Source organism: Ixodes scapularis, unplaced genomic scaffold (assembly GCF_016920785.2).
Source record: "Ixodes scapularis isolate PalLabHiFi unplaced genomic scaffold, ASM1692078v2 PGA_scaffold1__304_contigs__length_218370807, whole genome shotgun sequence".
NCBI classification, from domain to species: Eukaryota; Metazoa; Arthropoda; class Arachnida; order Ixodida; family Ixodidae; genus Ixodes; species Ixodes scapularis.
In genome coordinates, this window is record NW_024609846.1 from 84476806 (window position 1) to 84548894 (window position 72089).

The 72089-nt window shown below is 46.7% G+C and overlaps 2 protein-coding genes across 2 annotated transcripts; one reads left to right on the forward strand and one right to left on the reverse strand.

The window, feature by feature from the left end:
- Positions 1-3764: 3764 nt before the first annotated feature.
- LOC115330741 lies at positions 3765-31072 on the forward strand. The gene is made up of 5 exons (XM_042290253.1): positions 3765-3914; positions 10059-10158; positions 22423-22508; positions 26449-26553; positions 30923-31072. Exons 1-5 carry the CDS (start codon positions 3849-3851, stop codon positions 31070-31072), a joined length of 507 nt encoding a protein of 168 aa, XP_042146187.1. The 5' UTR covers positions 3765-3848.
- A 5241-nt stretch (positions 31073-36313) lies between these two features.
- On the reverse strand, positions 36314-37036 carry LOC120844696. The gene has a single exon (XM_040216606.3). It carries the CDS (start codon positions 37034-37036, stop codon positions 36314-36316), a length of 723 nt encoding a protein of 240 aa, XP_040072540.1.
- Positions 37037-72089: the final 35053 nt, after the last annotated feature.

Here is a 72089-nt window from a genome sequence, read left to right on the forward strand (position 1 = left end):
GGTCACGAGGGTTACCCTCACGAGGGTCACGAGGGTTATGAGAGCTACCCTCACGAGGGTCACGAGAGTTACCCTCACGAGGGTCACGAGAGTTTCCCTCACAAGGGTTACTAGGGTTACCCTCACGAGGGTCACGGTGGTTACCCAGGTCACCTGACTTCCCCGGGGTCACGTGACCTGGGGATACTCCCCGAGGTCATGTGACCCCCCATTGACGTCATCGCCACTGATGACGTCATCAGTGACGTCACTGATGACGCCACCGGCATCTGGATCGTCATAGGCATCATCACTGATGACGTCATCGGAATCCGCATCGTCATCGTCATCATCACTGATGACGTCATCAGTGACATCACTGATGACGTGACCGGCATCCTCATCGTCATTATCATCACTGATGACGTCATCAGTGACGTCACTGATGACGTCATCGGCATCGTCACGTGACCCCCAGGCCACGTGACCCCCTCCCCGACGTCACGTGACACCCCAAGGTCACGTGAGCCCCCCGCCCCCCGAGGTCACTTGACCCCCCCCCCCCCAGTACCCTTCCCTCCTCCTCCTCAAGAGCTGCGCTCTAATTCGGTGTTACAGGGAGTTGTAAACGGCTTTAATTTTTTTTACTCATGAAGGGCGGGACTTCATAAAAATGGTGGACTTTACTTATTTTGCTTCGAGGTTGAAGAAATGAAAACCACCACAGCTTCCCCAGTTAAAGAGTTTTGTATGAAAGTCTTCGTTTGGGAGCCATGAGTTCCAAACCGTTCCTGAAAAACTTGAAGATCGAGCAAATAACTTCGAGCCCTTACATCCCCAAATAATTGGCATGACCGAACGAGCCTTGAGCCAGGCCAAACGATTACTGAGAAAAAGCGAGAACAATAAAAGGTTTACTATGTACTTCTTGAGTGGCGAAACACTCCATGTTACGAGGTTCTCCAATCACCAGTGCAAAGACTGATGAGCCGGCATACAAGAACACTGTTGCCCGCCAGGTCTGGACATTACCTACCTGTTATCGTGTCGCCCGAAACCGTCACACAACGCCTCACAAAATTAAGGCAACAATAGAAGGCTAGCTTTGATAAGTCCTCACGAGCACTACCGGATATTGAAACAGGTTCTGAAACCACATCTACAACCCTGCTGTTCACCTGCTCTAGTATGGGCTATTCTACTGTAAGGTCCCACAAAATCCGGACCCCTGAAGGCCAAGTGCTTCGAAGAACACGCGAACATTTAAGACCAATTATACACTCCACCCAAGAGACGGCCTCTGTGGCTACAGAGCAGCGAGCAATGGCCACGTTGAGTCTTAAACGCACCCGCTGCTTCGAAGGGGGACAAAGGTTAGAAGGCCACCACAACGATATGGAGATGAACACGATATTTAGACTCAAACACACTTCTAAACTTGCCTTTCCCCAGAAAGGGCTAAAGCTAGTGGGTTAGAGTGGGCAAAAGCGCACACCCAGCTCGACGCGCGTAGAGCGAAAGCTCGCGCTGCAGAACCCAGGGATCCTGGGTTCGAGCCCCACCCCTGCCCATTTCGATCTGGATGAGCATCGTACCGGCGTGCGGTCGTGTATCACTACTGCTTGAGCACGTTAAAGACCCCAGGTTAGCAGTCGTACTGCACTGGCAAAATTGCTCATCTACAGTGTAAACCAGTGTCGCCCCTACTGGCAGACCAACCTTACGCTGTATAAATCACTAAAACGTCCAATTTGACTTGACTTTTGTCCCCAACAAAGGAAGAGAAAGACACAACGGGGACACGCGCAAATAAAAGGATCAATTGCGAATCACCGTGCTGGTTCATGCGTGTCGCTTCGTACAACAATGTACTAGTCTTTTTGGTCCACGTGTTGGCTTCCACTCTGAGGTTTCTAGAATGTTTCTATAAAAATTTTAAAACGCCCAGGAAAAAGCACAGGAAAACTTGGAAGCAGTGGAAGCCGACGTTTGACAGAGATTTCGCACCTTCGGAAGACCCCGAAGAAGCCGCTTTTGTTACGAGACGTCAGCTGCCACCTTAAAGCTTCCAGGAGATTTGTTTTTAAGTCAGTGCACGCATGCTCAAAACAAACAAAAAAGTTATATTGGCGCGTTTTGGGTCCCTTAAGCAGATTGGAGTGTCGCACTGCCTTCTGCGCGCGCGCTGTGCGACGCCTCATGCTGCTTGGGTAACCCAGAGCATAGAGTCCCCTTATTCCAAAACTCCCTATTGTTAGAGTTCGTACATTCCCGTCACGACAACGATTGGAGTGCCACTGCACACATGTGCGCCGAAGCATTGATCGTGATGAGCCCGAGACGAGTGGTCACGCAATGCTAATGTCCACTTCATGAATCTCTTACGGGCATCGTTAGCAAGGGGTAATCTATATGGCAACATTGCGTTTCCCGCGAATACATTAGGGAAATATACAAAGGAGGGACCGAAATAAATAAACAGCTTTAAATATTGATATATTACGTAGCGTCAAGGAGGCTTCTGGGTCAGTTGGTCAGTTGTGCAGTACCAGTATACACCTGGATGAGCATTTTCTTGCAAAGGGAGAATTATATTAACCTAACATCGTTAAAAGGACACCTTTAAAACGAGACGGCAGCTCAATTTGCATCATCCCGTAGTTTTGGATCTTGACTGCCGCATTTTGCCAATAAGTTAGATTGTGGGACGCTCGTCTATACGACGCCTTCCTATGCTGAAACAAGGTAGTGAGGCTTAGAGCGATAAACTGGTACCCCCGTTCACCAAGCAAAAGTGCCCCCCACCTGGCTGCCGCCATATGTTGTACACTTCTGACCACTAGAAACGTAACTGCACTATTTTTTTTCAATATTGTAACACCCAGAGATGAGTGTCTGGATCCGATTAAAACCCAAAATGCAGCACCACGGCTGACGGCATCTAGCGGAGGCATTGAGAAGCTGCCCGAGTTTTTGTCGTAAAAGCACATTTCAGGAGTTAAAACAAACGAAACATAACTTATCTCGTTGGTACCGTTATTAAAGATCAACAAGCAATTATTTGTGCCCGGTACTTCGTTAAAATCTAGACATGAAACTATAAGGTCACGTGTCTAGTTGTCAAAAATATGCAACATGGCGGCGGCCTATTGGGGGACACTTTCAGCTGCCCGTTTATCGCTCTAAGCCTCTCTACCTCGTTGTCTTACTGCAACAGCCTTCCGGTTCTCACTTGAGCCCAGATTTAAGAGAGGAAGCACCTCAAACCATGGATATCTCTTGCAATTTAATGGCGGACACCTGCCTCCTAAATTTGTTGCTCATGCGCTTGCGTTCGTTCACGCACGGCAAGGAGGACTGCGGGCGGAAATGTTGAGCAAAGTGTCGTTCCACGCTTCCGTCACTTTCTCGCACCTTACGTCGCCAACGCGGCCCATAAACCACGTGACCACGTCGAGCATTTGGATCCACTGTTACATCTGGGCGCAGTAGCCGGCGCCGCTGCTTCAGGTGGCGTCGTCTGGGCAAATAATTGGGGTTGTGGGGATATTTAGACAGCGTGCAGTTGGTCAACAATTTCAAAGATGCGACTAGTCCGTGTTCTAAATCTTAGCCAAATAGATCCGAGTTACTCTGACGGGTCGTGTGACGAGATAACACAAAGAGAGCGACGCTGGACGCGGGTAGGTTTTCGAACGCAAAGGTGCCCTTACTCTGGAGCAAGAGCGAGTAAATTTTGGAACACAGCCCTGGCTTCACAACATGTGTGCAGGTGGAGCGGCCGGTGTGCGGATGAAGGCTCGTACAGCGTCTCGAGCGACTCCTTCCGGCGAGGAGTTGGCGACTCTTCGCCTCGGAAGCCCGTCCTGATGTCTTCGTGCTGCTTCTGCTGCAACACCCGTAACGGTTCCCTCGCTACTGGCATCAGTTCGATCGTAAGCTTTTTTCGTCGCCGGAAGACGTACTGTACTCTTCGATTTGCGAAGATTATGTTCATCGATGAGGCAGAGAACACCCGATAGGCATTCGATCTGAAAGTAAAATACCGTATTTTAAACTAAAAATTAAACTATAGTATAACTATCATAAAATACTAAGGCTAAATTCATTTTTAAAGGAAGATAAAAAATGCAATTATTTTGCAATTATGATATTAAATTCAATTATTTTTTTAAGCTCCCCCAACAAAAAATGAAAAAAAAACGAGTAGCTTTTTTAAACTAAAACATTTATCATACACATAGTTCACTGCACAGGCAAAGATTGCAACCTTCGGTATATACCATACGTGAAGGTATTCACCCTAATAGCAGTTTCGACTGTAAACTTCAGGACGCGCGCTTAAAGGGGGGAAATTTGGTCAGCTCGAGGACGAACTACCTTCCTTACCCGCATAACACCTCTAAACCGAATTTCGCCCCTGACAAAACATTTATGTACTACACCTTGACTCTCAAACTGCGATCACACTGTTAATACATTGCTAGTACTAAAGACAGTCTGCAGAGACTGCTTTAGGCGGATTTCTTCCTCGAATGGGGGTAGTGACACGTTGGTTACTCAAAAGCTGTCTACAGACATGTTCCAGTCATGCATTCGAATGACGCAAGCATGATTTCGAACATGCTCGAGGAGTGTCCGAAGATCATTCTGCGTCATCACGTCTGCAGAGAGCATCGTGTCTTTTGTATGATGCAGTGTGACTCTATGGGAATACTACAAGGACTAGCGCCCAACAATCGCGAAAATACACCTACGACTCAATATCTGAAGGGTTGTGGACCGTTTAAGAATTTTAACCCTGTAATTTATGACTTTCGGTCGACTATAATCGGTTGATCAAAGACGGCGGCTGCTTATCCATATAATGTTTTACATTTGGGGTACAATGAATGAGATTATGTAGAACGGAAGGAAACCATACATAAACGTAAATATTAAGTTCTATTGGAGGCTTTTTTCTTTTTGTTGCATGGAATATGCACATAAAATGTTAACAATGGATTCCATGCGTTGTAAAACAAGCCGGAAACATAGACAAGTGCACATTGAAAGCTAAAACTTTCACCGAATGTACACCGGGGTGGTGAATTCTACCTGGTGAAATCTTAAGGCGTAATTCCCTTCCCGCGAAAAATCAGGCTCACAACTTACCAGGGTCAACGACAGGCGTGTTCACAAACGACCGAGACGGCGAGGTTTGTACCCTGCGGCGCCATCTGCCAATAGGCGTAGCGAGCTGGCGATTGAGCTCGTCACCAGCCATAGCCTCGTCTATACTAACAAAGCCTGGCAGATCGTCACGTGACGTGGCCGCCGAATGTGGAACGGTAGAGCGGCACACAGGAGTCATGTAACGGGCACCCCGCTGCGGCGAGACGCCGAAACATGCTTGTCTCGAGCGATGGAATGTTTGGCCGTGCTTCTCGCGTTCCTTGGGCTACCGCTTCTTTTCTCGTCGGGTTTGAAAACCATGTTTCGGGTCCTCGCCGCTGCAAAAGCTGTGCGCTGAATACCGAACTCCCCGAGAAATGCTCTGTGCTACCAGATCCTTGTGCTCCAAATCTGCGACCGTGCACTTTATGGCTCCGTCATCGAACTGCCAGGCTTTGTGAGTATAGAGGAGGCTATGCACCAGCTCACTGCGCCGATCGGGGAGGAAGCCCATATTTAAAAGTGGGAACAACTGAAACCATGGGGAGCGTTTGCAACTTAATGGCAGACGCCTCCTGTGCGTATAGGAAGTATTCACTGGACTCCATATTTGTGAGTGCTGTTTAAAGCGCATGCTCAGAACGAGCTCACATCAATAGGCTGCTAAGACCGGCACTCTTGATGGTGCGGAATGCACGTTGCAAAAGAACTGTGGAAGCTCGCCATCAGCACGCGCTCATGCAGAAATCGCGCACACAGCTATGGCCGCCAGTGAATACTCCCTATTAATTGCTAGTGTGCTTGCGTTGCCTCCTCGCGTTGAGAGGATTAAAGCGGGTGAAAAGGTTGAGACGCTTGTAGACAGCCGACGGTTTCGACCCCTCCTCGAAGCTCGTAATGCCAGCGCGGCCCATAAACCACGTGACGCTGCTCGAACAGTTGGAAAAACTCTGACATCTAAGCACTTTAGGAGAGACATTCGAATATGAAGGTACATCTCACACTGCCACCGAGAGAAATGTTTCGCTGGGCCTGCACAAACTGTCTCCTAGAGCCCCACTCATACTCCTCATATATAAACGAACAACGTAACTTGTTACTTTGCAATAAAAGGAACGGCGTTACCGTTACTGATAAAAAGTTTGCGTTACACTTATCTATGAATTAAAACATTTTACTATTTTGACGTTACAAGTATATGCATAAGAGCAATATTAAAAAAAAAATGTCCAAGCAGAAATTTAGCATAATCACCTTATCTGTTGCGGTTCCACCTGAAGACTCACGAGGGAAAATGAGAATGTATATTATAAAGGCTGCTTTCCGACATGCTCGCTCGGAGCTTCACAGTACGACCTACCTCCAGCATTTGCACACACGAGACCAACTGAGGTTTTAATTCATTTTATTCGCAACATACTGATGTACTATCGGGTTCGAATGAAATGCGGACAGTGACGGAACTTCCAGCGCATCAACGGCACAGCGTCGCAGCTTGAGGTGTGATGGGCGAGGTTCAAGAAGATCGAGGTACACCTAAGCACTTCTTATGAGTTTTGAATTCGAAAGCATGTACAACAATCTTGCTGTACGCGTGTTCGAACGCTCACTGGCCCTGACTAAAGTTCCTGTATAGGCTCCCTACGGGAGCCAGAGCTGCGCGTTCTTCCCCGTAGCGCTGTCTTTCCTGCATGGCGTGTTGATCCCACTCCTCGCGTTACTGAATTCGGCGAATAGCGGCGCCGCGCGTTCGAGGCGAGCGGCGCGCTTCAAAGCGGGGTAACGTACGCCGGTGCGCGGTCAACGTCTGCTTTCCCGCATGGCTTTTGATCTGGCTCCTCAGGTGATCGGATCTTAGCGAATAGCGGCGCGCGGCACGCGGAAAACAGACGTGCAACTCTGGCCAATACCACCTAAAAGACAAGGCCTGCGCATGACGTTTCGTTAGTAGATCCCCGACCCGCCCCAAGCGGCAAACACCCCGAAGCTTGACGAGAATACGGGCCGCGTCGCATTCACTGGCGGCCACAGCTGTGTGCGCGACTACCAAGAGCGAGCTGATAGCGAGCTTCCAGTTCATTGGCAACGTGTATGCGTACAATCCCTCGGCCAGGGGGGCTATGTTGCACGTTTTGGACTCCCAGGAGACTAGGGAGAAGGAAGTGACGTCTACAACACAACCAATGCAGATTGGATGTTGATTTTGTTTTTTTCTGTCAAAACCCAATCTGCGTTTGCTCTAGTCGTTGACGTCCCTTCCTTCTCCCAAGTCTCCTGGGAGAAAACGTGCAAAATAGCACCGCAGGAGCGCGAGCTAGCTCGTGCTCCTGGCTTTGAGACGTGCATATTTTAGCGCACGCGCTCGTTCTGCGGAAGAACCCTTCAAAGCAGCAACCTCGAGCTCGCGCCTGTGGCGTTGGCTGCGTTCAGTGAAGGGAGTATAAACAGCGTCCTCAAAAATGGCGTCCAGTGCCAGCGTCCAACGAAGGCCAATTTGCAGCTCTTCGCACAGCAGTAAGGCATTTTCACTCATGCATTTGACGCTCCACCGTTAACGTCTAACTTCATCGTATTCTATGGCAAGAGACACTCGGCATGAGCATCTGTTTCATTATCTGCTACACAAGCCACTGAAGCAGGCGATGGAGCAGACGATGATGCTCATCCGGGCTACCTAGGGGGCGCTGAGGGGATCTACTAGTGATGACGTTTAGAGGAGAAGACGCGCAAGCCTTGTGTTTTATGTGGTATTGCTCTGGCTCCCGTAGGGAGCCTATACACAAACCCTAGCGCTGACGGACACGCAGCGCCATGAGGTGGCCGGTCGCTGAAACTGACGCGAAGCGTCAGTTTTAACGACCGGCCGCCCGATGGCGCATGCGTGTCCGGCGAATGCAAGACTGGTCGACACGCGCCAGCCAATGGGATTGCAGCTGTGTAAAAGGTGCCGTTGGCTATGGACGCGCGCTAGCCAATGGGAACGAAGCGGTGTAAAAGAGCCATTTGGCGTGGTTTCAGATCTGATGACGTCGGTCTGCTCCATGAGACAGCTAATGCTTTCGCATTAGAATATCGGAGCAGGACGCACAGCCTCGCCGCGCCCTACTCCCCACCTTGCAGTTTTATCGGTTTCCAAAGGCCTCCAGGAGGCGCAGCATGTGTCGACAGCCACATGCTCTAATGTTCGCATTTCATTCGAACACGATAGTACAAATCACTCCTGTTACTTCGGATGGCGTCTTTTCACCCTGCCTGCAATTCACGGCGACAGCGTTTCTCGACAATACAACAAAGGACGGGGGCGCGTGCGTGAATATAAAGGCAAGGTGTTGAAGGCATGTGGGATAAGCGCGAGAATTCATATGACTTGGCGCCTTTTGTGTGTTGCTTTTTGTTAAGGTTTGGGAATACGTACGTGCAACGTAACCACGTTACCCGTTAAGTGTTCACACTAAAGTCACTGTATCCTGCCTCTGTATCCTCTGTATTTTTTCCCCTGCCAGTTAGCCGGACGCAAATAGGTAGCAACGTACGGACGAAAATAATTGACTGATAGGTCTCAGTTCTCACAGCCACAATCGCTATTTCGGTCCATTCAAATCTTGGAAGCTTCAAAAGGGTCGTTTTGAACCGGTCGCACCAACATCGTTATGGAGCCTCATCGTACTGAGAGCGTTCCTCGCCAATATAAGCATGCTTGGCGTGGTGAATGCAATCCGCTTATCAATCATGGTAATCTCCCCAATTCGCTTACTAACGTAATTTTGTTCTTGTGTATATAAAAATAAAACAAAACAATACTATTTTTGAATGGTGCCAAACACTGACACCGCATGTGGTGGCGGTGCGCAGTTGTGCGCTTGTTTCACCGGTCTGTAGATAAAAAAAAAATCTTAGTATTCAAGAAAGGTCTTTAGAAAGGTACCTGCCACCAGCGAATTTAGGTGGGCTCAATAAGAATTGAGAGGAACTGCTCATTCCGTGAACCAAAATGGCGACCATAGCTTGTTGCTTATCTTTCCCAGGGTACAGGGGCATTAGTTCACATTAAACACAAAGCCCAGTTTTCTCACATTACATTACGTTCCGTTCCGTTACGTTACGTTACATTACGTTACATCACGTTACGTTACGGGACCTTACATCTGCTCACGATGAGAGCCACCGGGACATCTGCATTTCTTATGAAGCGTGGAATTGAGCTCGATGAGTTCAACTCTGCACGCGACATTCGATTCACGGATGTCCCGGTGAATCATAGGAATCATAACGTAGCGAAAAGCCGGGGTCACCCTACTTCTACATCATACAAAAGACAGACCGCGAACAGGTTCGACCGCAAGTCACGACGAGATCCGCGCTGCGAATGCCGCATGGCAATGAGTTCAAGGAGAAACTTGGCACGCGGCATTCGTGCCATGGATATCGCGGTGACAGATGTCTGCCAGACTGTATTTTGTACGACGTATGAGCAGTGTGACTCCGGCGCATGAAAACGTAAGTAAACGCGTCTGTGTGAACGGGCCTTTACTTGAGATAAGTGCTCATACGTCACTGTATTGGAAAACGTAACGAGTACGTTACTACGCTACCGAAAAAGGGTTACGCGCTACCGGTAACGCCGTCACCTGTAACGCGTTACCGCTAGCACTGCCATATATCATATGCAGAAGACACGGAGTTCTCTGCACACGTGATGACAGCCTCACCTGCGGACAGGCCTCAAGGTGCACGTTTGAAGTACGTTTGCTTCCTATAGATGTATGCTTAGATGTTAGGACATCTCTGCAGACAGTTTTTGCGTGACCAATGTGACAAGACAGGGAAGAAACACGCCTCAGCAGACGGCCTCAGCAGACTGTCTTTTGTATGCCGCATGAGCAGCGCCAAGTGCGACTTAAACCTCCGTGTTTTGTGTCTTTCAGGTGATACGGGGCTTTACGATACTGGGATACGTGCTGATGCTCACCGCCCCGCGATACGAGGTAACGAAACTCCACAGGCAAGACGAGAAGCCACTCATCAGTAAGTATAGACGCTTTACACACGCGCCAAATTACGGCCGCCATTGCTGACCTTCTCTTGTCTTACCGAGATGCCGAGCAAGTGAAACGGTAGTTGACGATCCTCTACAAAGGCCGATGCTTTAGAAAAGGACACAGTTGAATCTAATATGGCAATAACCTGGCCTGCTATGGCAATGATGGAGGGAAATAAACGGAATAAGAGGAAACAAAAACTGAAGGTCAGTTATGGCGGCGTCCATGCACAGCTGCTGCAAAGCGTCACAACCTTGCAGCTACACATGCAACGTGACGTATCTCCCTGCCGGGGCTGTAAAGGCCTGTTAACTCACACATGCAGCGGAGTACTCCGAGTCCAAGCATAGCACTAACCTCGCATAACCACTCGTTCACACTTGAAGCGGATCCGCGTTTGCAAAGCGGTTGCGAACGCGGTTGTATAAAGATTCAGTACAATTGCACGCGCACTCGATGACATCAAGTACGCGTGACATTGTACTGAATCTTTATACAACCGCGTTCGCACCCGCTTTGCGAACGCGGATCCGCTTTCAGTGTGAATGAGCCTTAAGCGCGTGCTGACGGGAGTGTTCACCACCCTTGTATCGCACCGTCAAAGCTATTGCTCATGGCAGACGAAAAGTGACGACACGTGAGCAGCGCTATCAGCGCTTCGCTGCATGTATGAACCGACACTAAAATTGTTTCAGTTGCCTCAGGCGTTCCGTCAACTGGTGTGCGAATGTACGTTTGAGTCATGTACATGCTACCAAAGAAGAGAAAAAAAACTAATTACAGTTACTCGTTGCTCGCGCTTGTGGCAACAAAGAGTTTTAACCATTAACGAGCTTCGAGAGAAAAAAAAAAAGCGCGTTAATTTACTTTTGTAGTAAGCCGTTATTTTTCTCGTTTCTTTTTCAAGTTAGAGTAAGTGATGGGCCGACATGAAGCTAAAACATACATGTGCGGCAGACACACAAACAAAAAACCTACGAAAATATTGCCGAAACTTCATCGAAACAAACCTCGTTTGTTTTTACCATACCGGATTGCGTGGAGGGCAGTTATTAGGAAGAATTGGGCGAAGTTGACGCGGTAAGCGCGGCAGTGCTGTGCGCCTCGGTCAATGGCAGTACAGTGGTGTGTTCTTTGGGCGTTTCTATATCGTGTCGCACATAGGACACGAGTTGGGTCAAGGACAAGCTATGTGCTGTGCACATGTGCTATTTTGTACCCTTTTCATAGAATGTAACGAAGTACGATTAGTCGTACATCGGTCACAATTACCGAAAATACGTTACTCGTTCCTGTCACTGACAACAAAATAATTATTTACTCTATTATCAAACCATTAACGAGCAAAAAGGCGCACATTATAATCTGAATTACGTTGCGAACAAGTCTAGATTCATTTATTCGAAACTCAAATATCGACCAGAAATGTTTTAGCAATCGTTTCTGATTCTCGCACTTTTAAAAGTATGCCGGCGAAGCGATAACAATAAATGAACGCAGGTGCACTTATTCTGAGCATGGTTTTCGCCGGACCCTTAGCAGATGCTACTTTACTTAATGAGGACTGCTTCATGGCTTCAAACAAGTGTATACAGTGTGCCTAGAGTTTGTGTTCTATAAAAATATTCGACAGGGAACTTTACCTTCAAAGTCTTCTATCGCATGAAATGCATTATAGGGAATTGGCAAGAGGATCGGTGTGTCACGTGACGTTTATTTTCCCGCTCAATTTAGCAGGAAAACAGAATCATTGCCCAGGTAATGTGACGTCAGGTCAAGTGACGTCGCACCCCTCCACTCCCCTTCTCCCCCTAAATTTAGCGGGGAGAGTGGATTGGTGTTCAGGTTACAAGACCTGAATTTTCACTCCTAAATTTAGCGGATAACTGAATTGGCGTACAGACCTTTCCTGTGGCAGTCTTGAACGAAGCGATTTACAGAACGCGTACCTAGTTTTGAGAGTGTACGTCAGTGTTGCCTGACTGCACTGGGCTGTGGCAGCCTGCGTAGGTGCACTTCCGGAAGCGGGCGGCGTCTGAACTGTCGCGTTTTATTTTTATTTTGTGTTCTGGGGAGAATAGAATTTCCCGAGGTCTTTATGAAAGCACTGTAGTATTTTTGGGAAGAAAAACAAACAAATGAAAGGTGCTCTTGTGAGTCCGTGCGCGACCGAACAAATGCAACGGGAATGCGTGTGATCATTTTGTTTCTTTTTTTGCGACACAATGCATGCAGCCGTGTCAATCTATAAAAGTCTTAACTGTCGAAAATATTTGACCACATACAGGATAGCCGAAAGGCATGGGTATTCCACGCTCACATGAAATTCAACGAGTCTTATCAATCGAACAACATATATTTTACATACCCCATGGTGTCGTGTTATCCGAACAGGATTTAAAAAAGGTCTCAAATAACACAAGATATCCAATATACAGTGACGACGACAGTCACTTCACGACGAGCGGTGGGAATCCAGCTCGTTTTATAAGGCACGTTTTGAAAAGAGCAGCTTTTTTCTTTCTTCTTTTTCTTTTTGTTTCCACGGCACCAAAGCTAATGAACGAACGTTCATTTGCTTGGAGCTGTTTTTCGTGACCGGGAACAAACCCGGGAAGGCTTTTCGGAGATTATTTCAATGGAAATAACCCTCGAGCGACCCGCGTCGCGGGCTGCTTGACGTTCGCTTTCTTCGTTTGTTTCCTGCGAAGGCCGAGCAGGTTACGAGCCCGTGTATTCCCTGGTTCCCAAAGTGCAAGATCACACACAAAGAGTAAGCATCCTGAACAGGCAGATAAAGTAAAAACATTCAAGAAAAGCCGGCAAACTCCGAATGCACATTGCAGGTGGGGATTCGCGCTGACCTGGTTTCCACACCTCAAGTGGGTGCAGAACTTTTTGGCTGATAGGGGTCGCTCGAGTCGCAAAATGGCGGCGGCCAGAGTGCTCTTTTTGCAAAGGTTTATAGGTCACTGAGATGTCAATTTCCCGGAAAATTTCGCGGGGAGACTGAATTTATGTTTTGGCAACAAGACGTGCATTTTCCCGCTACATTTAGCGGGGAAACTGAGTTGACGTATAGGTCACGTGCCGTCAATTTCCTCAAGGTGTGTAAATCATGTGGGGCAGCGAAGAAAAGCTGACCGGAGAAACGCTTACCGGAGAAAAGCTCACCGCGAAACTGACCAGTGCGAAGAAAAGCTCACCGGCCTTTGGACGAATGCGGATTAAAGCTTACCTACGAATCTAAGAATCGGGCGTTCACTCAAATGAAATACGCTCTCTCAAGTGAAACATGCTCACTCAAGTGAAATACTCTCACTAAAGTCAAATACGCTGACTCAACTGAAGTATGTTCAGATGCCTTTTGAGCACGCGGTCATTCTGCCCTTCACCAAAATAATAAATTTTTTTGAAGTATAAAAAGCGTCCTGTATCCTGTCAAGCCTTGATCGCCGAAAAAAAAAGATTTCAATAGAGCGCCAATAAAATAAGCATAATGCCGTATTTCCTTTTTCCCAGTGACATCAGAATTAGATATGGGAACACGAACGCGAAATGGGTTGGCATAAAGTGGAACGAGGGCTACAGCCAGAGTGGAGAATAAAAATCAAGATTATTTATATCGTAATTCAAATTATGATCTAAGTCTGACCAGTTTTGCTAAAAGTATTGAAATGAAACCTTATAAGGAAAAATAATCTTAATCATGTTTTGTTTTATTCACCTTTTTGTTTATTATTTTATGCTTTGTTTGCGCATACTCTCTCTATTTAAATTAAAGAATCGTCCCACAAGCAATATTTATATCGGTCTGAACACAAGAAAAAGGCAGTGGTTCTCAGAGCGAATTGATGCTTGAGCTTCATTTCAACCTTCGACTTGGTTTGTCAGTCACATCAAATCATTTTGCAATCATATCAGAACGCGAAAGATAGAAACAAAAAACTGAAAAACTAATGTTGCATTGCAAGCAAATGAGATCGCGAAAATAAGAAGCACGTACAGCTTCTCGCTAACAAAAAGACCAAGCTTTTCTTGTTATATGGTTGGGCTTTCATAAACAGAAATTTCTTAAAATTGCGGTAGTTAGTTTTTCCCCGTTGTTTTCACTGATCCAAAGAATTAAAATAAGTATACCTAAATTGTAAAATTTAAAAAAAAAATTATTCAGGCTACAGCAGAGCGATTTGATGTTAAGCGTGTACGCTGGCTGTCACTGTCAACCTAAAGAAACGATAAGCGTTTTTTTTTTCTTCTTTTTTTATTTTAGTGGTTGCCATTAAACCGGTGGAAATTGCTGATACGGGGCACAAGCTTATGCAAAAACGTTTGACGCAGGTCAGCACTCTTCTCCAAATAAAATCTAAAAAATCGCTTCGCACAAACTGTGAGAAAGGCCTAAAACATGGGTAGCACTACTGATATTAAATTATAACGAACACTTTACATTCAAATTAAATTCAAAAATGAGCTTTCCTTTGGGTCCGTTAAAAAACTGGTAAGCTTTTTTCCGGACCCGCCCGAAAATGGGTGAGCCTTTCTCCGGCGAACTTTTTCTTGGGAATCCTCACGTGACTCCACATTCCCGCCAAATGTAGCGGGGAAACTGAATCGGTGTATAGGTCACGTAACATAAATGTTTTCGCTAAATTTAGTGGTGAACTGAATTGTTATGTATGTCACGTGACGTCAGGTCACGTGACAAATTTTCCCGCTAAATTTAGCTGAGAAACTGAATTCGTGTATAGACATCGTGATATCGATTTGCTTGCTAAATTTAGCGGTAAATTCAAGGACGGACGGGTGGACGGACAAAATTTTAGGATTGGGGGTAGCGTTAAAAGAATTTCATAGTTTCAAAAAAAAAAATAGAATAATGATTTACATTACGTGGGAATATATTGAGCAGAATATGTTATTATGGCCTTGAGCAAAGTCTTTGTTTTCATGTGGTACGGGGGACAATTCGTTTGAGGCCAGAATTATAGCGCAAACTCAAACTTACTGCTTTGAAAATATTCGTCGGACAAGCGTGGGGCTATACACTGTTGGAGAGATGAGGATTGTAGCCACAAGATAACGTGCGCCCAAAGTCCTCCAGTTTATTGATGACGTCCACCACGAAAGAGGTGTAAAGTCCTCACCCGCGCCGCCTCGACGTTGTTGCGAGGCGGGACAACATTCTAAACCACTCGTACCTTAGCTTTCGATGAGGTCTTATCGGAGAGCAGACGAGCTTCTCTAATGGCTGTTAGCCCGAAAACGAAAATGTCACCTTACCAATAATTAAATTTTAAATGAAAGTGACAAAATTTAAAAAATAATCCGAAATTAAACAATTATTTTTTTGGCACGTTCCATGCCAAAAAAATTTTAAAAGCAGCAAAAGAAGAAAATTGAGACTGCTGAACACCACCAACAAAAAAATTGTCACTGACCAGTACAAAGTAAACTTTACCTTCATAATTCTACGTGAAAATTTGCTGTCGTGTCTTAAACACGACAGCAAATTTTTCTCCTCGTATTTACGGAATTATGCCAATAAAAAAACTTATCAATATTAAAGAGAAAAAAACAAAACAATATCGTCATTCTAGCTGCCAAAGTGTTTTACTAAAATACATGCTTAGGCGCCCCCAATATCACATTTCGGCTTGTTGAATCTTAGGCTTGGTGGACGTCGGCTAATAGAGAAGTTTTGTTTTTATTTTGTTTCTTTTAGTCCAGATAATGTTATGTGCTCAAACTTTCGCATTTTATCACCACCGCCAACGTCACAATCGCAAAGACTTGTAGCTTTCTGCGATGCGCAGTTCTTCTATGCGGGCCAAAAACCGAGTTCAATTTTCTCGATCTAACACCGTACAACTACCCCTCAGTTCATCCAGTTTTTGTTTTCCTCTTTTATTTACTAGAGTGGTGATTTCTCGCAAATTAACGCACTAGTGATGTCAGTGGCAAAAGGGATGGACGGCTTTTTAACACAGAGTATGCTCGAACGTTGCAGGAGTGATTAAAGACAGGTAAATATTTTTTCTTTGTTCCGAGTGCATCACAGGAAAGGTTGCGCACGAAGACGTGTTCAGAGCGTAGCGGTGCCAGACGAACACCTCGCTTACATAAGGTTTCTGAAGTCACCAGGCTCGATCTAAAATGGACTGTAAAAATCGACGCCTGCAAGAAGCAATCTAATTTCGTCAAAGGTGTATTTCACAAGTCCGTTTTTTTTTTCCTTTAAAATTACAAAGCGTAGCTCCCTGTCTGTAAAAAACAGGGCCAAAAAACTTGTTGGCAGAAACAAGTTGGCAACGGCGGGTGGCGACGTAGACAATAGAGTCCAGCGCGAAGGGGGGGGGGGGGGGGGGGGGGGGGGCGTTTAGCGCACGTATTGGTAGATGGCGCTACCTCCTTATCGAAACTGCTCTCGACGACCGTGATTTCCTGAAATGAAGATAATATTTCTGTAGTGTACCTTTGGCCTAAAAATAAATGCGGTCAACAAAAGCAACCCTTGAAGTTAAAAAAAAATGCGGTTGCATAACGACGGTGTTTTTGCTGCCAACAGATTTCGTCTGCGTGTCGCCTGCTTTCTTTCGCTGGTCGGCTAAACCTTTCGACGCTGCTCCCGACGCCATCTATCAACACGTGCGCCAAGCGCGCCCCGCCGCTCGACTCAGTTGTCAGCGTCAGCCCGCCGTTGACCCTGGCAAGGTTTTTGGCCCTACTATTTTCAGAAAACAACAACAACAACTGAGCCTTGCAATTTCGCACACACAAAAAAAGCGGACCTGTGAAATACATTTTTGACTAAAAGTCTAGATTGCTTCGTGCAGGCGTCGGCTCTTAAAGGTCCATTTTAGATCGACCCTGGTGATTTCAGTCACCCTATATAATTATTAGTTCAACGTTTGTGAGAAACTCTGGTTTCTAGTCTGTTTTTTTTTTTTTTTCCCCGTTAGTCCTGCATACGGCAGAAACAAATTAACCTCAATGAGGCCCCCTCATCTCTCTTAATTTTGCAAAATCCGTTTTTGTAGGAAAGCGTTTAGTATATTATAGCAATTGGCTAAATTTTAATAAATTTTATACGCCTTCATAAGCTGCGAGACGTATGCATTACCACGATCAACTTGCAGCACTAATATTTAGCCTGCCTTCTCTTCAAAATAAAAATATCTTTTTAATAAAATAAATTAAATCTATTTGATTTAAGTCAGATTTATTTGATTTAAATCAGATTGATTTGATATACATCACTGTAAGCTAGAAATGATTCTCTACGACTAGATGTTTTTTCAACGTTGCAAATTGATTGATGAATCTGCCATGTTCAAAGCATTATTGCTGAAAAAAATACTGTAAATGTAAAGTACAGTTTAATTAACAACTTTTTTATTCCTAGGATTACCACCATACAAGAACAGCAGCAAAAAATCTTTATTTGATTTTTTATTGGAGTTTTGATTTGATTACAATAGGACATTACTTTTCCAGTTTTCGTGTTTTTTTACGTTCTGATCTTGTTAAGATAGAACGTGACGTTTATATATACATATATTGCCACGGGCGTCGCTGAGTGAGCGCGTACGTGGCCTAATGGTTACCGTGTTTGGCTGTCGTGCGGAGGTTCTGGGTCATATTCCAGCGTGCGGAATGTTCTTTTATTTATTCTTTCTACTTGGTGTTCTCGCACATTCGAGAGCTCTCTTGTCTGCTCGACTTACGAATGTCGTACGCGCCTAACGTTCTAGGCCAAATGGTCCAGAAACCCACGCGGCTATAAAAGGTGCTCCGCCTGGCAAGCCGGAATCAGTTTCGCTCCAACGTTCGATCCTGCTGTTACGGCGAACTCGACGCCCGTGACACTCTGTTGTTATCTTCTTTTTCCTGTTTGTTAAGGGCACAGGTTCGCCCCACTAAACGTTGCGGTTTCCTCAGTTATTTTTTGTTTCGTCACTTCGTCATTCGTGACAATATATATTGTCACGAATTATATATATATATATATATATATATATATATATATATATATATATATATATATATATAACTGACCAACAAAGTGAATGGTAGAAATCAAGCTCAACGCTCCGATTTGCTTAGACGAGTACTTCTTTTTTTATCAAATTCAGCGGTAGCCTTATATATACCTTTCGTGCTTGGGGATTTTTTAAAATTATTATTTAAAATCAAATCAAATGTACGTATAAATTATCAAATTTCATTTTATTTCATATATTGTACCCTTATATCGCCCTCAGGGAACTTTACGTAATGGGGGGGGGGGGGGGGGCAAATATATCTATATATATCAAGACTCACAAAGAAAACAAATGAAACAATGTTTAAGTTAGATTGCGTGCTGTGAATGCGGCAAGTGCGGCACGGAGCGTGCTGTGCTCTTCTATTGTTACGATGTGATCAGGTAGTGAACTGCGGTCGGTAATAGACAGTTGAAACTACGAACGGTGATGTGAAGTGTTCGTGTGTTGTCTGTGCGTGACGAGATGTGGCTGGCGGCTTTGCAATACTTATCGTTTTTGGATGGCGATCCACAGTACAACTTATGCACGGCAATCAATCTTGACATCGTCCCACGGTCTGCAAGAAGTGGAAGCTTAAGTTGTTGTTTTAATGCTGTAATGCTTGCGCGAGTATATAGTTTCAATCTATGGAGCAGGCAGCTCGGTTTTGTATGCCTTCTAGCTTATCGATTAGATATGACTGATGGGGATTTCAGATGACAGATGCGTATTCAAGCTTTCGGTCGAAGGAAATATGAATATACGATCTGTTTTGTGTCCGATGTTGCAAGGTAGCAGAGGTGTTGCCTCGGGAAACTGAGGGTTTTGTTTGCCTTCGCAATAATGTAATTTATACGAGGAACACCTTCATTAGGCGTTTTTAAAAGGTGTTGTTAAACTGTGTTGATGTACGTTTGGTATTAAAGTTGAGAAATTTTATTTTGTAAGCATTAATTTTCACCTGCCATTCTTTACCCCATGTTTCGAGACATGTGAGGTCGTTCCACAAAAGCGCACAGCCATCCAGCTTTTATATTTTCCGATGGATCACGCAGTCGTGGGCAAATAATCTAATGGTGGACCGAATCCAAGTTGGCAAGTCATTCGCATATATTGCCACGCGCGACGGCGAGCGAGCGCGTGCGTGGCCAAGTGGTTACCGCGTTTGACGTTCGTGCAAGGTCCCAAGGTTCGATGCCCGGGAGTTACGCGTCTTTATTTATTCTTTCAGTTGAATGTTCTGGTAAATTCGAGAACTCTGCTGCTTGTTCGAGGTCCGAATGTTCTAGTTACCGAACCTTCTACGCCGATTGTTCCTGAAGCCAACGCATCTATGTATAAGGGACTCCGCGTGGCGAGCCGCAGTCAGTTTTCGCCCCAGCGTTCGATACTGCTGTTTCGCCACCATCGACGCCTGCAACGCTAGCCTTTTCCTATTATGTTTTTGGGCACAAGTTCACCCCATTAAACGCTTAGTTTGCTTCAGTTTCGTCGCCTCATCAATCGTCATTCGTGACAATATAATGAATAACAACGAACCGAGCACGGTTCCCTGAGGCGCACCAGATCTGACATTTTGTTGCGGTGAATCTTTTTATTGATATAATGAACGCTATGTGTATGGTTAAAATAAAAGTTGAAATCCACTCCATTACAAAAAAAATAGTCTATTTTCAATGAACGGATCTTTAACGTGGGATGGTGATGAGGCACTTTGTCGAATGCTTTCTGGAAATCTGTGAAGATTGTGTGGGGCGGGATTGCAGATTTTCGTGTATGTCATTAGTAAACTCAAAAGGCTACGATTCGCAAGAATAGGACCTTCGGAAACCGTGCCGATTTACGAAGTTGTTGCGCATGCATGAGTGCTTCATTATGTGTGAAAAAACCATATGTTCCATGAGTTAACTGGGTACACTTGTCAAAGATCTTGGTCTATGGTTAAAATATTCATTCTTCGGACCACTTTTATAAATTGAAATTACTTGAGCATGCTTCCAGTTGTCGGGTATTCCACTGGAGTCAAGCGATTGTTGGAAAATCAAGGAAAGAAGAGATGAACACTGATTTTTACAAAATTTGAGAGGCTTCGATGTTATTTTGATAGGGCCTGGTGCCCAGTTTGAGGGTAGGTCGCCAATGAGTTTCATGATTCCAAATGCCTTGATGGTTAATGGGGCCATGGGGCCATTTCTTTGTCAAAAATAAGGTCTAGATGAGGGATGGCCAAGCTGCGGCTCTTTGGGTGTTAAAGTGCGGCTCGCGGCTCTCTCCGCCCCCCCCCCCCTCCCCCCTCCCCCCCCCCCCCCCCCCCCCCCCACACACACACACACTTCTCCGCCTCCCTCCTGATCACACGAGCACTTCCCCAGAAAGAGAAATGGAACGCGTTTTAAATTGAAAGTGAAAGACAGGTTGCGGTTTGGTAGTCTTGTGCTACTGCTACCTTACGTACACTTGGACTGCTTTTGATTCGGATGTATTGAAATTTGAAAGTAGTTCGAATTTCGTTTATTGCTCTGGACAAAAGTTTGCCTCTCCCCCCCCCCCCCTCCTCCTCCCGCGGCTCTTGGAAGTTTTGTGGTTTTGGTTGCGGCTCTTAGGCCGGGTGAGCCTGACCACCCCTGGTTTAGATCAAAGTCTGGAAGAGGAAACAGGTCCTCTGAAAACACGTTATTGAAGTACCGACCGAAATCTTCACATGCCTCAGCACAGCAGTTCTCATTTTATTTCCCGACGCATCAGTGAGAAGGAAAGATTCTTTATCTTGTTTTGGGTTAACAGCAGTCCAGAGCCTTTCGGGGTTGGTTCTCATAATTGTTTGCTTGCTAAAATCCTCACTATACGATTCTTTTTTTTTGCGTTCTCTATTTCAAGTTTAGACGTTTTCTCACATTCGTTGTATCTCTCTTATGCATCTGCAGAGTGAAAAATCTTGGCAGTCCTGTAAAGGCGCTGTTTTTTTATCATTATTTAGCCTCTTTAACCATGCCAAAAGCCCAGGTTTTCAATGCGCGAGAAAATGCTTATTTTGGGAATGTATAAATCAGCTAGGTCATGCAATTTATATTTAAGTTACTCTTAATTTTTGTTAACCGATCAACAACAGAAGTCGGCTAAGTACCGACCCAAAAATGATGTTAAATGCATGCAGATTTAATCAACTTTTGCTTTTGAATAATTCAATATGGTTTTAATCAGAGGAATTCACTTCGGCGTAGATATAGCCATTTCAACATTTAGAAAAACATGATCACTCAATGATTTCATAAATGGACACCCACTACGCGCCCAGGGTTTGACGTAAAAAACAGGTCCAAAACAGAAGAGCCGCGAGTTGGGCGACTAATCGTTCGACAAAGTAAGAACGCACGCGTTACATCTACAAAATGTCGGCTTTGTTTAGAATGAGCGAAACAACTCTCGAACGGCATCGAAGAGAGGAAAGTCGGCTAAACAATGTCTCGAAAATTAAAGTTTCCAGCCAACACAAACATACCATTGGGGTAAGCTCTAACAAGTAGTTCTATACATTCGTGAAAAAGGGGACACATCTGAGAGCGCGGGAGGCTTGTAACAAGCAATCATTATAACAGGAACGGTACGAGTTTTTATTCTGGACAGCACGCCTTCAAACGTTGAAATGATATCAGAGTTTTCAACGCGAAAACGCTTTTTTTCCTTTTTTTTATCGCAATCAAAACTCCTCTTCCCCTACGCCTGCTGTGATCTTTCCGAACGATGAAATGGGCGTCATTTTAAATTAATTCACAGTTTCGAATGATAGACAAACGGTACATAAAATATTTCGGGATTATTTTTGCGGGAAAGCTCTACATATATAATCCACAATATAAATCACGATTTAAATTAAATTGATTTTTATTCTCCATCCTGCTTCAATTGCTTTAGGAAATAAGCAGGAGCAATTGGTATCATTATTTAATGAGCATGCTGTTTGAGTGGCAAAAAGAGTGAACTCTTTTTGAGGTCTGAGAGTTCATGACCACTGGAGCACAAGACCAGTCGCCAATTATAGGTTTCAACTGATGGAGGGATGATCATGGTGATCGGTGCTCCAAATGCATTGCGATTTCACACGAACTTGGACACTTGGAAAACGATAAATTATAGTTTGATGGTATCTCTGATTTATTAGTATCATTGCATATTCAACAAAGACTGTCTAAGTCATCCTAAATATATTTTTACTCTACTTACAGATCCTCATTACGTGGCGGTTGCAATAATCGTCGAGAGTTGCATCGAGATTTTATTTTCGGTCGTTCTAATCGTGGGAGTGATAAAGGTGAGATCACCTGCATGTTCCCAAGTGTAAACAGCCTACACTTTACAGTGAACATGTTGCAATTGCCTAGCTGCCGCGTGTTCTTTATTAACTTTGGAACCCGTCATCTATATTGAGTGGTAAGATATGTCTCATATGCATTATTTCATTTGCTCTCAATTTGAGGATTTCCTTCGCATAAATTCTGGGTTTTTGTGAGAAACCTGAACCCGGCTTTTTGCACCGCAACAATAAACTAAATGTCCCCTTCTTTGTTCCTGGGTCTCGGGTTTTATTACCATGAATCATCACCAGCTCGCTTGTTTTTTAAGTATTATCTCGGAGAGCTCAAACTCCGACTGAACGTGTAGCCCCAACCGTTGGAGCGAGATGGCAAAGTTTCAGCACCAACCGCTATCTTATTCAAAAGTTATAAATGATTTTCTGAAAATTTCAATAGAAAAATGGCAGCCGACGGAGCTCTCAGATACATGGAGCTCTACGGCGCCACAAACCGAAAACTGGCAAAAAAGTGGGCCCCATTTTCTCTTTGAAAACTTCAAAAAATTCCTTATGACTATTGAATAAGATAACGGTTGGTGCTGTAACATTGGCATCTTGCTCAAACGGCTTGGGGTTACGTTATGACTGAGTTTGAGTTCTCCGTGACGTTTAGTTTTATTTTTGCGGTGCGAAAAGCCAGGTTCGGATTTCTCACTGGCACCCTATACATTCGCGCGAACATTCTCTTTCATCTAATGTCACGTCTACTGAAGTGCAAATGCCTAACTTAGATCGTCTAGAGTTGCCACCCAAGTTGTAGGTTCAAAAGTTCCCCCGGCCATGGCCGTGCCCCGGCCTTTGAGCCAGGCGAACTTGGGTCAAGTCTCCTGAATCATATGTAGCGATTATTGCCCTCGCCTCTGCGATTTCTGCCGTTCTGCGGATAAAGTCACAATCGCACGCCGAGCTACTTAAAAAAAAAAAAAAGAAAACTCACGGGAAACGTTAAGATCTTTCAGCAAAACGGGTGAAAACACTTTTAGGCGTCGAGATTCTTTGTATTCCACACTTAATATGCATATCACGTACACTCAACTTTCAAACGTACAAACGAAGAAACAAATCTTCCTAATTTGGTAGCTAATGTCCGGCTAAGAAGCATCGCTTTTTTTTTTTTTTGGCTTTTTTTTGGGGGGGCAGGGAACGTTGTCACAGCAAAACGTTGTCCTATCACTATCAGTATTCCAGGAAAAACCTTTCTTAAACCATGGTGCCTGCAACGAGTCTCCGACTGGTGTGTTTACCGCGGCCAAAAAAAGTGGTCCCTCGATTTCCGTCTGATGACGTCATAGAAGTGTCATGCTGTCGCCGGTCGCGATCCTGGCGGCGTCCCAACAGTTGTGTTGTATGTGGCAGACGCCTGTTCTGCTGCAGGTCGCTCTCCAATGTGGCAGCCCACGAAAGCTTCAACAGCTGGAAGTTGGGACGCCTGGGACGCCATGACCACAGCGACACTCCTGTTCGCTCGTGCTTTTCGCCAGCATTTCCACGGCCAACCGCCAGGATCGCGACAGGCAACAGCATGATACTCCGGCTTCTGTGACGTCATTTGTTGCCACTTCGGGACTACTTTTGGTGGATGGGCGGGATAGGACGCTAAACACACCAGTCGGAGACGCGACCCAGGCACCATACTTAAACACTCCGTCAGACCGCTAATACGTCACACAAAAGAGAGTTTGCCGACACTTCGTGAGGCGTGCATGGCTCATCAGAGGGCGGCAGTATGACGGTCCTCTCCTGTTGGTCGTACGGCCTGCAAACATGTTCTAAGCACTTATGAAGCAAACAGGCTTCCAACTGGCACGAGACGGGTCCGCAGACAAGTTTGTCATCATGTCTGCAGTAAACACCATGTCCTTTGTACGAGGGAAGTTCCATCATGATTTACATTTCTTCTTTTATTTCTGTTGCTGCAGTACCGGTCACTTAGAGGTTTGCACTTATGTCCACCATTTTTACAGTCACCACCTGTAGCCGGACGCCCATGCATCACTTGTGTGGCAGCTTCTCCTGCCTGCTAGAACCACTTTTTGGGGATGCCTCACTCCCACGCCTGGACAGCTTCCAGCTTATTAGCGACCACCAATGAACGTCCTCGCGTTTTTTTGTTTTTTTTTCATGCCACGCAACATGGTATAATCGCTGGGAGCCCAGTCAGGTTGTACCATACGCGACCAAACGTTTGACTGGTCATACGACGTGTCGCAAAGACGCCGCCGAACCCGATCAGCCGCCGGTCAATCACTGCGTCGTGTGCACTCACGTGTGACAGGGATTGACCAGCGTCTGATCAGGTTCAGGCCGTCTTTTCGGCACGTGCTAAGGCCAGGCAGTCAGTGGTTATCACCCGTTGTATGCAATGAAAAAGCTCCTGGGAGGACGCCATTTCGAGATCACTATTTAAGCTGACAGCAGCTGTTCAGCCGTGGGGGGAGGGGGGGGGGGGGTGTACTCCTAAAAAAGCGGTTCTAGCAGGGCACCTAGAGGCTGTCGCACAAGTGATGCGAGATAATTCGGCTACAAGGGGAGTCTGTCGAGAATGTAGACATATGCAAAGTCCTGTAAATGACCAGGTTCACCCCACGTATAATATACGAGGAGCGTGACTGTGGCTTTAAGCTCCATTTACATGCAAGGTGTGCGGCAGTAAAAGCCAGTGTATTTGGCACCCCTGGCACAAAAACACATTTTAGAGGTACAAGCACAGAATTAGGCATGGGAACGTCGTTTCGCGTCAAGATTTTTAACTATATTCTTAAGGGTCGAATTAAGGGGTGAACAGGTATAAAGTTTTTGTAAAACGAAGTTCGCGTGACCGATTTACGGCATATACGTTTGGAATTTGTACCTTGCAAGACGTGCCAAACATGTTTTTTTTTTTTTTTTTTTTTTTTTTTTTATGACCTCACCTCGTATATTACTCTTTGGAGCCTTTAGAAAAAACGTAACTGAACAAAATCTTAAGCGGATCTTGTTTCTTGGCTATCAGTCTGGATACTGTATGCATCTTTGAAATAGCCGCTAACACCACCTATGTTTACCCTTGTTACAATGCCATGAACGCATTTTCGACTGGTGTGTCTAGCGTTCTATACTGCCCATAAACACCCCCCCCCCCCCCCCCACACAAAAAAAAAAATGCTTTCGAAGCTGGGACAATTGACGCCACAGAAGCCGGTATGTCATGCTGTCGGATGTTGCGATCCTGGCGGTTGTGCTAGAAGTCACAGCAAAAAGTACGAGCCGACGTTACTAGAACAACTCAGTTGGGACACTGCCATACAGGCTGCTTTCAAAAAGAGACTCCGATCCCTATGCGAGAACTGAACTAAAGACGACCGCAAAGCCGCCATTTCTCCCGCAGCGGCCACTCCGGAAACAGCACGGCTACACATACGGGTTAAGGTCAAGTAGCGCAAGGGCCAGTGGCGCCATCTCGCAGTATACCTATCTAAATCAATTTTCATGCTTTGCCTCGTCGCTAAAGGTTATCATATCGAGTTTAAAGGCTTTAATCTAGTTTTGTCTCGGTGGGCGCGAGCAGTTCGGGTTTCGAAGGTGGGTTTCCCAACTGAGTGTTTTTGTAGCGTTGGTACAAGCCGACGCGAGTGTCGCTGTCGTCCGCCGTCTCGGCGTCCCAACGCCTGGCTGCAGAAACTTTGGTGGACTGTCAAGCCGGAGGGCGACCTGCAGCGTAAGGTGTCTGCCACATTCACTACCGATGCTGTGGCACCGCCAGGATCGCTACCGGCGACAACGTGACACTTCTGTGACATTGTCCGAAGGAAATCAGAGAAACACTTTTTTTTTACGCAATAAACGAACCAGTCGGGGACCCGTTTCGGCCACCGCCTTAGCTCCACGGAAAGAAATGTCGCCTCTCCGCACTTTGCAGGCCGAGCACCGGCTGCTTCTCCCGTGGATGATTTGGTGCCTCTTCAACATCCTGTATCTCTTCGTCATCGCCGTGATGCAGGTCCTGGCTGCTGTGTTTGCGTCGGTACGATTCTACGATGCACGACGCGCAGGATTTACGTGAAATAAGAAATAAGACAGTTGATGGGGTGCATCGCCTTTAATGATTAACGTTTCGTCATTTAAAACGTAGAGAATGCTACCTCCAACTTTAAATAATCCAAATAAATGTAGCATGTTTTCGTTCTAGAATTGTATTGATATTTTCGAGATAGCTGCATTTTTAACAACTTGTTTCGAATCACTTTATTTTACTGTGATCTTGAGCAATAAGGATGCTTACAAAGCGTATTTCTGTTTCTTTTGAAGGTTCTGAAGGTACGTGTTTTGTTTTCCCAGCTTTTTTGTAGTTCTGTTTGTACTCTTGTTTTAATGCAAAAATATTCTAAAAACCGGGAATCATGATGATCAAAGAAACTGCGCCAACTTTACATAACACGATAAACAATTTAATCAAACGTTTCCCATGCGGGAAACATCATCAGTGAAACCTTGAGGCAGGAATGTGGTTTCCCGCTTGGGAAACGAAACGTTCGATTAAATTGTTTATCTTGTTATGTAAAGTCGACGCAGTTTCTTCGATCTTGTTTTAAATCGATTCTTCCTTGTTTTTATTTAAGGTAGAAGTATTTAAATATGTGCATCTGGGTTCATTGAAACAAAATAAAATCTCACCTTTCTGAATTCATATGTTTTGGTATTCATAATTCGTGCGACTTGGAATATCACCACCATATTGATACTTCGTAATGCTTTCCTGTTTATGCAGTCGTAATGGTGTAGCGACAATGTTTGTCAGGACTGCGGATCATTATTGAGTGGTAGAAATCTTTAATGTTTTTTTTTGTTTTTTTTTTATGATCACCTATCTCATTCCCTTTTTCCAGTCCACTCATGCACTGGGAAGCGCGATGGGATCCTGGATTGGATTCTTTGTCTCGGTGAGTTGTAGGAAAGTGCAGGTGCCAGAATCAGCGTGCATGACATTTGCAAGTGCTGTAACTTTAACGTCCATCTGCCACCATGTTATTTTATGTGTTGCCGACAAACTTCGGTATTCTTCCACGTATAAAACAAAACACACGCAGCATAAAGTTGAGTGAATAAAGACATCGCTGCAGGAACTAGCAGGTGTCTATCTGTAGGAGTTGTCGGAATGTTGTTTTTCCTCTTACATTTATTTTATTCAACGCTAACAATACCTGGACGTCTCCGGCCTAAGACAGGCGAATATCCGCTTAGTTGAGACACAGGGCGTTCGCTCAACTATTTGACAATATCTTATTTATAAACTGTGTATACTACTGTCCATGTGTAGAGAAGCTTCATTTTAAAATGTTTTAATACGCACAGAGTAACAAATATAATACTCTTATTGCTTAAAACTTCGGCTAATACATATCCATTCTGGATGGTTTACTGCCGCAAGAAGCCGTGATATATGTTTATCATTCGTTCTATTTCCCGGTTTTTAATCTCTTTTTTTTTTCTCTCCTACTCTTAAATGTATTTTTTGATATATATATTTTTAAACGAAGTTGTTTTTAATTGCGAAGGTATGTCCTCCGTCAAGACCGCAATGCGTTCTCGCGGTTTCTAAAAGCGTAATTAACTGTACCTTATGTGTTGATGTATTCAAGTAATTCAAATACAAACAGGCAATTTCGGTTGTGCTAGTTATTTTATATCCAGTAAATAATTTGCTGCTTTATAAATGCTTCATGGCTATGATATTGCGACTGAACAATAGACCTTATTCAGATTCGCCTGCCATGTGTCAGACGTGGCGCCAACCTTCCTTTCGACGCCATCTTTGAGGCGGCTGGCAAGGCGCTGTGGTCGTTTCCAGCGTGTGAAAGCGGCGTGCAGCGACCGCACGACTGCTCTCTTCCGCTACATATTCAACGAAGAAATAAAATTTAAAAAAAAAAACGATGTAAAGATTGGGATTCTATTGTTTTTCTTTTCAAGTTAAAGGTATCATAGTCAACGTTTGAATAGCCGTAGCGCCTTCATGTACATTTCATGCTCCTAAAAAGAGTACCCGCGTCTTAGTGTGGTGCGGTGTGTGCTTTTACAGGGCTCCTAAACGTTTGCTTAATATATGACACTTTCCACAATGGCATGAAGGGCTCATGATAGTTGTATGTAACGTCAACGAGCATCTATTTTTTATTTTTTTTATTTTCTGGGTGCTTGATGCTGGCTAGCATCGTAGCTTCGCTCGCGCAGAGCAACGGCGAGGCCCAGTCAATATCACTAAAGTACACTGTTTTGCGCTTTTTTTTTTTCTCGATCAAGTAGTTTTTTGTTCTTTTTTTACACCCGATTGAAGGCTGATGCAAATTGCAGAAGTACTAGGCCACGTAACAACTTGGTTTCGCAGATGAATGATAAAGGCAACGGGTGTTAAAAAGCAAAGGTGAACGCCGGCTTACTTTACGCTGCATCATTATTATCACGCGACTCTCACATTTGGTGAAACATTTTCGAGATGTAGTCGAGAGCATGAAAGCGGGCTCTTGCCTGCTAACCTGGACTTGTTGGCGAGTTTAACAGTATATCTTTTGCACGCTTCTCAACAGATCAGGTTCGCGCCGCGTGAGCTCTTTCACTTGTAGGCAATACTGCAAGCAACCTCTTTAATGAGCATTGGTCGTATTCCACTGCGAGTAAGCATGAAACTTATAAGCGCGCTGAGCTATATGACCGTGCTACGAGGAGGAGCACATTAAAATGTCACTGACATTTATTCACGCATTTTTTCTAAAAGGGCCGAAGAGTATATATGAGCAAGTACTGAATTTATTTGTTAATGTTATTATTATGATTATAAAAGGAAAATGTTTCAACTTTATGATTATAAAAGGAAAATGTTTCAACTTTCCGTAGTATAGTGATGTTTTTTTTTTTTTTTTAATACGTTATATTGCGCGTACTTGCGCCGCGGCAACACGCCGGCCATTTCCTTTTACGCTTGTGTGCCTCGCATACACTTGTGTGACTATGCTATGTATATCTACACCATAGTTTTAATTTTTTACCTGCAATAAAAAAATACTACTATCGTAAATTCGTGCTGTATCACACGCACTCCTTATAATGATATTTTTAGCTACAAATGGGTGATCTCCCCAAGGAACTGAATACAAATGCGATTAATAAATATAATTTCCGGGTTTCTTTTTCTTTGTTTTGTGTGTGTGTGAAATCATATTTGCAATATTCCTCATGTTAAGACAACGGGGAACCAAGAGTAAACGTTCAACACCCCCATCGTAGAACCCTGCGATTCGGGTCTGCACACGCTGGGGCAAGGCGCACTGGGTGGAGAACGGCTCCTATTCTTTAGACCCGCAGCCGTGAATGCCAAATAAAAACCAAGTGTCACACAGGGGCTGACGCTCCTGCTAAATATATCATACAAATCGTCCTTGTGCAAACAGGCATAATCAGATGGTCAGGCAATTTAACGCACGATTTTAAAACAAGTGCGTGAGTCGGCCTGCTCCTGTGCTGGAATGAACCTCTTTTTTTTATATATATATATATATATATATAAAAAAAAAAATTCTTAGTGAAACCACTGACTTGCGGCGCTTAATATTCGTAACTTATTCTCGATGGGCTAACACCACCGATATACAAACAAAACAAAAAATGCACGAACGCTACGCGGGGAGAGGGGTTCGTATACTGCTGTACTACCGCGGGCGACGGAACGGTGGAGAAGCCTCAAAGATGGCGCCGAGCCTCTGATAGTACCCGTGGTGGCCGAGAAATGGCGCTAATAATGAATAAGGTCTGTTTTGAGTAATAGATTCGGCTATATTTGCTCGAATAACGCTAACAAGTAATCTTGTGATTATGAGCCAACAAGACTTTCTCAGGTCGTCTTTCATCTTGAACTCAGCGCTACTCTCCATGAAGCGAAAGGTATATGGCCAGCAAGGGACACACTTTTTTCTGCGCGGCATGTTCGTTCGGGCGCACGGCAACAACAGCCGCTATTCTAAGAACGCCACGCGGAAAGGAAACACCGCTATGCGAAGTTCACCGCTTGTTCTCAGCTCATCCATTCTGAGGAACCTAGTATTCTTTTCTAACTTCGGGCGTCAGAGTTGGAGGGTTCTTAAGGGCTCAGCAGAGGCTTTGGGATCGCTGAGTGTTTCGCTAGAGTTCATAAACGCAATTCATATATACATGTATAAAAAAGCATTCCGTTAACATTAAATATGCTGAAACACGACGCGAAATAATAATAAAAAAAAAAGAAACACACAGATGATCATAGCTTAGAGATAAGACATGCGAAAAAAAAATATGCCTGAGAAACTTGAGAACGAGTTATGTGCAACTTCACCGTTTAATGCCATGAAACCTTTTTTTTACAGGTGTATTTTCTGAAATGCGTGCTTTCCTACTACCAGCTGTTACGCATCAGCAGCAACGCCAAACTGAAGCACGAAGACGAGTCGATGGAAATTCCCCTTTCTGCGGATGCGACTGCCAGAGAAGGCCCTGGGAGGTCCAACTCAGCGTGAACGGACAATCGCTTAGTTACACACGCAAGAAAATGTCATTGGGGCTGCTACGCTGCCCGGAACGTAGGTCCAACTGACACCTTCTGCGCCTTGTCATGCCCATGCATCGAAGTGTCTTCGAAACGGCAACAAAATACGTCGCAGCAGCGGCCTGTCAACGATGCCTCTTTTCGCTATCCAGGTGGTTGTTTGTTGGAGTATACCGCCGAAGAAGATGCGCGAAGGCAGGCTTCGCTGACGTTGGCGTGCCCAACGCGTAGATGCGAAAGTTTTCGCCGATTGGCCTCTTGCAATGGGTGGCTTATAAGATCAGACATCTGTCGTAACCACTTGCGATGCAATGCCTTTGCCAGAGCCGCGAAGATTAAGAACTCACAGTTGTGACGTCGCCGAACAAAAACCGATCTATAAAGAAAAAAAAAGTGATAATCACACTAGCTCTAGACGCGTTTCAGGCATCGTAATCAATTATGCATCAGGAACCGTACGTGTATATATATATATATCGCTTCATTTCCACAAGCCACCATCTGCCATATCTTTGACTATCACGCGACTTCCAGTCGGTTCTATTTTTTGGACGCGTCAATCCCCAGTTTTTCCTACCCACAACCGAAATTGTGTATATTGTTGCGCGCTTACAACGCGATTGTAAATATAATATGAAGGCGTAGGAAGCATGGAACAAACAGTCCAAAAAGCAGCACAGAAACATCAGATCTGAACAATAATAATTGGGTTGTGAGGATGTTTATACAGCGTGTAGTTGGTCAGCCATTAAAGTTGCGACGAGTCACGCGCTGTAGATGAGCAATTTAGCCAGTGCAGTACAACCGCTAGCCTGGGGTCTTTAACGTGCACCACGCTGTAGTGATACACGACCGCACGCCGGTACGATGCTCATCCAGATCGAAACGGGCAGGGGTGGGGCTCGAACCCAGGATCCCTGGGTTCTGCATCGCGAGCTTTCGCCCCACGTGCGTCGAGCTGGGTGTGCGCTTTAGCCCACTGGGCCACCGATCCCCCCCTCCGATCTGAACATTTGCTATATACGCTGCAAACGTTACTTTTCGGAAGTTATTATCTTGCAGTTGCAAATACTAGAGCTGAAATTAATAAAAGATGCGGTTGGATCCATTCAAACGCACCTGGTAATAGTTTGTGTACTTCCGCGTCCTAAAGCAGTCCATGGTCCCCAGTTTCGTCCTCATGCACAAACAGAGGTGTATTTATTTTTCGTTTCGTTGCTGAGAATTGCGTGGTTAACCAACTTTGCACGTCAAGCGCGTTTAACAATTACTTGTTCCGCATATTTACTGAAGCGTTCCGGTGTTTGCGCAATGACCTTCGCCCATAGACTCGTGGAATTTGTTCAGGCACAACGACTCATGTCCGGAGGCTATACGGGTAGAAATGGAGAGAGAGGAGGCACCGAGAGCACGCGGGGGCGTCAGAACACCGAGCTCTGGTTGGAAGTGAGCAGACGTAAAGCTAGCAGCCTTTGTCTCTACTCAATGTTTGAAAGCGAACGCCGGCGTTCAGCGTTCGTACGCGTTTGAATCGCAGGAACTGTGAAACGAGGGGGGGAGGGGCTTTAATACGAAAAGCTGCCAGCAGTTCTGCGCCAAGCGGGACGACAATCAACATAGCGGAGTACGTAAGGGCTGGGCGGGAGCTCCAAGGATACGGGCGGTTGCGATAACCTTAGTAACCCCATAAGCCGTTGACAAGACTCTGGAATGAAATCGTAGGGCTGGAAAAATCACCGTACGCTAAAGCTCCCTTTCCGCGCTCTAGACTTCTATAAGGGAATTGCGGATCACACCGCCTTCTGCAAAGCACAGCAACGGTGAGGCCAGGCAAATAGTGAAAGGGTGTCTTCGCCGAAGTCTGTCTCCGGGCACCACGTCTCGGCATATGACGACCACTTGGCGATGAGGAAGCTTTCTCTGCCAACAGGGACCGGGCAGAGTCCTCTACAAGGGGCTACGTAACCTAGAGGCACATGATCTGCACAAGCTTCTACAGTCGACACAACATTTGCTTGTGGAAATAAAGAAAGCCTTTCTACCAAACCGTGAAGCGTGAGGGTCCCACCATTTCAAAGCCAACTCCGTGTCTTTTTTTTTTTTTTTTTTTTTTTGAGGCTGGTTCACATATATGCGTTTGATCGGCCAATGATTAAAGCATTTAAATCAGGGGTCTCAAAACCACTCGAGGGGGGGGGGGGGGGGGGGCGAATGGACGAGGGCCAACGGAGGGAGGGGGGTGGGACAATATGTTGCGATTTTGAAGCAAAAAATACAAAACATACACGGCAGTGGTGTTTCACGTTGCAAAGGAGCCCACTGTCCCAGCGACACCCCAGAGATTTTCTAGGCATGGATTATTGTGCTGTCTGCTTTTTGCAAGCTCCGCGTTTGCCATCTTAAGCTTTAATTTGCATATAAAACTACTTTGGGCCCACAACTGCTGTTACAGAAAAATTAAAAACATCTACACACCACAGTACTGGCAGTTTACAACAGAACAAGAGCAGGCAAACCATCCTTCCCCCGTCAAACAATTCCCGAGGCTCAACCAGGCATATATAAAACTTTCTCCTTAAACGGCAGTTCCTTCTTTCCTGGCGCTTTTTATAGTAGCGTTATAAGAACTTTTTTTTTTTTTCATTTTAAAGGTATTGTTGACAGCTAGAAGCCCGAGCTCGTAGCTTTATTTTTGGTAGTTGCTCCTGCAGGGCTAGAGTGTGCAGCCGAGGTGTCTCTTTGCGCAAAGAACTCGCGCTTGTAGCCTAGTGGTAGTGGTACTGCCATTCCGGTTGATTTACATGGGAAAATTATGAGAAGGCAATATTTAGACAAAGCAATTCTTCGTCCAAGCGATAAGCGGACTAGTGCAAAATGCGTGAACACGTTATATGAGCAGAGTTCCCGTTTAAGCGGAAATAATTGACGATATAAAACTATACGGCGCCTGTGGCGCTCGAGGCATGGAATGGGGACTCGCTGCCGCGGAAGGCTTGCGGGCCGCTTCCCAGAGCGTCGCGGGCCGCGTGTTTGAGACCCCTGATTTAAATGAATCGAGTCACATCTTTATTGTTATGTTGTAGAAAGAAAAAGAAAGGTGAAAAATACAATTTTGACAAGTAGAGGTAAATATGCGGTAAATATTCTCCACCTAAAATTAAAAACAAAACAAAAAAAGAATTGCTTAGAGGCTTTAAAGGGATGCTGAGCCGAAATTCGGATTTCCCAAAATAAGCTTGCAGAAATGTTCAACAGGGCACCATAAACCACGAAACATTACTCATATAGCCGTATCTCCAGCGGATGGCCGTATTTCTGGAAAATAAAGAAGCGAATGAGAAGGAATGTTGACGTCATCTTATCGCACGAGAGTTGAGAAGGAGGAGAAATGGTGTCGGTTCCCCTTTCCCCTCCGCGCCCTCACGCAGTCAAAGCGAAAAGAGGAGGAAATGAGACTCGCGAGGTCATGCGTCTTTTCGGCCTTGTGCGAGCGCGCTGTTCTTCTGAAAAAATACGACGATACGTTGGAGATACCGCTTTATGAGTGACGTCTTGGGATTTGTAGCGTCCTGCCTATCGATTCGGCGTTCTTTTCTGAAATTCGATTTTCGGTTCAGCATCCCTTTAAGGTTAGGGCCGCACGGCGGCCATCTTGAAGAAGATTAAAATTTGGCCCCTAGATGGCGACACCGATCCGTGTGGCCGAGAAACTGGCAACGCTCAGGGCACCGATGTTCTGGCAAGTTCCCTGTGCACGTTACACGTTCACCGCGTGATTTCGCCCGCGTCACGCTGTGCCAGCACTGCTGTCGGTCACTACATCTATTTGCCTTATATAGTTTGATACCCAAGCACACGTGCGATTCCTGCTACTCAGGGATCATCGCATTCTATATGAAAAAACAAAACAAAACATAGCTACTATGTTGTTCGGCAGCGTTTCTAAACAACCGTTAGAAAGTTCTCACTGGGTGCTGGAAGAACCATCAGCACCGTTTCGTCGCGATTGACCGTTCTATCGTAAGTAGCGCAATTTTGAATACCGGAGCGCCATCTAGCGAGCGTCAGGTTCCACGGCCATAAATGCTGAGTGGCTAGAAACGTTGGTGAAAGTGCTCTTCGGGGTGCCGCTCCCGCTTTGGGTCTGCTGGTTGGGCGCTTTTGAGTGCGGGGAATCCGACTGAGGGCGCGTCTCGTGTTCTTGTGTGCCGCGGATGATGGTTTTAGAGCGCAGCTCTTAGGCGCCCGTTTCCGGCTTGAGCGTCGTCGGGACCTCGGGAGAACCTCGGGTTCCTTCGAAAGGACTTCGGGGAGGGGGGTCACGTGACCCCCCCCCCCCCGGAGGTCACGTGACCACCCCCTTCCTGAGGTCACGTGACTACCCCCTCTCTGAGGTCACGTGACCCTCCCTCCCCGAGGTCACGTGACCCCCCCTCAGTACCCTTTACTGCTCCCCCTCAAGAGCTGCGCTCTAATTTGACGTTACAGGGAGTTGTAAACGGCTTTCACTTTTTTAATCTTACTGGGAAAGTTTCTTGCCCCGCATTATGGCATCCGCCAGTGTGGCGACGCCGATAAAAGCTGCACTGAAAGCACCACCGATAGGAATCGGAGGTGCCCACTGGTGGGTCCAGCCCCCCAGACTGGTCAATCCGCAGAGACCCTTCGGCACCCAGCATGAAGGCTATGGATGCCCCCTTCACGCTACACGAACTAAGACACGCCATCGACGCATGCCCGCGCAAGCGCTCGTCCCCAGGCCCCGACGGAGTGACGAACCAGGCCATCAGGAACCTGGACGAGTCGTGCCACGACAGCCTCCTCGACTACATGAACAAGGTTTGGAGCAGTGCTGAGATCCCAAGGGCCTGGAGAGAGGCCACTACCGTGCCCCTGCTCAAGTCTGGAAGGCCGGCCGATGATTTGAGCTCCTACCGGCCCATCTCACTAACCTCCTGCTTGGGCAAGCTACTGGAGCGAATGGTACTGCGACGTCTAAACTACCACCTGGAGGCAGTAGACGCGCTTCCAGACTGCTTCTCCGGCTTTAGGGGACACAGGAGCACTGCGGACTCCATTGCAGACCTCACCACCACCATGGAGCAAGCTAAAGAAAGGGGCTGGTCGACGGCCACAGTGTTCCTAGACGTGAGGAAAGCCTTCGATGCGCTCCCCCATGACACCATCTTCACGGCTCTCCAGAACCTCGGAATCACCGGGCGCCCCCTGTCATACATACGTGCGTTTCTGACAGGAAGAACACTGCGTGTACGTGTCGGCAGCACCTACAGCACACCACGCGGGATAACAGCCGGTGTGCCTCAGGGAAGCGTGCTGAGCCCGCTGCTTTTCTCCATCGCGATCGCATCTCTCCCTTCGGCTGCTGGAGTTGGAGCTCGACCACAGTTCCTCGTGAACATGGCGGTATACGCAGACGACGTGGCACTTTGGGCCACCAGCCCACCAAATCGCAGACAGGAAATGGTGAAAGAGTTGCAACGGGCACTGACCAACACGGTGCACAGACTACACGAACTGGGCCTCGGCATCTCGGCTGAGAAGACCACGGCTCTGTTCCAGGCTCCAATACTGCGAACATTTCGTCCAGTACTACACATCGAGGGAGCACCGATAAAATCAGAAAAGACAGCAACCTATCTGGGTTTGATGCTCGACGCGCGCGTGTCCTGGAGGCCCGCTGTAGATGCAGTGCTCCAGAAGATGCGCACAAGAACAAACACCCTGCGGGCACTTGGAGGCACAACGTGGGGCACCTCGCAGGCCATGATGCTGGCAATGTACAAGGGCCTGATCGTGTCCTGCCCGACCTACGCGCTGCCGTTGGTGACGCTAAACAGCACACAACAAGAAAACCTAGAGAGGGCGCAGAGGGTGGCACTGAGAATTTGCCTTGGCACGCCCCGAAGCGCCTCATCACACAAGACACTCGTCGAGGCCGGCGTAGCCACGATTTGTGCCACACTACAGAAGCGGGCTCTTGGACACCTTATCCGAATGGAGAATGGGCGGTCGACGGGAAGCCTAATCATGAAGATTGCGCAGAGAACAGAGTCAGGACTTGGACGCGCGCTCTGTCAACTTGGAGACATCGCGGGAACCGCTGCGGCCCTGGCCGACCTCCCACCACTGCAAGAACGTCCACAACCCATGGACGTCGATCTACACATCCACGGGTTGAGATCAAGAAGGACGGCAACAACAGTGACCCTCCGAACCCTTGCGCTGTCCCACATCGAGGACCAGTACCACGGCTGGGCTCAAGTGTTCACGGACGGCTCAGTACGTCCCACAGACGGGTCGTCAACAGCCGCGGCGGCCTTCGAGGCGGCTGGCGTTGGGCTAAGCGTGCGCCTTACACACCATGCAACCAGCACCACCACAGAACTAGCAGCGATCCTGCTCGCCCTCGAGGCCGTTCAGAACGGCAGCTCCAGGGGCGGCAAGTGGGTAATCTTGTGCGACTCACAAGCCGCGCTCTCCCTGCTAGATAACTTGGAGAGGGCACCACCACTGGCGCGAAGAATCGCAGCAGAAGTGATGGCATTGGAGCAACTCGGACACCAGTTCAGGTTTCAGTGGCTGCCAAGCCACTGTGGCATCAAGGGAAACGAGATCGCCGACCAGATGGCAAACTTCGCCCATGATGAGCCCTCTACTCCCACATCCAAGGTGCCCCCGTCCGCGGACGCCAAGCTCCTTGTGGCAAGGGAGATCGCAAGTCAGCATCCAGACGCAAGGATGGCACAAAGCGACCACCCGGCCCGGCTCCCAGCACGCATGAACCGGGCAACGGCGGCTGTCTTCCACCGACTCCGGACGGGCAGCGCCCTCACCCCCGCATGGATCAACAGGATGAGACCCTCTAGGAGTCCAGACTGCAACACCTGTGGGACTCGCGCAGATGACGTCCACCTCATCCTACAATGCACCCTCTACGACACTGAGAGAAGGGCACTCCAGGAAGTGTACAGAAAACTCAACCTACCCTACAGCTCTCTGGAGGAGATCACTAGACCTCGAGGCACAAACTGCACCAAAAAGAAGGCGCTGAAGGCACTGGAGAACTACCTGGACGAGACAGGATTAATCTCCCTCCTCTGAAGAAAAAGGCAACAAAGAGAGAAGTGGTGACAACAGCCTTTCCGACAGACTGACTCATCAATACTACTCCCTGTGGCCGAACTAAATTAGGAAACTACCCTCTTTCGCCTACATCGGACTTCCCCAATCACCATCAAGGCGACTGGACCCTATACAAACTAGCCTTGCCGATGGCTATGACCATAACAGAACCCCCGGCCTGCAAATTAGACTTCGACGGTTAGAGAAAGACTAGAAAAATCCCAACCTCCCCCCTTTCTACTCCCCCTTTTCCCCTCTTTATTTCCCAAGAACCCTTCCCCTCCGACTGTGACATGGGCGTCTAAGTACGCCCCAACAACAGTCAGCTTCCCAACCCCCCTCCCCAAAACGCATACTACTACTACTACGAATCGGAGGTGCAGGACTCAAAATACTCTATCCGTTTGCAGTGATTGATTTACCCTTCAGGTTTTTTGTTCTTTAAAATGCACTACACCGATAAGATTTTTGGCGTTTCGCGTCGTCGACAACAATGAGATACAATGTGAACAAGGATGCGCGAGATGATATCATTGTAGGGAAAGATTGAAGGGAACTGCTCCGACTTGCAGATGTTTATAAAATTTTTAATTGAGGATTCCTTATAGACGAGTGTGTCCTTTGTCTAGAACTGAAAACAGTAAAGTCGAGAGGGGCCAATTGCCGGAGTGAATCGATCAACGATTCAACGATTCGAAATCGATGCATGAGCATGTTTCAGCAATACAAACTTGAAGTTTTCTTTCCAGCTACGTTATGTGCTAATTTGCAAAATGAGTAGAACCCAGTCCCGTTGTGACCGTCAACGTAAGTTCACGGCTCTCTCGTATCGCGCAGAAAATCGCGATTCAGGAAAACCGATAAAATTAAATTTCGGCAATTTCCAGCCATGCCCGGCGGCGGAAATGAGCGTCTAACTAAGCGTCGTAGATGATAGAATCGAATCAGCATGACCAATGCAAGATATACGCATTAAAATGAATTAAGTTACGAAAAGTTACAAGCTAAAACAGCGATTATCACGAGAACACTTGCACCCATCTTGCGGGTGTAGCTAATGTTCATCGACGGTACACCAGTAAGTTCGGTTCGCGCTCTATTCACGAAATGTTGCAAGCACACTCGATAGGATGGCGTCGGGGAAGAGTATTTTTTGTTTGTTGACTCAACCCACTACCGCTGGAGGTTTTGGTCATTCGGAAAGTGATGGAGTTTGAAGACATTGCAGCCGCAGTTGCCTTGTCGGATCCCGTGCGCGATATACAGACGTTTTGGGATAATATTCTGCGCTTTCGTTTGTTATTCGCGCAGCCCATTACCGAACAATGATGTCCCGATGATCAGGGGATTGTCGTCATTGATTCCGCTAACTCTAATTTCATCTGTAAGTAAAATAAAATGAAGGAAACCGCGAAGAAAACAACCGAGCTTGGAAAAACACAGGCGTCCAAGGCGTTCATCCGGGTCTTTCGCTCGCTTCTAACCACTCAGTAAGGAGGAAAGCGCGGCAGTCCTTTCCCCTTTTCTCTCTTGCCCTCTTTCAGTAAAACGGTCTATAGTTTGTGCGGACACAAAAAGACTCTATACGAAACGTCAGTGTAAGACCTCTGACATTTCTTTTTTCAATCTCTGTTGTTTGAAAATGGTCACTCTCGACACATTTCAGGCGAAATAAACACCAGGTTTTGCTTTAAAGGGCAACTCCGCTCAATTCCGAAAAATTTAGGCTTCCATGTGATTCACATTCACAAAGCACTACTAAACAACTCTACGTCTTCGGATTCGCGAAATATGGGATATTATTTGTGTAATCCTAATTTAAACATCAGCAGATACCGAAACCGAAACTTCGGTTGCGTCAGGCAACATTCGTCTCGGGTCGTCAGAGTCATGGCACGTCACGTCGAACCACGTGGTCTTGTGACGTTCGGGAGGGAGCAAAAAACCGAGCGAGGTCTTTTTTTTTTTTTTTTTTATGGACGCGGGCAGGTCGCTCCGCATGGCGTGGACGGTGATGGCCCGGGGGCGAGGGGGAAGGGGAGAAGACGAAAGAGGAGAAAAGGAGCGGAGAAACAGACCGATAAGCGCGCAGGGCAGCGCATCCCAGCCGCACCCGTGTTACGGTGATCACGTGAACGCCCGGTCAGCCAACACCGGGAGGAGAAACTCATGACGTCATCGTTCAATTTCGCTCTGAGAAGTAAAAACAAACAAAACGTGAGGATGACGTACACATGCCTCTGACGTAGTGGCTCAATGTCGGCTGCTCCAACTCCGTGGCATTGACTGCGCTGGTGATTGCGCCTCGCGCCGCACGCTAGAGTTGGCAGATTTCGGCGACTTGGCTCGCTTGAAGGTTTGCTGGCCAGTTTACTAAATATATAAACAGAATTAGATCGTAATATTTGACATGGGGTCTTCCTATATGATAATGAAGAGGGCTCATAGTTTTCTAAATATGAAAAATGAAGCGGAGTTGCCCTTTAAGCCAGCTCTGCATGATGGTCAATTTACATCGTTTCTTTGTACTGGCTGCTGCCGGTCAGGAACATCGGTGGCTTTGGAAGAACCGAGTGGGATTGGCATGCACTTCAGAATTGTAACCTATAAATTAATACTCTTAAGGCGAAACGTACTGAATACATGTAGCCATTGTAGGAGTGTGGCAGATTTAGAAATAGAGAATCTTCATTATAAGCTCAACCACTAATTCCAACCAAGTATTCTTAATCCGAAATTCAGATTGAACGGAAATGTATTACCAGATGCGCCACTCGCTGACGGTAACTCTGTCAAATGGCCACGACATTGGAAGTTCCTTCCTCGGGGTCATTCTTGAGAAAAACTAATATTTTTACTGTTCCGATTAATATCGGTTAATATCTGTTGCTGACAAATCATTTACAGTTCCGGTTAAGGTTACGGTTTTCATAAATTTCACATACCGGTTTCGTTCCGGTTCTGGTTGCTAAAAAAGATTTTCGTTCCCAAACGGTTTCCGGTTTGGCTTACGATCAGAGTTTGAATCCCCGTTTGTCTGGTTTTTATTATTATTATTATTATTATTTGCAGAGGTTGCGACCGTTTTCACAGAAACAGGTTAAGACAGAACCGGCACAAATATGGCGGCAGTTTCGAAAGATGTCTGGAATTGGAAGGTAGTTTCTCTTGGTTCGTCGGAAGCTCGGTTTTTCGACATCATTTTTCTGAAATTGTCCCACTAGAGCGGAAAAAGAAATGAAAAAAGCAACATCTGCGAAGCACGTTACGTACAGCCACGTTCCAGCCTCCATCTGGCCACAGAGAAACATGACTGTGGGAACAAGAGGACAAGACCGTTCGAGCTTCTGGCAAAAGGTCCTCCTTTTGTTTGCCTACAAAAAAAAATCGGTGCTTTTCCTGCACAAGGCGCATGCGATCGGGGCGCGCATTTACAATACACCACCCTGGAGTGCATCATTTGGGAAATTCTGGCGTCCTGATTAGCTTAAATGAACGTCCTTTTTTTTTTGTTTTATGCGCTTTAAAAAGCGGCGTTGCTAGACACTTGTGCGTGACGGCGGCTCCGATAGGTTGTAAAGCTGCCGTCACAATGCTGATACATCACACAAAAGGCAATCTGGAAACACTGTCTCGGACGTGTATTTTTTCATTTTTTTTTTTGTATGTCGGACTTTTTATGTTGCCAGCGAACATCGTGTTTTTTGTACGATATATAAGCAGCGTGATGGCGGATTTATGCGAACCTCCGAGCCGCGAAAGGCGTAGCCGCGTAAACCTGAAGTGCACATAGATCTAAACTTTACTTTCTTTTTTCCACCTGTAGACAATGGAGCTCTGGACTCGCCAAACACAAAGATGGAGTCGAAAGTTCGCGGAGCTCGCCGATTCAACTGCGGTGACAAAAGCGGGGCGTCATCATTGCGAGAGTCAAACCGGCGGGCGCGCATGGACTCCAACTTAAGGTTTGACGAGTTTTGGGGTCACGAGGTGGCGGGGATGTGCACAAAAGATCGAGGACAGGTCAATTGCGGGCTGATTTTCTATGCCGAAGAGCGCGGATCGGGCACTCTGAACCTTTGCATAAACTCAATGCGCGCCTTTGTTTTCTTCTTCTTATTTTTTTTTTTTTACAGTATAAAACAGGTGCAAGTATGAAAAAAGCAATATAAAAAAAAAAAAGAAAAGCTGCGTTTTTCTGGAGAGGGGCTGAAGAAACGGAACTTTATAGTCGGTGACAGGTTAAGAGTTCAGGGTAGGCTCCTCCCACCTCTTTCGACTTTAACAGAGCTAACACTGGAGAGGAGGTCGCCTCCTCTGCAGCGTTTGTTCTACCAAAGTGGAAAGAGGTGGGAGGAGCTTCCCCATGGACTCTTAACCCGTCACCATGTATAGAAAATGAAGCTTCTCCAAGGAGATCGAAGCGCTCCTGAGCAAAATTCTGTTTATTGAGCTTTCTAGAAGAGGGACGACGAGTGTCCCCACGCGGACGACGACTGCTCCGACGGTGTGGGCGACGACGAGGGGGGTCTGTCCTGAGCATCTTTGTAAGGCGGCTCCAGCATGAGCTCGACCGACGTGGCGTTCCTGGAAAGATCAAAAAGCACGGACGTCAAGCGAGTGGGTCGAGTTGCAACGGAGCCATGCGCCAGAGACCGAGTCCAACGCCAACTGTACAGTACATGGCGCTGGCAGGACACGGCGACACGGCCTTATCTCCGAGAAGTCTCGTCGTTGCCGTAGAAGCGTATGCACTTGGGCTAGTTGGTGATCCATGTATGTGAGGTTAAAGGCGCTAAAAACAACGGACAAGTGAAAGAAACGTACAACACAGAGCGCTACTTGCAACTCAAGTTTATAATTAGGAAACACACATATATATACACCGTGAAACCGCGACAGGTACTTCAGAAATGCGACATCACCCCATGAGCGTTCGTCTGTCCGCTATCTACATTACAAAAGATTTAAAAAAAGCCACCTCAGAGCCAAACAGGGTTATAGATGGAGCGCTGACACACGTTCCTTCAACGCACTCGGATATAAAAAAAAGATAAATACCTTATGTTCGTAAGGTGAGCCACAGTATAAAGAAAGTGGGGCAAAAACATGGGGTTCCCGTATTACTCTCAGCTCCTCAAAAACTGGGCAGATTGTGTGGAAAAGTGGGACGAGGGGAGACACGCGCCGGTGTCTGTCAAAAGAAGCATAAGAACAGGTATGTGGAGTGTAGCGAGGGCGTGGTGTACAAGATTCATTTATCATGCGGCAAAGTATACATAGGCCAATCGGGACGTTGTATAAACGATAGGCTCAGGGAGCATGCACTGTCAGTCCGATCGTCACCCTCGGGAAATCTGGCTGTGCATTGTGACAGATGTGGGTGTGTCCCGAAGTTTGACAACACCATTAACTTGGCCCGAAACCGAAACAAAATGACAAGGGAGATATCCGAAGCTTTTTTTTATATCCGAGTGCGTTGAAGGAACGTGTGTCAGCGCTCCATCTATAACCCTGTTTGGCTCTGAGGTGGCTTTTTTTTAAATCTTTTGTAAAGTAGATAGCGGACAGACGAACGCTCATGGGGTGATGTCGCATTTCTGAAGCACCTGTAGCGGTTTCACGGTATATATATATGTGTGTTTCCTAATGATAAACTTCAGTTGCAAGTAGCGCTCTGTGTTGTACGTTTCTTTCACTTGTCCGTTGTTTTTAGCGCTTTTAACCTCACATACATCGTCGTTGCCCGAGGAGGAGATATTTTGTACCCCCTCCGGCTCAACGTTACTAGATCAAAGTCAGTTGTTCGACTTCCTTGAGCGCCTAGCGTCTTTTCGTGGCGTGACACGTCCATTCGGAGGCGTCGGCTAAGCTATCAGCCCTGCTCGTATAAACAGAAGTGACGTAACCGGTGGAATGTTGGACGCCCATTTCCTGCAATAAAAAAATATATATATATATTTTTTTTTTTTTTGCGTTTATGGTAAGCATGAAGTTTGCAGAAAAGTTTGTGTAAAAAGAGCTTCGTTCGAAAACGGTCCTTCTTCATTGCCCGCGGGAGCGGCGGAGTTCTACTTGGTTTCATCTGACGTCCGGCCGCAGCGGATACTACGAGCCCTCTCAGACAACCCAGCTCTGTGAACGCAGCGCGTGACTGCGCTTTCTCCGCATCATGGCGCTTTCTCGCGAAGCTCACGAGAAACACACGCACCCTTGGATTGAGTACAACGCCTCCTAACATCCACTGCGACCGGACCTAACGTCAACAAACGTAAAGCCACGATCAGAAGTAATTGGAACACGGGAGCGGTGTCCCGACTGCATTGCAGTGCTATCTAGCCGCGCTCGTGGGAACTAATAGGAGACTACGCGCATGCGTGCGTGCCGGCGCCGATGGCCTCGCCGCTTCTCTCGACCTATTCCATTTACCGAAGGTTCGAATCGTTCTTTACCGCTTCTGGCACGCAACGCTACGTCCCCGGTGGCGCTGATAGCAGACAGCGGGCACACTTCCCGCGTTCTTTAATGTCTATAATATCTCTTTAAAGGGATACTGAATCGAAACTTAAAATATACACGAAACACCTAGAGATAAGTCAAATGGAATCAGACAAACCAGTAATTGATAATCGCATAGTCATATTTCAAGCGGATGGCTGTATTTTTCGTTCTAAATGCCTGGATTTCGGCGAGCGCTTCAAAATCAGCCGTCGAAGAGCGCGATGCACCTCGGGAGATCCGGCGCGGTCTTGACGTCATCATGCCTCGGAGGGCCAAGCATACCGTAGTTATGAGTCTTGCCACTTGGTGGCGTCAGCGTGTTACAATCTCGCATAGTCCAAGTACCCGAGGGCTGTAGTAGCATATTGCAGAGCCGGCGGAGCGGCTGGAGCGGCTTCGAGTGAATGGTCGCCGACCAAAGCTGCTACATCACCAGGCCATGATGGCCGAGAAGCGATTCTGCCTAGAGTCGTATTTGTACGACCCGTCTGCCTTGTCTTCGTCGTCCGCAACAGGTAACAGAGCTTATTCACAAAACGATCTTACAGCGAAACCTCAGAAAAGTTCCGTATTCACGAAGCGAAATTATCGCAAGTTTTTCGCACCCTATACGATAAGATCCTACGACCACGCCTACGACAGCTACAAAGCTTCATGCACTTTTTATGATCAAATTGACATCGCCGGCTACATCGCTCGCTTACGTCGTCGCGACGACCAACGTGCATTTATATGTGCTCTCTGTGCGCGTCCCAACGAGAGAAAAGAAGAAAAAAGAAATTAATTGAAACTGAACGCCGCGGCGGAGACGAACGCTAGAACCACGGATACCTGAAAAAGCTACAACGACAAGAACCCACCGACTAAGCGAACACCGAAGACGCTAGGCTAGTAGGCTCAGCAAAACACTTGGACGATCCGTAGCAAGACCACACGATCGGCTGGTTTGATGAATGGAATACGCCCACGCGACCTCTGTGGACCCTCCTCGTATGAATAGTTTGAACCCTGACCTCTAATTTGGGGTAAGAAGGCCAGTCTTTCCCCTCGTCGTACTTGTTTTCAGGTGCAGCGGTGACGAACGATCTTGTCGAGAAGGGACACTCTCCTCAATTCAATCTCCTTTTCTTTGTGTGTGTGTGTTATAGAGCTCAAATAAAAGCCATATGGATTGCCTTCGCAACTTGGGTACGTACACGTTTTTTAGATGTCCATTTTATTTCGACATGATACGCCAAAACATGTCGAGTGAGAGCGGTTTTTGGGAGCGACTCAATGCTGGTCCAATCTTTCTCTGCCGAGCATCTCGTCAGCATCGAGTTGCGATTGTCTAGAGGCCTAACGGTTCATAAAATCGGTTGTAAAAGACCGTTTTCGAAGCGGTTACCAAGAACGCAATGCCAGTGCGGTTCTGCTCCCAGCGCGAACAGGTATTTACGTGGATCTTGCTAGCTGACACTCTTTTACTTCAAACGCATCTTCCTGAACGTTGGCTCTCTCCCGCATCCCCGAAAAACGCCGCAGGGATTTGTTTACATGCGCGCCGCTTCGCACAGCCGTACGGGCCGTCTAGTTTTAGCAACGACGGTGGTTGTGTTGACTTCTTAGCGATTGAGTTCATTATCAGTTGCGGTCGACGAAGGCGGCTATCTCGTGATCAGGAAAGGTGGGCATGCGGGCCCGTTTAAACAGACATTTCGTAGCGTGAATATTACATCGCACGAACACAATCGCCAAACCACCCCAAAGAAGCGTTGCCGGAAAGACCAGCCGACACTAAAACGAACGGTGACCAACTCTATACGGTTGCTTTCTTCACCAAAGCGCCTCAGTACTACGTTCAGGCCTAAGTAATGCCTATGAGTGACCGTATTTCCTGTTGTGGCGCTGCTGTTACGGGCATGTTGTCGTCACGACATTCCATCGAAGCTTCACAGACATCCACGAGGTGGTTTTTGGTAATCGTTTTATTCAGTTTAAAACTCGTTTTCTCGCGTTATCCTGCGGAATATTGGTATTGGTGAAGTCCTATTTTAACCCTCTTTATGTTCAAGCAAAGAGATGGGCTCTAGAATTTGGCTTCCGTACCCCTTTAATATATCTTTATTATGGTCTTTAATATCTTATCTTGACAAAAATAAAATAAAAACGCGGTTCGTTGCTTGAAACTTATGGTCTCTGTCAACTTTGCGTGTCATTTTCTGCAGCTGGCGTTGATATCTACTCGAGAGCAACTTAAAAACCTTTTTTACGTAGTGATGCGTCACGCTATTAGCCCTTGCCGCGTCCTTGAACCAGCACCGAACCGCTTCAGATGACCCATGATAGTGCTTCCGTTTCCTCATTTCGCGCGTGTTCGTAACGCTCTCGGACGCTATGAGCGCCATCACGGTTGCAGTGCTGTATCTGAGAAGCACCGAAACATTATCTGCACCGTCGGTAAAAGATATCGATAGAGCGGTGTAGAGGGACTGTCGGCGCCGGCATGTAAGCACGTGCGTAGTCTCCTATCAGTTCCCACGAGCGCGGCTAGATCGTGCTGCAATGCAGTTGGGCCACCGCTCCCGTGTTCCAATTACTTCTGAACGTGACTGTACCCCTTTGCGTGCGGGCAACAGAGAGGGACTGTTTCTTTTAACGGCGCTCTTCCGTGGAGCTTTTAGACCGATAGATCTATGAACGTTGCTACGGCCTGCGTGAGCAACGCATCATGCATGGTGCACGTGTTCAGCCCCTGCTTGCATGAAGACCAAAGTGGGACCGCTTGGATCCTCTGAAAACCCTTTCGGGAGCGACTTGACATAGAGGCCTCCTGCGCTGAAGCTCTGAAGAAACTTTGGCGCCCTCATTTTGGGTAGTGCGAGCTCAACTGGCTGTTACTCCCACTATTCTGGTGCCTTCGCCGTGATTTGTTTCCCTCTGTGTAGTGCTGAAGAACGAAAAAACACTTTCGGCGTTCTAAATCAACTAGATTCAACGCCGCAACACAATCGTAAGTGGCAGATTCATGTCACCACCGCTAGGTTGCGCATATCTTATCTCTGCGTGGTGACGTCAGATATAGGAGGCTATGCGTCAGAGCATCTGGTGTCCCGACGATTTCATTTTCTTTTACTTTGGAACGCGTGAAATGGCGTCACTTTGCTCACGCTCTTAGCATCTTAGTTTTAACTTCAACGGCCTTTGAATGTTTACGGTTTCTTTGTATTTTCCTCGTGATTTCGCGTTCCGCATCAAAGCAGGCACGCTTCTACGTTTGTGACAATTTGAGACGCTCAAGTTTTTACTACCATAGCCTCCTCTATACTCACAAAGTCTGGCAGTTCGATGACGGAGTCATAGAGTGCCCGGTCGCAGATTCGGAGCACGAAAATCTGGTATCTACAGAGCGTTTCTCGGGGAACCTGTACGCCAGCGCACAGCTTTTGCAGCAGCGAGGACCCGAAACGTGGTTTTCAAACCCGACGAGAAAAGAAGTGGTAGCGCGAGGAATGCGAGGAGCACGAGCGGACATTCCATCGTTCGAGAGAAGTGTGTTTCGGCGTCTCGCCGCAGCGGGGCGCCCGTCACGTGGCTCGCCCCTTCTCCGTTGTCTGCCGCTCTATACCCTTTCAATTTCGGCAGCCGCCTCTTGTGGTGATCTGCCAGGGTTTGTTAGTATAGGTGAGGCTGTGATACTATACTCTATTTCAGCTTATGATGTATCGCAGGAAAGGGTACAAGCGCGAGCTCCTTGCTCTAGGGCACGGTGTAAGGTACACTCTTTAGGTGAGGACACGGCAGAGCTAAACGCGCGGCGCGAGGAATCAGATAGTGTTCGTTCGACGGGCATCCGAAAGGCTGCATTATTCCGCGGCCACCGTGCCCGCGGCTGACAGTGTCGCCGGCGACCAAACGGCGAAACTGTGTAAGAGCGAAAAAAATTATCTCGTTTCCATGACACCCCGGTACACCGTGGTCTTTCTGCACGAACGACAACCACGCTGGAGCTCTGCGCGTGTGGGGCATGAGGGGGCACGAGCAGTCTTCGCCGTGCCCACGGGTCGACGAGTCATCTGCCGGCACCGCTTGAAACCAGAGTGAGAGAGAGAGTGAAGAGCGAACTTTATCTTCACTGCGCGAGAAGCGCGCTTTCCACACCTGAAGAGTATTTATCTTACACCGTGCTCTAGGGCACATCTGGCGGCACAAGCTCTCGTGCATTAAGGGCAGCTGCAAACGCTATGAGCTCGCGCTTCTGACATTCGCTGCGGTACAGCATAAGGTGAAACGGAGTATACCCAAAACAAGTTCTAACGAGTCCTTGTCCGCATCGTCCCCTAGGCAATGCAAGAGCCCTATATCGCGTCCCGCCAGCAGCACTCCGTTTATTGGCAACGCTTTTTACATTACAGGGTGTTCTGCTTGTACAACGCGGGAAAGCGGCTCGTTTAGGCGGCATCCCTCGCTCCAACTGCCACGATGAAGTGCAGTAGACCGATCTCACCCAGCGTTCAACGGATGCGTGAGGCCGCCATAACTTTAGTTCACAGATAGGTAGGCGGCAGTGCACGAGACGGCTCGTGCCGTTTCATGCTCTGCACGCGCACATCTCCAGCGTGGTTGCTGCACGTGTAAAAAGACTAAAGTTCCCTCGATGCATTGCGGTAGCGGTAACGTAGCCGAACTGGCTGGTGAGATTTGTTTGCTGAAGAGGGACTTTTTAGAAGCCTCGCAGTGGCGGCAGAGGTTTCATAAAGTGCTTTTTGGGACCTGAAGGAGTAGCCAGGTCTCTTGGTAAAACCTGGGTGGTCGCGGCGAGACTTCGGTTTTCTTTTTATACTTTTTTTTTTACCACTTTTTACAATACTTTGCTTCACCTAAAGTCCAGACGCAGCCGCCGCTACGAGCTGATGGAAATAGTTATACTGCGTCAAAAGTGCGCCAACATGGTGTTCGCGTGTTTCTGAACGTGTTCTATTATCACTGAACCAGTCATGTGCAGGGACGTGTGACTTGCACATTTGGCACTAATTAGTCCCATCAGCTTGTAGGGTTGACTGCGTCTGGACTTAAAGTGGAAGGAAATATTGCTGCCTATTTTGGTTGAGGATGTTGTCAGCGCTATCAAAGGCACAGAGAGGCCTTTTTGTTCTGACTGCCCAGCCTTACCGGATGTACCAAACAAAAGCTTTTCTCGTAATGCATCGTAAAGAGTAAAACTAACTCTGCTTCATTTTGCTTCATTGGCTTTTATTTTATTCAGTTCGGACCAACCCATTAAAAAGTTCATTGTTTTATATATATATATATATATATATATATATATATATATATATATATATATTGTAATGACTAGTTACGGAGGAGCTTTGCCTGCGGTTGTTACGCCTTTGTTGAAAAAATATTTTAAAATAATGCCCTCAACATTTTTGGACTTTGATATGAGGCGAAATCAACGTTGTTTAAAAAAGTATCCACTATACAAATGCAGCGCAGCCTCGGAAGTACATGTGAGTATACTGCTTTACAACGCTCTCAGAACACAGGACAACAGTGATTTTTTTATTCTAGGAACCAAAATGAGAAGTGCGATCGGTATCGTGTTCCAACATCTAGCCTGGGCCTCGGCCACCCGATGAAGCAACGCCACCGCCTGTCTGAAGTCACGTGACTAACCGCTGACCGACGTGCGAACGGCTCACCCGTGACACCACTTGCTGCACCTGATGGCCAGGTCGAGGGCGACCCATAAGACACCGATGAGCGCGAAGCCCAGCCACATGTCCACGTGGCCGCCGATATAGATGGCCAGGTCTTCGAGCTGCATGCGTTAAATAAAGCGGTGCTGATGTCGCTTTTTTGTTTCAGACGAATCACGGACAAAAGCTCACCGGACAAAAGCTCACCCATTTTTTCACAGACCCGGACAAAAGCTCACCAGGAGAAAATTTCATGTTGGTCTTAACACGTGTGCGGACAACTTAGGTGCATGCCTACGACACTAAAATACAACGATAAATTAAATTAAAGAAAACCCATGGATTCGTAATGAAGAGACATTGTGCCTAATCTTTATGTGCGCGTTTAGCGTGACATAAGCGCAATGAAAAAGCGAGGTCAAGAAAGGGTGACTTCGTTTCTTCGGTTTCTCTTCGGGTTGAAAAACTTCGGTTCACGAAGTTTCTTGGGCGTGGCACACGGGTGCTCCGACATACCTTGAATCAAGCAAGCTTGATCTTATCAGCTCCATTCAGTTTCAGTGACCTAAATGTTGGTCCCAAATCGTTGCTTCTCTGCCTGTAATGGCTTATCTGTCGACACCTTTGCATGGGATGGGATGCCAGTTCTCATAAAAATGGTGGAATGTCCATCGCGTCCGTACTTTATCCCAGCCCGTGTGTCACTCGGGGTAGCAAAAAAAAAAAAGAGGTGAGCTTTTGTCCGGGTCAGTGAAAAAACGGGTGAGCTTTTGTCCGGTGAGCTTTTGTCCGGTGAGCTTCTGTCCGATGAGCTTTTGTCCGGTGAGCTTTTTTCCGGTTACCATGTCAGACAGCCTAAAGATTTAAAAAAGGGACCGACTCAAACTATGGAGAGATTTTGCAATTTAATGGTGGAAACATGCTGCGCATATCGGTTGCTCCTGCGTATGCGTGCGTTGCCGCGTGTTGAAGAGGATAGCGAACGGAAAGGCTGGGCCATGCTTGGAGGCTTTTGGAGACATATGTATTTTACCCCGAAAAAAGACAATGGCCTTGGTGTGGACACGCTCTGCACAGTTGGAACGGCTGGGCGCGAGGCAGCCTCGGTGGTTTTCCCTTTACACTTGAAGGGGATTGGGAGGCGACTGGCGTTCTAGCGTCCACGTTGTCGACACTCGAGCGCCAGTCAAAACAGTCTTCTTTGCTATTTTAGTGAACCCGGTATACCGCGGTACGCCAGTGGCAGCCCTCTCCCTCGGTGCTGCACGACTGTGCGACATCATGGACAGCGCGATGCGCACGCGTTCTCTCGGAAACGAAGAGCCCACCACAAGAGGAACATTTGGTGTTGTATGTGCGCTGTCTAATGAAAATGAGCGGAATGGAATGTATTCCCCCTAGGAAAGTATTCGTACAGACGACCGACACCTTCATCGCCTCCGTGCACCTTGTATTGCAAACTGGGCCCATAAGCTAGGTGGCCCCCATAAAACAGTTGGACACCCTTCCAAATATAGGTACACCGATTTATCCTCGTTCCGATTTATCCTCGGAAGATGCGTCTTCGGACGGAAGACGCATCTTCCGTCCGAAGTCAAGAAACGTATGGCGACAATCAAGCATTGACAAGAAACGTATGCCGTGTACTGCGCAACCTGCCACCGCGTGGGACAAACAAAACATACTCACGTGTACCTTATCGAAAGTAGTACATTATATGCGTGGCTAATACGGCCGGGGGTTCCGGAAAAAACGTCCCCGGAAAAAATGTCCCCGGAAAAAAAAAGTCCCCGGAAAAAAAAATTCCCCGGAAAAAATGTCCCCGGAAAAAAAGGCCCCAGGTGGAAAGTAGGAAAAAATGTCCCCAAAGGGACATTTTTTCCACTTCAAGTACAATCCGTTTTTGACTTTTGTGTATGAATCAAGAGTTTGTCATTTCATTCCTGATTTTGCAACATTGCATCTCAACTGTTTGTGTTTGTTTTTCATTGTGAATAAAACATTCATAACACTTCTAGCTAAAACCAAATTATTGTGTCTGGGGAAATTTGAGAGGTACTTGTGTACCCTTTTCCAAATAGGTAAAAAGCGCGACACTTAACACGAACAAGCAATCGCTAGTTTTTTTGTTTTTTTTTTTTTTTTTAAGGGGCGAAGTTTTTTAGGGTTTAGCCTTGTCCGTCCGGCGTCCGAGCTCACATCGATTGCCATCCCATCTGTCTTCTTAAAAAAAGAAAAAAATGTTTGCGCAGTCGACAGGATTCAAACCTGTGCGGGAGACCCCAATGGATTTTTAGTCCATCGCCTTAGCTGCGGGACGAGTAGGGGCTCTGAGATGTGGTAGTAACTCAAGAGCTGGGGATGTCATGGATGAAACGTTGCATGTAGCCGTTCAACGTCGATACAGGAGAGGACGCTGCGGTCAAATGCGTATGTAATCGCGTTAAACTTTGCATGCATTGGCTCAACGCTTATAGAGGAGAGGGCGGAGGGCGCTGCGGTCAAATGCTCAAATGCGTATATAACCACGTTCTATACCACACATTCTCTTTCTGACATGGACGTGGAGATGCTTTCCCACGGCATCCAGCGGATCCAAGCTGATCCGCTAGAAGAACCACTGGCTCTGCATTTCACCGACCATAAAGCAGTAATAATGAAGTCGAAACGCGACCCGGAACTCAGCAATACCTATGAGCAATAAAAAAAAATCAGCACCATCAACACTACCTATGAATAATAAAATAAGTATCATCAGCACCACCAGAGCTTCGCCCCAATCAACATAATTCACTAAGTGGAGATGCGGTCATGTTTTTATAGAAACGAGAGGTTAATTGTCATCAAAGTTATTATAGGTATTGAAGGTGCTTATTTGGGGATATAATGCAAACGGTAAAATTTCGTTCTCACTAATCCTCTTTCGGAGCCGTTTTCCCCTACCTGCCACACGGTGCCTTTTTTCCCAGGACATATGACCGGACCGCCCGAAGCACATGAGGATCAGGGAAACCCAGAGATAGAAAATCCTTTGGGGACATTTTTTCCTACTTTCCATCTGGGGCCTTTTTTTCCGGGGCCTTTTTTTCCGGGGCCTTTTTTTCCGGGGACATTTTTTCCGGGGACATTTATTTGAAACGTCGACGTGAGCAGACATTTTAAATAACAAAGCAAGCGCGGACACTGCCCTAACGCCGGTGTCGATTTAACTTTCGCGTCTTAATAAAGGAGTCCACGGAATCGCGCGCAGGTGTCGACGACGCGGGCACAAAATTGCACGAGATCGGCGTCAAAAACTCTCTACACACTCTAAACTAAAGATACAAAGAGAGAGAGGGAGAGAGAGACGGTTCGACTTGATGATGTGATCTGTGCTGGAGCAATAAGCCTGCCGCTTTATTGGCAGAACGGGCTTCGGGACAACTGTGACTGGCCCAGCGCGCGCTCTGCGGGAAAGTATAGTCGCGCTGGCATCCCGCAGGGCGGGCGAGCGTACTCACCGGCAGCCTGGGGAAGGTGTAGATGGTCTTCTTTTTGTTCGAGCCCATCACCACCGTCACGTGCACCTGAGACCGACTGCGGGAGAAAGAGCGTGAGAAAAGCACACACGTTGGCGAACAATGTCGTTGAGATCCACTTGTGCGACAAAATGCAACCCCCAACACCGATCAGTCCCAAGCAGGCGCACAGCATGCTCGCGGAGGTATCTTTGGCCCGTGCAATGCTTTGGGAGGCTCGCAGTCTCTCGGTGTTCTCGAGGAGATATTAGAAAGTTTTACAATAAGGGCTCCGAAGCTTCGGATCGCCTAAGCAGCTTGGAGTGTTCACTTCGCATCCCCAGACGTTCTAACATGCTCTGTGCGACTATCGACCCAAAGCGTTGCGGTCCCCTATCCATAACTCTCTACTTTGCAAGCCGACCAAAGATACCTTCGCGTGCATGCTACAATCCGTTTGAGACTGGTCGTCGTTGGTTGTTGTTGCTATCTGTCGCTCAAGTGGGACATGGCAAAATACACGTCGAGAACGCGAGGACTCACTTGTCGCTCGCGGAGGCCTGTGGCAGCAGTCCTGTGCGGAACACCAGCCCCCGGTAGCGTACTTCCCTGTAGGACAAGAAAAAAAAAAAAGGGGGGGGGGGGGGGGGGAAGGGGGATAACGTGTGAGAGGATAGCACGAAGCATTAACTCGTGTTTTTGTCCTCGCATTAAAGCCATTTGCGAGCCGCGAACAGATTGGGTTATCGAGCAAAGTTCCCAGCGTGCCTCGAACCCAAGGGCCTTCAGTGCCCGGTTAATAAGAGTAGACCGATTGTTTCGGCTGTCTTTGGCGAACGGAAGAAGTGAGACGTTGGTACTCTATTATTATACGCGTATACGGACATAGAGTAAGAGCCATGTACTGTTTCACCCGAGTGTGGTGAGGGACAAGCACCTGCAAGGTCTCGTGCAGGCCGACTGACAGCTGTGCAGCCACAGCTGCTTCTTCATCTTGTCCGTGCAGCGAACTGCGCAAAGAATGTTGCCAGAGGTTAAAACGAAAGTCCCGCAGTAACCAAGAAACCGGAAGCCTCGGTCATTACAACTGTTCCAGAGCACTGAAGCCGCAACATTACCTAATGAAAAGATACTCAGAATGATTAGTTGTAAATCCTGTTGTAGATTGTGTGAGTTTGTTTAATGGTGTGATTAAATGTACTCTGTAGTCGACGTGCCGCTTTATTTTTTTTTAATCACTCTATTTCTCTTATCAAGCTAGACAAGCCACAATGCGTGCAGCGCCATAAAAACAATGACCCTGGTAGCAATTAGTTATGTGAATGTCCTTAAGATGTCCTTAACATATCCCAACGTTCTGGAGATATCATGTGGACGTTCATAGAACATTCCCAGAACGTTGGGATACCCTAAGGACATTCGCAGAACCAAGTGCGCTACTAGCTGAGCTTCAAAAGCTCGGAAACGCTAATTTGTTGTGTGGTTCGGGTTTAGTATAAAAATGTCTTACTTCTAAGGTGTATACTCAGGCGACTTTGTTAGGAACTGCAACCAAATGTATATTTTCGGAATCATGTGCCTTATCTTTTCGATATGCTATTCATTATCGCGAAATTTAGAATAGTTTTGCGAAATCGACGGGCGAAAATGATGCCAAAGCAAACATTCAAATATACCTGCTATTTTCAGCTCTGAAAATAGCAGACTTTGCCGAGCATTAGTTTTGTGCTGCTGCCAGGGTAGTGGAACGAGCTTCCAAAGGGTTCATTTGATACCACGAAACTGCTTGTAATCAATTGAAAAAAAAAAGTCGAGCAGAAAGAGTGAATCTCTGCTTTCCTCTGAAGTCACTGTTTCATAGTTGCCAGCTTAGAGACTTTCACTTTGAAAAACATTGCGAGGACCTAAATTGCAAATTGAATAACTTCGCAAAAATATATCTATATGCCCAATTGTTTGGTTACTATTTCAGTGATGTTTGTTAATGTGTTTAACAAATTTTCAGCCACATCGGGGACTCTGAAGAAAACGCCTGAGTAGCCATTTAACTCTGTGATTGCACCAAGCATCACGACTATCAAGTCAAATACTATTACTGTCCAAGCCCTTTTCAAATTTCTGCGGACGACAAGCGCCTCATGCGCACCTCGAGCTGTCCGACTCCGCTTCACGTAAAGTCCAACAGTAGCCGACGCTTCGATGGAGGCGATCGAGCAGCGCGAAAAGGGCATCGCCACGGTACTCGTTTTCTTCGCGGGTTCGCTACAGTGTTGTAAGCATTAGCGAAAAAAAAGTAACGAAATACGGTACTCGTTACTTGCAAATAAAACCAACGCGTTACCAACCTACGTTACATCCAAATAAGAGGAACGTGCTGCCATTACCGATCAGAGAAGTGATGCACGTTATGACAGCGTCGCATCGTCGCACTTTTATTTTTGAATTAAAACGTTTTACTGTTGTGACGTTCAGCGCCATATTTCAAGGAATAATATGCCGATAAAGAAACTGAACATAAATATCTTTTCTTTTTTTTTTCTTTTTCTTTTTTCTTTGCGGTTTTATCTGAGTTCTCTTAATCTCTCGATGGGATCATTGTCTCATCGGGGGATTAGGAGTTGACCTCGGATGGCGTTCTCCACTCTACCTGCCATTGACGGGGACAGCGTTTTTTGGAGATTTGGGACAAAAAAAAAAAATGGGCGTTGTTTTTATGTTTTTTTTTTTCTAAAGTGGGAAGTGTGCCCGGCGAAAGAAAACCGAAATTTGGAAGGTACATATCCTTTGTGTGTTGAATTAGAAAATTTATACGAGCTGGTGCTTAAAAACACAAAAAAAAACAACGATTGAAGCTTTTTTTTTTTTTTTTTGAAGTCTTGGGGAGATATAACGAGTAAGGTAGATTACTTGAAATAATTAACGCAAGTACGTGATCAGTTACTGTTTTGAAAAAAAAAAACATTAACGAGCATATGTTACTACGTAAAAAACAAGGGCAACGGGTTATCGCTAACGCCGTTACTTGTAACGCGTTACCGCCAATACTGGTTTGTTATATAATTGGCTAACTCGATCACGCACAAAAACAAAAACGCGGGCCCATGTCGATCACGCACAAAAACAAAAACGCAGGCCCATGTCGATTTCACTGTGCGTGACTGCGTTGAGTCACTGGTAGTAGACGTATAAAGAAAACGTGACGATCGATGCATGCTCTTTTGGCGTCGCTTGATTGGCTACATAGCTTGGGGAACCTAAGGTGTTGGGGGGGTCCCTGTTCAAAAGCTGTCTCAAATACGGAAAAAAACCGATGAACTTCACGCGAAGGCAAGTTAGCTTTGAACGCGTTATCCAGCCACGCGCAGAGCAAATGTCGCCGTGCGAAATTCGTTGCCTTTTTCGCTCCATGAGTCCAGGCTAGCTCCGCCCTTATCGCAGAAAATACTTTTCACAGTTCACTAGGTTAGGCCATAACGGAGCCTCTTTGCTATATCAACGGCAGGGATTTCGCTAAGTGAAGTGCCTGCATGCACTCGGGCGACGTACGGTGGTCGATGTACTCGCAGATGGGTCCTTTCCTCCTGTGCTTGACCGAGTAGAGCTTGGAGAAGCAGTTGCAGTGCTTCTGCCAGTTGTCGGCGATACACTTGCTGCTGCACTCCTGCCGGACACAAGCAAGCCTTAGAAGCGCGGAAGGTCGCAGGCGTCGGCCACAAGTAGGGTAGCCTGATCCTGCCCTTGACTAATGTGGTTAGCGTCCACCCACGACCGGCGGGACGTCCTCAAAGCGAAAGTAAAATGCATCGTTAAAAATAAAAATGATTGAACGGAGGAATTCACCGGAAAACGTTTGCGGTTTGCGCAAATGTTTTCCGGCGTTCTCATCATACATTCCAGTGTATTCGTAATTATGTTGCTGTCGTATAATTTTTCTCGAGATAGTTCTATGACCTCATAGGTCATATAATGCTGCCCGTGACGTGAGAGTATAAAAACGGGCAAAAATGTATTTGCTTCATTCGTTGTATTTTTTTTTTCTTTTCTTTGTGTGTAGGTTACAATAATATGTATCGATGTATTTGCAAGTATGTTGCTGTTCTATAATTTTCTTTTGGTAATCCTATGACCTCGTAGGTAGTACATATACAGTAGTGAACAAAAAGATATGGTATTTCGTTTCTTTTACAGAAGTAAAAGAAACGAAACTAGTTGATTGATTCATATTTAAGTAAGCGTCAGTTTCTACTCTATAAATACGTTAATGTGGTGTTCCATTACAATTTTTATATCTGTATCACAGTTCGAAGAAAAGTTACCCACGCAAAACCGAAATATCATATCTTTTTGTTCACTACTGTATATGTTTTTTTTTTTGTTTTTTGTTCTTTTGCTGCATATTTGCCTGCTGCCTGTGTTGTGAGTGTATCCTGGTACTAGGGGCCTAGTCAGGCGACTTTATTGTCGCCTTTTTAACCTAGCTCCATGGCAATCTCTGTATTGTCAGAAGCTCCAAATAAACAAACAAACAAAAAAAAACTGCGGATGGCGTGCAGAAGCCCCGGCAAAAAAGGGACGACCGACGCAGTCGACGCTTTACACTTACGGATTCGCGGGCGGATCCGCAAAAGCGAGAAGCGTATCTCGGAGCCGGGTGGCGAAATCGACTCGTCGCTGGAAGAAAATCTGGACCAGTCCAGGACCCATTTCCAGATTTCCCGCCAGCAACGAGTCCATTTCGCCACCCGGCTCCAAAATCCACTTTCCGCCTGCGCGGATTCGCCCGCAAATCCGCAAGTGTAGACCAGCCATTAAGCTAACAGAATGAACTGGGGTCTGGAAAAAGCCATGTTCTTCACGCAGAGTGTGCTACGCAAGTTGGTTGTCGTGTACCCGTCAGAGATAATGCAGAGCAGCGAGAGAGAACAAAAGACACCCCAACCACGGGTCGAATGATGGATAGCGTGCTGCACCAAAACAGACGTCCGGTGCACCCACCAGCTTCGTCAGTGTGCCACCACACCAGGGTCGCGGCGAGGCGCGGCGTTCCCCGGTGGTGACGTCCCCGCGCGGAAATTAATGCGACGAAACAATGAGGCCATAAACACCCGACAGGTCGGAGAAGACGCGTTCTCAAGGCACAACAGTTGCAAACTATACTATAGGTGCCGACGCCTCGTTACCTCCGACTGGACGATCCCGTCCGCGTAGCTGTACTCGCCGCCCTTCTGCCCGTACTGGCTGCACATGGTCTCGTAGGGCGGCGGCAGGGAGAGCACTTCGTGCTGGGCACAGATTCACGCTCCGCTGTTGACTCAAAAAGGAACAATCTGAACGCTTTTTCGCGGTTTCAGGGCGCTTACCAAAATTACTCTTTAAATTATACACGCTTTATACATCGATACCGCCATATATTACTCCCTCAGAAGATGCTGCATTAGCACCTTCCCCGCCATTCCATTTGAACGCTGTAATTATTGGCCTGCTTTTCATCAGCCTAGCCAATGAGAAGGGCGAGCGATATCGTGAGACGTCTCAGGGTAAATAAAAACGACAACTTCCTCTTATGGGCTCAGTCGAACAATCACAGACCGATGATTTCTGTATAGCCCGTTGTCCATTCACTTGCTTTCCCTTAATTTTTGCACAGCTAAAGCCCCGTTACACTGTTGGTACATTATACAAAAGGCACGGTTTTCGCTACACACTGGTGAGATAAGTATCTGCGGACGTCCCTTAAGTATGTTCGGAGTATGTTTGCTTCACACATTTGCATGCTTTGAGCATGCTTGCAGACAGTGTCTGCATGACCGATGTGACAACAAAATTTCAATATCAATTTTTAACCAATTATAATCGCAAAAAAAAGGTACCAAAATCCGGGAGAACTCGAGGCTAAAATGTTTACTTTGACTTAACACAACGAGGACGTAACAAAAAAGAGACGCTTCGTCACATACGCAGGTGGCATCTTTAGTACGAGCTGACACGAATGACGCGAGAACCCGCCAGTCACTATTTAACGTGGATGTCCTTGTAGTGACTGGCGGGCTTTCGAATCATTCGTGTCAGCTTATGCTAAAGATGCCACATGCATATAGGTGGCGAAATGGCTATGTTTTTGCTATGTCCTTGTTGCGTCAAGTCGGAGTAAACGTTTTAACCAATTGTAATCGCACCTCTCGGGTAACATCAATTGAAAATATTTCATCTCTTCCCAGCCTCGCACTTGGCCGCACAACTCCTGCTATTTCTCTTTTCCATAAATGTTTTCATCACAACACTGTATTTAGAAAAGGGCAAATAACCCCACCATTTCTTTTTTTTATTTTGCGCACGTTTGGATTATTGTTACAAAGTAGGCGTCCCATTTTGTCATTATAACAAAAATTCTGCATCACTTATTTCTGCAGTTTCGAATAAATGGTATCTTATACCTGTCATATATCTTATATCACTTACATCTTATATCACTTACATCAATAGTTGACTGCGTTCTTTTCGTTACACTGTTGTTTATTTTCTATTGTTATTTGTTTGTTTTCTCACCACTCTTTTCTGTAATGCCTCTGGCACTGAAAATAAAATAAATAAACAGAAATAAATAAATTAGGCGTGTATGGTCACTCTTTTCCCCCGGTGAATTGGCACGTACTATGATTTAGTTTATAGGATCGCCACCGGTCATGCGCGTCGTTTGATCGCGGATCCACAAAGGCGCAAGAAATAGGGAGGCATTTCTAACATTAGTGCGGCTTTAACTCCGCTCCATTTCTGTTTTTGAAAAAAAAAAGAACACGCAGTTTTGTTTAGGGTCACCTAGGAAGACTACATGTCAAGTAATACGACCTAGTTCTGTCTAAATCTTTCTCAAACGGCCCGGCAAACTTTGAAACGCGCCGAGTTGCCGAAATCGGCTGACTCGAGCGCAGTCAAGGCTACGGCGTGAGCATAGCCAACATTGAGCTAAACGCCATCCCCATTGCCCTTTTTTGCTTGTTTTTACTTCTCCGGGCAAGCGTGGGCGACGTCAGCAACATTTCCTCTACACTCTAAGAAATTCCTGCGCGTCTACTGACCCGCAATACACTGTAAGAGCCAATCTCTGCGATGTGTGAAATCTCCTCAGTGAATGGTGAGGCGGAACATCTGTTCAGATCTCAAAATTATGTCTGCGCTGTAGCATTACGCAATGACAGCCGTGTTTTACGCCATGTTGCACGTGATAGCCATGTTCTTGACGGCCCGAGGACAATGTTGCTAGACGGAGCCGAAGTTTCGGTTTCAATTTCTGCTTGTGTTTAAAATTAGATGTATCAACATATATTCCATTTTTCTCGAAGCAAATGAAGTAGTGTCCTTTATTAGTGCATTATAATGTGAAAGCAGTCATTATCCAGAAATCTTCGGAAGTACCCTTAAAGGTTGCCAGCTGCTCAGTTTTTTACCGGCACGGCCGGTTTTTTGGATAGCAGGTTGGTCGCCGGTTTGTACTTAAGAGCGGCCATTTTCCGGTATTATTTTGCGTCTATCCAAACGTTTTTTTGTTGTTGTTTTTTTTTCGGTGCGTGTGTGTGGGGGAGGGGGGGGGAGGGGAGGAATGAATGGTTTTACGACTTTTAACAATTGTCAGTGTCCTGACAGACACCCGTGGGGCTCTCGCCCGTCCACGGAGGCAGGCGGCTGACGCGTTTCCACTTCCTTCCCGACATTCCCGCTTTTTTTTAGTCAAACACGTTTACCTTATGTTAAAATATGCGGTGCTTCATTATTTTAAACTCTGACTTTTTTTTTTCTTTCTTTTTTGGGGGGTTTGCCCGAACACGAGGATATGCTGAAACATGCGCTGGCTGTCGGCGGGAAAGGCTGACATCTGTAGCGAAATTGTAGCCTGCATGTGTCCCAAAGTGACAGGAGTTTCCTGAGCGCTCGAGTGCTTACTGATCCCTGCTGCACAGTATGAGTAAAGGCGCGGTATTTGTTTTGGGCACTTCATTTTTCTCTAAATGGTGCGTGTTTCTATACATGATATTGAGTTCAGTGCTTTATAATTGGTGTACTTACATGTGCTATTGTATTATTTTATCTATGTTTATTGCCTCCCATTTGGGAAGCTAATTTCGAAATAAATTGAATTAGTATATCAAAGATGGTCAACACTACGTTTTTTTACCAGTTCAATTTTCCCCCCTCCTCATCACCGGCATGGCTGGTTTTGTGTTCGAAGAAAGCTGGCAATCCTAGCGGCTGTACTTTTGCTCGCTTTCATGAACCCCTCTTCGCTCATAATGTCACGTTCACCCGGAATAAGTAACTTATTACATTTTTGTTTGTTTAAGCTTCGTCATTTTATTTTTCGCGTATCAGTATTGGATGCTGGAGTCGTGCCCAACCGTCCCAGTTACGTCAGAGAAATTAATGAAGTGACCTTGAATCTAACGCCGAACCGTGTCGCGAAAACCTGGGAAACCTAAATAGACCCTAATTCTATCCGAGTCTTTCGAAGCCACGCGGGAACATTTCAGCTACAATTTTAGGTGGCCGCGTCCTTGTACAGTCGTATTTAAGGCGCCCTCGCTAGCGTACTTGCGTTTACTAGATGGTTAAGACGTCCATTGCCCGAGGCTTCGCTCGGGCAATGAACAAACGGGACTGTCAGTCACGAAATTGTGACCCTCCCAACGTTTGACTGCTGACGACGCCGTTGCTTCCGCCGCGAGATATCGTGCTCGTAATTATCAAATGGCGTATACCACGTACCGTTTCACTCGAGTACGACCGCAGCCCTAGGGAGACAATAGGGAGTTTTAGGGAACCGTTTTTGCACACACGATACGGCACGATGGGCCCTCCGGTATAAACTGCGCATGCGCAAAAAAAAAAAAAAAGAAGACGGCTTTTTTTTTATTTTGAGATTGCATGGTTAATGAAATATGCTACCGATCGAGCACTATACAGGGTTAAAGAAAGGCCGACGGCTGGTACGTCGAGTGCAGTCAGCGCCCGGGGGTTACGGACAAGGGACAAAACACAGAACGACAAAGGCCGCGCGCTCGCATTTTTACTTGATCCCAGTCAGGTCGGGCACAGACACAGATTGGACGCAACAGCTGCTTCAACTGGTTAATGCGTCGAAGGACCCTGAGTGTCTGGCTATTGGCCAATGGCAGAATTCACGCCCATCTTACACTTCAAAAACATTGAGCTCTTTAAAAGTACTTCGACACCCTGAGAACACTTGCAGCTCGTGAAGATCGGTTTCGCTTAGGCTGTATCGCCCCTGGTGCGGCAGAAAGGCGACAGGGCGATGAAGAACAGGGCGATGAAAATTTCTTAAAGGTTTTCCCAAAGAACCCTTTTGGGGGTTGCTTATAAATAACGTTTTAAAGGGGCACTGACACAAAATCTTTTTTTGTTTGTTTGGTATTCGAAACGATTGAAAACGATGCCGGGACATTACCCTCAATATTCGAAACTTGGGAATTCAGTATTTGTGAAGTAAGAAAACAGTGTCCAAATGCCGAATTCGAAGTTCTCGCGCTATCCGCGCCGGTGCTTTGACGTCAAGTACTGCGGAGTCCTGAGAGTCGACTTTCTTTCACGACTCCGTGCTGTTGCCACCGCGACCCGAAGCGAGGAGGAAAGAAGCGGGAGCTAAGGGCGACGGCGGACCGACAAACACTGGTTTTATTCCGTGCGAGCAGTGCCGCCTGCCCAGGTGGCATGTTTTCCGAGGGAGGATACAGTTCCAGAAGGTGACATCATACCGGACTCATAGATTTTCGGTATTTCAAAAAGAAGGGCCTTAGTGCGTTCGCAATTGCGTTAAAAAAACATGTTTTACTATTGCCGTTATAAAATGTTATAAAAATTTTGCCTACAAAGCTTCTAAATTTTATGATTTCTGACGTCACGAATCAAAAAAAGCGAGGAGGCTAGCAGCGGGAGAGGAAAGCGCCAAAAATAAAAAAGGCGCACGCGCGTAAAAAAATATGTTTGTCGCGATGCGTTTTCTTTTTTTTTTTTTTGCGTGTTTATGATTGCAACTTGCATCATTTTAGACAATAAAAAATGCGACCCTTGGGATTTCAGTGCCCCTTTAAGTCGCAACACATGGACAAGCCAAAAAAACTTTCAAAGCCGTTGCAGAACATACAAAAGACAGTGTGCATACAGATCAGAACGCGAGTCACCGCGAGATCCGTTCTTCGAATGCCGCATGGCAATGAGTTCAAGGAGAAACTTGGCACGCGGCATTCGAACCACGGATACTGTGGTGACTCGTACTTGCAGACTGTCTTTTCTTTGGTGCACGAGCAGTGTGGCCCCGAGTTAAGAGTTATTTTTCGAACAGATTGTTTCAGAGTGCAGTGATTTATAGAAAGGTATAAAAGACTGTTCGCAGTCTCTCGTTATTCTAGGTGGTTGCGTCGCAATAGGATGAAGCATGCACTCCGAGACGGAGGATACGCGGGCCCCACGCTCTTACTCCGCAGTCAAGTGCCCTGGTGCACGTTCCACTCAATCGAAAGCGACGAATCCACCAGGCCCGTCAGTGTCAATAGCGGAGATGGGGCGCACCTGGAAGACTGAGACGACGTACTTCTCGCCGTACGTGAAGATGAAGGGGTTGAGCATGCCCGCCGTGAACAGGTTCTGCTCGTGCAGCAGGGCAGACAGCGGGGCCACCTCCTCCTCCTCCTCGGCACGCTCCTTCTGCACCGCCAGCCGGAGCTCCAGCTCTGCATGAACGTACGGTCGGTTCTGGGGACCTCTGGCCTCGCACACTTGCATGCAACTATTACGAGCAATGCGTTTTTTTTGGAAATCGTCACGTTAATCGGTTACGAGGTAACGACTCGGGCAGCAGAAAAGAATGAGCTCGTTTTTTTATACTTTTTGTTACCTTAGTTAACTTTTGACAGAGTAATGAGTGAGGTATCCGGTTTTTCCAAACAGCATAAACAGCACATTCATACATTAATCCCAACTCGTGTTGTGCTTGTGTCACAATTCAGAAGTGCCAAGATGACAAACTAGACCAGGGGTGCTATTCTGGTCGCAAACTAAACCTTTCGAGTTGTGACGTATCGAGAAAGAAGGGGCGGAGCCTCAAACTAGAATGATTCTTGTTTGAGGCTCCGCCCCAACGTTCGGGTTCACGCACGCGGTCAGCTAGAATCTGACGATGCCCTACGTCGCGGTGACGTGTCCACCCAGTTGGGGCGAAGAAATCCCTGCATTTCCCCCTGTTCTTTTTGTTATCTTCTTCCTTTCCTCCGGGAGTTAAAACGAGCGAATAACGGAGAAAAGTCTACCTTCCGGAAAATGGAAGAAAACAGAGAAAAATAATATTATCTTTTTATAAAATACGAAATATTATTTCAATAATTAAGACGTAAAGTAAATTTAGCTAAGATATCTCACCTTGTTTTCTCGAAGTCTTTCGCTACGGTCTTTGAAAACAAACATGGCGAAAACCGCGGCAACGACCTTGTGGTGTTTGTGTCTCGTTTACGTCGTTGCTTTCCCTGCTTTGCACGATACGGATGGCATTGCGAGAAAAAAAAAATATTACGTGAAGGTGCGCTGCGACACCGATCATCCTTTGTGAAGCCGCCGTGAACATAAGCTGCAAATGAAATTTCCTGTTTGCCTGTGAAGGAGACTTCAAATTGATACAGAGCTGACGACGACTCTATGGTAGTATATGACAAGTCATGAGATCTACGCAGAGTGCAACGGTTGTGAGCATTCTGTGGATGATGCGGGAAAGTTTCTCCGGGCAGTTTTAATAACGCTTTGCTCCTTTGCTCACTGCAGTGATTCTGCCGGTATAGTTTCCATAAGCCATGCTCTTCTCTTTCGGCGCTGAAGAAATGCACGCGACGGCATAATCTCGGGCAGTCTTTTTCACTTATTTTTATTTGCAGAATACCTCGTGCAAAAAACAAAAAAAAAAACGGCTTTTACGTTTTTACACGTCCCTACATAGGTACCTCGCTTTCCCATTGGCTTCATTGCGCGTGACGATTCAACGTCATTTGCCATGGAAACGTTCGTGAAACTAGAAAGCCTTTCTTTGCCGCAAACAGTCATTTTTCGAGTTCGGGTTGTGACGACAAAATGATGTAAGAACAAGAATGCACGGGACTATTTGCATTGTTTTAACTCGACAACCGTATCCTTGGCGAGTTAAACTCGAAAGAACGTGGCCGCGATACTCGTCGGATCGACCGCGGCTGGGCTTTGACATGCGATCGGTCACTTGATCAACGCGCACACGAATACTTTCGTGCTGTTGGATGTGCCCATTCGGCGGCAGGACCGGGTTGAAGAGCACAGTGAGGTGGCATTTAACGTCTCCGATGTGACGCTTGGCGAGATGCAAGACTTGGCTTCTATTTGTGCCGGTGTTATGAAGCTTGAAAGTGGTGGTGTTGTTGTGGCTCGTACGGTAGCGTTGCTGAGATTATGAAGACGGTAATAGACCTTTATTCAGCGTTGCCGTGCATTAAGATTCAAAACCTCACCTTGGCACAAAGGAAACCACGTTTCCGCGAGCACGGAGGCAGCAGCCAACGGTCTGAGAAAGAATTGTGCCGCCGCCACGACCGCCAGCAATCGCCCCAACGGCAAGAAAACAAACGACAAGCTCATTGAGGTTTGTGTAGTGCTGACTACTGATTCATCGGACGACAAAGGTGAATGATGTAAAACGCAACGTAAGTTTGCCAGCGTTTTGCAAAACAAATTCGTTTAGTTGAAAATTTAATTTGTGGAATTCGTTAACGCCTTCAAAGTTTGACGGGGACCGCATTGTGAACGCAGGCTTCACACAAGTGTTTTCTACAGTGTGTGCTTTGGCTGCATGCATATAAAGACAAAAACACTGCCCTATATGGTGCATAAAATAAAAGAAATTTCGTTTATCTTGATAATGTTGACTATCTATTGAGTGCTGTTGATAGTAGTGGCGTAGCCAGGAACTTCTAAGGGGGTGAGGACGGAGGGGGGTTGAGGTGGCTGGGATGTTCATGACTTGGGGTGTGGGGGGGATGGTGTCGGAATTTGTGTGTATATTCTAGGGCCCGCCGGATTTGGGGAGGGAAGGAGCGAAGCCCCATAAACCCTCCTCTCCCCCCCCCCCCCCCCCCCCTGACTTTGCCACATAAGGGGAGCATCCTACATTCACAGGCTGCTATAAGCATGTGCATAGCCACTGAGCTCGTACCACAATGGCAAGATAGTTGCTGACATTCTTCACGTTACGTAGCAGTTCTTTCTTTAGTACATATGCTCGCTTTTCCTTCACGCAAATACTCTGCCTCCGCTTGTCGTTTATGCTTGATGGTGATAAGCCAACAGTGCGTATTTGCTCTGCATCACAGGCAAATTTCAAAAATCCAGCTCACACTACTCTTTAATTTCAAAGAGTTACTGTCAGTTTTGAAACGACAATCTATTTAATTGCTATAATAACCTTTACATTAAACACACGTGTGTTGAATGTAGGACAATTCTATTTTTATTGTTTTTCTTGGTCACGAAGATGACAACCATCCACAAGACACTGGCTAAATTTCTCGTCTACAGTGGGTAACAATGTTACCATACTCTGTCAGTCTAAACTGCTGCTGTCTAGACAAGTAACGATTCATTTTAGGACAGACCTGTTGGTAGTTTATTGCAGGGCATCGAAAAGTGTTCTTATGACTTTCCGATGACTGACTTGCAATTCCAGCCGCTTGGCGTGAAAAGGTAAAATATCTAATTGATACAACAAAATGCCATCAGCAACCCATCCAGATTTTATTGCGTGATTGACAGTAGCTACAGACCGCAACAAATTGTCAACTGAAGACATAGGTACTAAGCGTGCACTAACTTCGAAGCGGTAGAAACCCTGAAGTTTAAACGTCAACTTACCACCATGTTGTTAATGGCAAAATGGTGTTTGCGGCAAAGTGTTGGAGTCCTTCAGAATGGTGACGGTCTCCTTCAGACCGATGATGACGGTGACGAAGGTTTAGTTAGAGTCTAGGTTTAGTAAACGCACCCGACGACGTCGGTGTGCTTGTCATGGTGGTGACAAAATCGACCCAACCGTCTCTTCCCAGCCGGTTGACAGCGATACTCACGACGGCCGTCACGGCTCTGACCACCATCCACTGGGCCTTAGCTATGTGATCATCGGGGGCGACCGCGCCCTTGTAGTTCCCCGTTGCGAAAAATCTCAGTGCGATTCAATTAGTAGCTGCTACTTGACGGTCATCATCTCTCATCGTCGCCGTCTCTCGTTGTCACACTGCGATCAGACGGTGCTTTTCGACAAGCGGTATTGTCGTCAGAAACAGTCGTCGTGCATCGCGAAGGCAACCGGGTGCTCGCGGAAAACCCGTCATTGTACGCGTTGGTCGAGCCATCGTTGAGCAACAAGCATCGCTGCCATTTTCTTCGCTCTAGAATCCTGCCCAAAGCTTGTTCCCCTTCGTGCAATAGAAATAGAGGTTAAAAGCACGAGCGCATCACCCCGAACGATCTTGCACGAACGTTGGCTTGCACTGCGCAAGCGCGCCTGTTCGACAGGGACGTTGAAAGCCCGGAGCTCGTCCTTGTAGCTCCTACACCCGCACTAGCTCGCACTCATAGTGAGACAGAGAGTAGGGTGTGTCGAGTAATACCGCAGTTAATCTAGTGATGTGACTTCCGCTATGTGCTACGTAGGTCGGACGTGGTCATACGTCACTTTGTCGTCACGGTCCGAACTCGAAGAGCGACATTTACGGCAAACGGTTGCTTTCGTGTTTCGCGAACGTTCCCATGGGAACCGCGTGGAATTATCGCGCGGGCTGTGGCCAATAGGAGCGCGCGGTTCGTAGGGGGGGAGGAGTTTTCGAGAAACACGAACGTGACCGTTTGTGACCAGAATAGCACCCCAGGAAAGCTCGGAATTTGATGGACAACCAGTCTTACTGCTAAAAGCTAGAATGCTGCATGTCCCGTGTAGTTTTGTTTGTGGCTCTAACCCCATGTCACTCTGTACTCTTCTGGTATACAGTATCATGCGAGACTTACGAAAGGCCACAGTACAAAACAAGTACAAGTGGCAAGAGTTATTCTTTAGTACGCTATAGACCTCTTGGTTGGTCGTCTGATACGAAGAAACACATCACTTTTTGCACACACATTGCACACCGTCGTGATCGCTCATTCGTACACGTACTTACAAATTTACCCAGGCATAGGTGGGAAACGTACTTAGCTGCTAATTATCATATAAGAGTCCACTGTATTTAAAAAAAAAAACACCGGGTTTTAGTTTAGCGAGACAGCAACTGCTATGTGTGTGCTCCAACAAGCCCCTTTGCGAACGTCGTGTGTTGCGGTCGATTCGTGGCTTGGAGCGTGGGCGGTACACCTACTGTATTTCCAGGGCTCTCTGCAGGACCGGTAGGCACGCGAAGAATTGTCGTCTTTCTCGGAAGCCAGCCGCAGCGTGAAACAGATGGCCTTCCAGTTGGACGTGTAGCTCAGCCGCCACCTGCGACCCGTAAACGCACTTGAACGCGCATCTTTTTACACGCACGAGGAAAAAGTCACACGGCGTTTTTGAAGGTTTTATGCGTATACATACAAGCTGCCCATCTTGTGAATACAGCTTTGAAATTGGCGTGCATGCTTTTTTCTGAATCATGTCCACGATTCGCGGATATCTCGAATATGTGATGTTAACACCGACGCTGCACCACTAGATGATCCGCCCCCGTTTGAAACAACTCCACCGTTCTGCCACTGTCCCGTTTGCAATTAGTAATATTTAAAAAAAAAATGGTTCCGTAAATTTATTTATTTAGGAGACACCAGCTAAACAACCCAAGCACACAGATGTAAGAAGGACGAGAGAGACGCATTCAACCGCTGGACTACCAACTGAAATATAATGAAACACTTCATCTTCATCAACAGGCTAGGATCAATCATACCTAGCTTGCTTCACTTCTTCCTCTTTTTCCTCATTATTAAACTAAGGCATCCTCCTCGTCTGTCTACTTGTGATTGATCCTAGCCTGTCGATGAAGATGAAGTGTTTCATTATATTTCAGTTGGTAGTCCAGCGGTTGAATGCGTCTCTCTCGTCCTTCTTACATCTGTGTGCTTGGGTTGTTCAGCTGGTGTCTCCTAAATATGTGTAACCAACGTGCTCAACTCTTTCCGGTGGTTAGGTTCCGTAAAATTTTAGTTGCGTGTTAGTGGGTTCAATGGACAAGGGCAAACCTCTTTTTACTCTCGTCTGCTTACACACTGATAGAGAAGTTGGAAATAAACGGAACCCCTGCATCTATAACAATTTTAGAACATAAAAAATAATGTGGAAAATCGTTTTGAAAAAAAAAAAAAAACTTGAGGTACACGGAAGCACTTCTTCTGAGTTGTGAATGCGAAAGCATGCAAGCCGCTCGTCCGCTCCCTTTTTCGTCTGTTGCGCACTTTTCGTCGCCGGTCAGCGCGCGTGCTCCCCTGGTGACCTTGGACGCTCCGTGTTAACGGCGCGCTGATGGACACGCAGCGTCATGGGGTGAGCGGTCCTGGAAGCTGACGAGTGCAGCGGTCAATGGGAGCCCCGCCGACACGCACCAGCCAATAGAACCGAAGGCGATCGCGGAAACTAGGTGTCATTTTCGCGCTTCAAACTGATGACGTCAGCTCGCACTATGAGACCAGATAATGCTTTCGCATTAAAATGATCTGGACATTCGTTTACTATGCTGCATAAATTTGCGTACAGCAACAGCCAGAGCTGTAGAAGCGTCCACGGGCTTCTGCCGCATGACGCTGCTGCGCGCATATGCGGAATTGCGTGCGATTGTTTTTAACGCTTTGCCGAATCGCGCGAGGGAGTCGAGTGTACTGCCCGTGTCCCAGAGTACGCGAGCTCGGCCGCTGTGCCAAGCGATGAGCGAAGATTGTGAAATCACGGCTGTCGGAGCGGTGTCTATCGCCGTTTCAATCGGACAGGAGGAGCGCGTCGCTTTGAAGCGAGCAAAGGACCAAGCGTGCGCACTGCACAGTTATCTGCAGGCGCGCCGTCATGGAGCACGGTGACGCAATACAGTCGGCGCTACGGTGTTTTCTTTGTGACATCACTTCCGTGACCAAGTTTTCGTGACATCGATCGCCCAAGTCTGCACCTCCTTCAAAGCGCGTAAAAAGATCTCATTCAACGTAAAAAAAAAATATTATGGCGTTTGTGTTTTCTGGGTTTCTCGGAGGCCCAGTTGAGATGGTTCCTGACTGGTGAAACGCCGTCAGTGTAAAACGCCATCAGCATTCTTGAGTTACCAGTGCATCCAACTGCCGTCGTCACTGGTGAAGACTTTCTTCCCAATCAAATTCCCCTGGGCGCCGACCCTGTTCTTCATGTAGTTTAATGGGAGTATACCCGAACACTCAAGCGATTAACAATTCTGTGCCTCCCTTCTTTCTCATTTCAATGTTTGCATCACACCAGATACCGGGAAACGGCTCCCAGCTGTCATCGGAAGACCTTACCTCCCGGCTAAAGAACACGGGACTGCATGTAGATTCTGGCTCTAAGATCGTAACATTTCGGCGCTCACATGTGAGTGCAGCTGAAGCTCTCGCAGGTCTCCCCGGCAAAGGCCATCTGACACGAGTCCACCATGAAGTCGATCGGGTACGAGTAGTGCAGGAGGTGCTTCATCAGCTCCATGTTGGTACCGATTGCGTACGCCTGAGGAGAAACGAGGTGCCCTCCAAGACAGAACTCATCTAACGGGACAAGTCCATGTAGTACGTGTACACCGACAAGCAGATGTCAAACTGATGAAACATAACATTTACGGCGAGTTCAGTGGGCGTATTCAATGTGTGAATTTAGCACGAAAAAATTAAGGCGATCGTTTGACCTTCCGCGAAAACTCCGCATTGGCGATTATATGCAGAATCGGGAAGTGGGAGGTAAGGTAACATCCCGATGTCGTTACGTGATCACGCGATACTGTGTCATGTGACACGACCGATAGTGCCGTCTCGCTGAATCAAGCTAAGGATGGCAGAGCACGGCGACGGCTACACAAATCCCATCTTCGCTTTCGCTAGAATGTATTCTGCATTAAAAAAAAAATGAATACTAAATTTTGAATCA

Excerpts from the sequence above, each read along its gene's own strand:
- LOC115330741 (XM_042290253.1), top strand. The coding sequence starts at position 3,849 with ATGTCTTCGTGCTGCTTCTGCTGCAACACCCGTAACGGTTCCCTCGCT. Across the intron at positions 3,915-10,058 it reads CTACTGGCATCAGTTCGATC|GTGATACGGGGCTTTACGAT; the intron begins GTAAGCTTTTTT and ends TGTGTCTTTCAG. Across the intron at positions 22,509-26,448 it reads TAATCGTGGGAGTGATAAAG|GCCGAGCACCGGCTGCTTCT; the intron begins GTGAGATCACCT and ends CGCACTTTGCAG.
- LOC120844696 (XM_040216606.3), bottom strand. The coding sequence starts at position 37,036 with ATGAGGCGCTTCGGGGCGTGCCAAGGCAAATTCTCAGTGCCACCCTCT.